Raw genomic sequence first — 72,089 nt, forward strand, 5'->3', positions numbered from 1 at the left:
GTTCAACGTGTCATAGTTTTCCTTTGCGTTTTTGTATGCCCGGACTTGACTTTTATGAGCAACACGGCGGGTGTTCCTACGCTAACCATACCGGTGAACCTGTTTCATGCTCCCAGTTTTTAGTGGAGTCTTTGTATAATTTGTATGTATCATTTTAGTTACATTATGTTCCTTGTTGTGTTTGTTTTCCATAACTGGTCTTTGTCCTGGATTACATTCTTTTGATTTCTAATAGAATATTGGTTCCGTTGATTCCTCATTCATAATATACAAATGGGTAATTATAAGGTTCATTTCACGGGTTCCCTGAGTTAACATTTATTAATTACAGCAACTATTAGCAAAAGGGCAACTCAACAATGTATGTGATTTACCAAAGAAAAAAGGTACCTGCAACGCACTTATGATACGGTACTACTTTAATGTTAAGAGAGGTCGATGTGTCCGGTTCATTTACACCGGCTGTGGTGGAAATGAGAACAACTTTCTATCAAAGAACGATTGTGGAAAGGCTTGTAAGAAAAGGGTATTTATGTATATCTGACCACTACAGATTTTATGTAGTTTAAGCGAAGATGAGACTTTATTGGTGTATATTTAAGCTGTAGAGAAGAGAGGAATCGATACTTTTATTCATTTTAATCCTATTGTGTATTTTTGACTAGGTAAGGAAATTAGTTATCGCACAGTTCTACAAAAATGTACAACTGAAATATTAATTGATCTGTTGAAAATAAAAAAGTAAATACAATAATCGAAGCGCTACGAAATGGGAGATATTAAAGATGGTTAAGCACTGGAATTTCAAGAACATATCAATAGATAAACTAGAAGAAAAAAATAACAACAACAAAGTTAAAATACTAATAAAGATTAAACTCTCATCTTCCTAAATCAGACACAGATTTGCCTTTTTACTAAACGATTAAAGCATATTTCCGGAATATCTTGATTTGCTATCTCAAGTAATAAAAAACGAAAGAAATATACTAAAGTACGCAAAAATTAGTATTGACGCTTGTTGATTTTTTCGATTTTTTGAATAGTGTGTACATTACCCAAGAAAGAGGGACAATGTTACAAATCTATAAATAGATGGTACTATGATGCGGATAACATGGTTTGCAAAAAAATTAAATACAATGGATGTGACGGAAATAAAAACAGATTTGTTAATAAGAAAAAATGCATTGAAAAGTGTGATGGAGTGAGTAAGTATTTGTTAAAAATAACAAACAGTTGTTAATAGAAATGACTATCTCTATCCCGTAAAATAGGTTAATGAACACCTCATTAAATGAAATGTATAACATTATCTTCTTGGTATGTTTAGTGAACTGCAAGTGCATGCATCGTGTACCGGGAGTGTAACGTGCTTCAATGGATACGTGTGTCGTGCATGTCGTATGCCCATAATCAATTCAACAGAATACCTTTGTGATTTCGCTCCACAATGCAAGAATCAGTATGTTTTCAATATCGAAAAAAAAATTATCAGAAAAATAAGAATAAAAAGTAAATAATTAGTTTTAGACATTCTGACATGAAATGATGTACTACAAATTGGTAGGCCCCGTGCAGGTCCGGGTGTTAAAAGAATAGGCCTGCAGCAGCGCTAAGTTTGTCGTAAAAGGCGTTCAAATAGTGCTCAGAACCCTAGCGGGGGGGGGGGCTAGGGCGCTCTGCCCACAGAACAACTGGGATGTGTGCCGCAGATGGTGGAATGGGATACCCCTGGCGTATTACATGTGGGATTGTCAGACTATAATACGGAAAACTTGACTGCAAACCATAGTGGTGCACGGTGTTGGGAAAGATGCCACGTTCCTCGCACGTTAAAGAACCCTACTGTGGCATTCTCCCGGAGTAGGAACCATAGGGCTCCGCCACAGGAGGCTAAATTGCCTGACCCTACCCACCTCTCCCTATTTCCAGTGGCAATCGAAATTTGTCTACCCCATTGTCCTTGTGTCCCATCCCTTTTTCATTTCATCATCATTTCATGTGCATTTTATCATCAATTTCATGTTCATCGTCTGAATATAGCTGAAATATTGCTGCTCGGACGTTGAACCTGGTCCATGCTCCCATTTTTTTTAATGAAGACCTGGTTGCTCATTTTTCTCCGTTTCATCTGTGACATTTTGGTTTTTTATGTTCTTTGTTGTGTGTGTGCTTGTTTTCTCTTTATCCTGCTTATGTATTATTATTTTCCCGAAGCTTGGTCACCAGTTGGGTTCCCTTGATTTCTAATGAAAACAACTTTATGAAGATTTGATATTTTGCTGCTCGCAGACAAATGAAAATGTGTTAGCAATGTACCATATATAACCAACAAGAGGCTCCAAGGAGCCTGAACCGCTCACCTGGTTAAAGTTTGTCTTTCAAGAGCAATACATTTAACAATGAGTTGTCCGACAAGTTTGATTCAAGAAGACTTTAGTAGGACTATCATAAAGATCATTTCAGCGATAGAAAGTTTCTTTCTATTTATTATAGTTTTCAAGATATTGGCTGAAAACTGTAAAAAAAAAAGTTCTTTCAAGTACAATAACTCTTACAAAGAGTCACCTGACAACCCTGAAGACTTTTGAAGGATTTATAATAACTATGGAAATAATGTTGCTAAATCTAACGCTATAGAAGATTTATGCGAAAAACTACTGTCTGACTACTATGTTCTATTTTTAGTAACGGCGGCCATGTTTTTCGGACAGATAAAAAATCCCCACATCAGTTCTATGCAGGATACCCCAATAAACATTCATACCAAGTTTGGTCCCATTGGTCAAGTGGTGTCAGAGGAGAAGATTTTTGAAAGAAATAACATAAAAAATAGCAAAACAACGTCGAAAAGGGGCAATAATTCCAACTTGGCTTAACAGATTAAAATGAAAATTTGACCAAAGATAGATCCCATCATGTTGAACATTTTTACTCAGTCAGAAGTTGGCTTAACCTATCGCTTTTGGAGATATATGCAAAAAACTACTGTCTGATCCCCTATGTTCTATTTTTGTAACGGCGGCCATGTTTTTTCAACAGATCAAAAACCCCACATCTGTTCCATGCAGAATACCTAAAAAACATTCATAACAAGTTCAAATTGGTCAAGTAGTGTCAGAGGAGAAGAGTTTTAAAAAAATGTTAACGACGTCGGACGACGACGACGGACGCCAAGCGATGGCAATAGCTCACATGGCTTTCGGCGAGGAGAGCTAAAAATGTCATTTTTCAGATTAAAATGGAGTCTTTTCTAAATAAAAACTATAAAAAAACCTATTCTTAAACCAAAGTAAAATGTATTCTATATGATAATTATATAACAAAATGGTCATTTTCCACATCGAAAATACACCCGTTTCTTGTTCAGAGAAATTTAGGCAATATTACATTAGATCACCTGCTATGTAAGCAATTGTCATCACTTTGCGTCCGTCTTCCGTGGTCGTCTGTAGTCGTTTCTTAGGATATCCTGCTCAAAACTGACTGTTTCAATATCTACAAACATGGCGACTGTTAATAAAAATAGATCATATGGTTCAAAATATATAAAAAGGTTGAATTAAGGAAAATCTGATATTTCAATATTGTTCAAAATCAGAAGACGAACCTATGTGGAAATTTTCAAAATAAATCACTTCTAATGTTTCCATTACTTGGAAAATAAGTCTTTCAAAATCATTATGCTAATGGTAAGATGATTGTAAAAATTCTTAATCAAATCTACTTGAATAAATAATACTAAAATTTTTACCTTTTTTGCTAACTGACAGCATGCAGCAAATAACCAACACATGTAAACAATATTAATACACTTTTGTTGTATATTACAAATATGATTTTAAAGTTCATATTCTCAGCTTTATTTTGACTACTTTTAATCAGAATACACATAAATAATGCACTTACAATGCAAAGGTCTAATATTTTTGGTACTACATAGAGCGGTGGCCATTTTACTAGGAAGTGGTTAGTGAGACCTTATGTAGGAGTTATGGTCCTTGAAACATATTGTTTTGTCGTTTTTACGTGTACAAATTTGAAAATCATCTTCTCTAAAACCAAAATTTAATGGCAATTGGTATTATTGTTCTTTAGGGTGTTCTGCACAAACTAATTATTTATCTTTTTTAATAAAATTTCAATATTTTCACCATCAGAAACAGACCTATCCTGGAATTTTCAAAATGATTTGTCGCATGATATAGGAGTTATATCCCTAGAAACCGATTTTGTTTGTCGTATTCCACAAATAGAACTTTGAAAATCTTCTTGTAACCAGGCGACAAAATTAAATGAAATGTAGCATTAATTTCCTCCGGATATCTTGCACAAATTGATAACTCAAACAATTTTTATCGATTGAAAACATGACTGTTGTTACTAAAAAAAAGAACATGGGGTCAAGATGTTTTTTTTTGTTTTTTTGTTATTTTTTCCTCAACTATAGAATAATGATGAAGATGAAAGCTATTAAAAAAACATGATATTCCGAGTTAATTGACAGTAATGAAACTTTTTTAGACGATCATTGTTTTGCCATTTTTACCAGTTGTTCGGATTCCAATGATTTTTTGTTTCTGTAGGAATCATGGAATTATAAGTTGAATGGTGATAAGGAAATTTGTTCTGGACGGTCATTTTCAAAATGGCTCTCATTATCCTGCTAAATTTTATACTTGCTTTGATTTCAACGATATTTGGTTTATATTGTATGGTTTCCTGAGTTGAATGGTGATCATGAAAATGTTGTATAGCCTTGATTTTACTTTACTTTATGTTCTTTCGAATCAAATGTATAATGGGCTAATGTTTCACCTTGACCAATTGGATGACAGTACATATGGGAACCCCTGGCTAATTTTTTTCCAGAGATTCTCAAAACACTTTGAAGGTATTTCCAACATAATATGGTTCTTTAGGTACTCAGTTGAACTTACAGCATTCATCAAAATATGTTTTTTCTACATTTTTTTTTGTCAAACATGGTACCAAAGTATGGTACCTTTACATGCATGGTTTGCCGGGTGTGCGATTCAGGCTCTTCGAGGGCCTCTTTTTTATTTTGTCAATTTTAACCTGGATATTCGAAATATTCTACTAAAGATTCTGAAATTATGATTTTTCTTTACTCCCAAATGTGTATGTGTGATATACCATCTATTATAACAAGAGGCTCACAGGAGCCTGAATCGCTCACCTTGTTCAATTTTTGCCTTTCAAGGGCAATAATTCTAACTCAATAGTTTTTCAACAGTTTTGACTCAAAGACGACAGAAGTTGGACGGACTTAACACAAGTATCATTTCATCAATCGAAAGTTTCTTTTTATGTATTTTATAGTGTTCAAGATATTAGCTGAAATACTGCTAAAAACATAATTTTTCGCTTTTCAAGGGCAACAACTCTTACAAGGAGTTTTTAATCAGATGCAGAATTATCATAAGAATAATTTCAGCAATTGAAATTTTCTATTTATCATAGCTTTCAAGATATTGAATGAAAATTGTAAAAACGTAATATTTTGCCTTTCAAGGCAACAAATTTAACAAGCAGTCATCAGAGATCCTTGATCCAATGTAGACTTTTATAGGTCTTATCATTAGGATCATGTCGGCAATTGAAAGAACTGGAATGAATCTAATAGTTTCGGAGGCATATGCGAATAAATTCTGTCCGACCCCTTTGTTCTATTTTTAAAAACTGCAGCTATGTTTTTTTGTCGAAGGATCAAAGGTCCCCACATCAGAACTACGCAGTATACTCTTAAAAATGGTCATACTAAGCTCTTATTGGTCAGATAGTTTCAGAGGGGAATATTCCTAACGTTAAATATAGGGCTAAAAGTCGAAATAGAGCCATGTTTTTAGAGAATCCCCACATCATTTACTATGCAGAATTCTTGAAGGAACATTCATACAAAATTTGGTGCCAATTGGTCAATTAATGTCAGAGGAATCGATTTTTGAAAGAAAAAAAAACATTGAAAGGAGCCATAAAAAGTTGAAGAAGGACAATAACTCCAATATGGCTAAACGGATTAAAACGAAAAATTTACCACATATAAATCGTATCATGCTTAACACATTTATTTAGTCCGAATTTGATTAAACCTAACGGTTTTACAGCTATATGCGAAAAAACCTTTGTGTGACCCTTATAATATTCCATTTTAAGTAACAGCTGCCATGTTTTTGACGGATCAAACTAACAGTTGACACTTTTCAGATCAAATGCATTTTTTTTCGTTCCGAGAAATAACATTATATTACATTGTGTCGTTGGATTCGTGTGCATGATTTAGCGCGTGGGATTGGGAACGTTACACGTTCCAAGTGGTTAAAATCACTATATGTTGATTACACTAAATGTCAGCTTTAATAATTAGAATTCAAACTTACACTTGAGAATATCACTACACATTCTTCATTAGATATGCAATGTGGCCTTATTTTTGACAATTTTAGTACATAAAGGCCTACTTTATTTTATATTTCTTTGACATTGTTAATTAAAAACAAAAACGTACTTTCATTGAACGATTTTGACAGTAAAAATATAACAAGTTCTAGTTTTTTTATTTGTTGGAATATTCTTACTTCAACGACCCAAAAAACATTTGAGAATATGAATGCTTTTAATACTCTTAACATTTCTTTCATTGTTGCTCAAATATGAATATAAGCTCCTTTCAATATAATGGTAAATGATAGTACACATTTGTCAGTTACATTTAAGAAAAGTTGTCCAAGTTGAAAAACACGTTATTTATAACGTTAAATGTATACTCATAATAATAAATTATTGTTGGATGTGTCAAGGGAAAATAAAAAAAAATGTCAATAAATTGCCTAACAAAAATGTGATTTCCATCTAAACCGTTTGTTGTCAACCTAAGGATGTCCTTATCATCAACGGAAGCAACTCGAATTCTTGATAACATCGAAATTTTTAGAAAATCGGTCATATGTATAAGTATCATGATTTTGCTTCTTCTATTTGTTTCAATGTTGATGTTTTTTCTTTCTTGCTGCGTTTGATTTTTCCTTTGAAAGGACCGCTTGATTATATATATTGTGTCTTAAACAAAACAACCGGTAGTGCCATGCCTTTTTTTCACATTTCCCAATTGACGCAGGACTTTCTCAAATTAACTCGGAAGTGAGATATGTCATCGTTCGTAGATTTATGATTCAGAAGTTTAACTGTCGCATTTGTTTTTTATTTATATAAATCTAGAGAAATACCCATGTGGACCACTCCCTCCTTGTGCGAATCCTTTTGGACATTGTTTTAAAACGCCAGTTAAAACAACAACCGTGATAAATGGTGTCAAATGTAGTACTAGCTGTGGAGGACCTGTATGCAAACCGGTGAGTGTTTTAAACAAATAAAACTGTTCACAGCCGAAATATCGAAATATCGATAGGTCATACAAGGTTTTTGGTTCATTTTTTTTTAAATTTGTAATACAAACCGACTAAAATCTTAAAATTTAGATTAATCAGTACTAATACAATATGTTATACAATAAAATGTTATTTTTCATATCTAAATTAAAATACTTTTCAAGGGCAACTGTCCATCTGGTAAACCACCAAGTACTTGCAACGACACATGTTTACTAGGACAAAGTTGTGAAGGGACAAATATATGTTGTTCTGGCTGTTGCAGAGATCCCATCATTGGTACGTTATTAACTTAATCGACATTAATACATGTATAGCTACTTCATTTTTGACTTTTGTTGTTAAAAATTTAAAATCTGGGATTACACAATATTGTCTGATATGTGGTAAATAAGATCTTTATTAAAGACAGTAAAAAGTAACTCACATAATTCAATGTTTATATCGATAATATTGTTTTAGATCCAAAGCCTGGCAAGTGTCCATCCATAGGTTTTGTAGCTTGTAGAAGAAATATCCAAGAGTGTTCAACTGACAGCAAATGTGATGGGAAACTGAAATGCTGCCCCAGTGGTCGTTTCAAATGTTGTATCAATCCTGATTATTCCAATTAAAATTTAAATTAATCTATATAAAAATAAGTACACCTTATATTGCGTCTGTTAATTTCTAGACATACATTTTTTGTAGTATGTGGTTTACATAAGGACAATGATACTTGATATGGTCAGGTTTTCAATATAATAACTAAATGTTAAACATTCCAACAGCTGTGGCATAAACTTAAGCAATGACACCATACACCATACATATAGCATAATTTTATATAAAAAATATCGTTATCATAATATGTATACACGGAAAAGTGTTTGTTCATAATAAGGACGGCAAATAAATAGATTTATAAACGTGCCAGTACGTAATATGAATCGAATCACAAAGTAACCATGAGTAATTGGATAGGATTAAATGCATTTAGTACGACATGGCTAATAATCATACAGAAAACAGAATAATCCGACATTGACAACAAATATCAAATAGTGACAAACCTCCAAGAAAAAAAAACAGTCTCGTATTTTAGCAATTGTTTGAAAACATTGTCACACAAAAAGCACTGTAAGTACGAAAATAACAAATTACAACAGAATAAAAAACGTACTTACAGTGTTCTTATTACCTTGAAGGATAGCTTTGTCTATTATATGGGCCAACATGTCTAGGAAATTCATTAATTGAACGTAAATGTTAACAGCATTGTTTAAGTAGTCTCAGGAGTTTACGATATGAAAAGTTATTAAATTTGACACCTTTGCATCTATTTTTCATAGGTTGATTTGTTACTTTCAATTTATTTAATTTATTCATTTTATTTTATTTTATATTTGTATTTATTTTTTTTTTGTTTTTGGCTTTTTAACTTCAAGTGACATATAACAAGTTGGTCCGTTATTACATATATGATTTTTAAAGTAGATTATGCAATACACTGACATACATCCTAGAGCACTTTAAATCCGTTGCATTGTTGAAATTTATATTCAAATCATACTAAAAACTGGTTAAGAAGACAGGAAGGAATGATATCACGTAACGGACCATTATTGGTATTTATTCTGATTGCTCTGGGGAATTGGGTAAGTAGTTAAGTAGCTTTCCCACTAAGAATCATGCAAAATTTGCTTCAAGGCTGAAAAGCCTACATATTTTATTTTAGTTTAGTTTTATGTGATTGTTTGAATTGCCATAGTAAACAGAAATTAACATCCGTGCTCTTAGGATATAATATCTATAAGGGAGATAAATAACATTCATATACAATGGAATCTATCAAATTTTCAATGTTGATTATCTTCTTAAAGCAGACATATTGGAATGAATAATTACGCATTTCAAGATAAAGACACATAAAACAACTTAATTACAAAAATAAAAAATGTAGTGTGTTTTGGGGTGTGTCACATTTTATAGATTATGCATGACTTTTACAAAGACAAATACTTAATAAATAAAGGCACAATCATGCCTTAAAATAAGTTTGTGGAATTTCGACGTAAAGTAAGAAGTTTATATTATATACACCCATATGATTGTTGAATAAAACAACATCTTTGAAAAAATATCTGTATACACTTTTATTTTTGGTTGCACGCATCACTCTATGGAAATTAAACATAGAAATATACTTGTATATCTCTAGGTTTCTCTTTCACTGTTTGGCTGAATGTCTTTTAAACAGTGATTTGATAGACCTATTTTTTCTAGTTGCTTATTACAGCTAAAAACCCGAATATTTGTGATTTACCTATGAAAAGGGGGCCATGCAAGGAAAATATAAATCGATACTACTTTGATGTTAAAAGAAGGGCATGTTATCGATTTGTCTTCGGAGGATGTTTTGGGAACGACAATAATTTCAGCACAAGAGGTCAATGTGATAAGGCATGCGAAAAACGAGGTATGAAAGGGTGGTAGAAATTAAAGAATTAACAGCTGATGAACGAAACAGTTCTTTTAATGTGCCAATATGCGTAATTGATTACAATGTCTTTATGTGAAATAATAATGAACCTTTATGACCTTACTAAATAATGGATGTATGTTAATCGGCTAACAATGTGGTTTTTGTAAACAAAGAAAGTAAAGCAAACGAAAGAGACAGTACTTAAACAAACAAAATGCAAAAATGAAAAAAAAAAGTTTATTGAAAGTTGATCAAACAAAAACAAGATGAATCGATTTTTTTCAGATATGTTGGTCAATTCTTCTTTCCTTTTACAATAGACATGGTTTCCTCTTTCCCATTGTTTGGTTGTATGTATTTCTTGTGTAGATAAGATATTGTCTCGTAAAGAGTATGTTCACTTCTCTGCTTCATTTATAGTTTATTTTTACGAACATGACATTTTCTGATTTAATTTAGTTTGTACCTTACCAAAAAATGAAGGAAAATGTCACAGCGTTTTTCGAAGATGGTATTATGATGCAGACACAATGACATGTAGACAATTTAGATATACCGGATGTAATGGGAATGAAAACAGATTCAAAACAAAGAGTAGATGCATTGATTTTTGCGACGGCGTAAGTAAGTATTCATAGTTTCATATAAATTGCAATTTAAATGATGAAATCAAAACACGTCAAAGAGACTTTAAGATTTTAATGTGAATATTTATGCTAAAGCATCTCTTTTACAGTATGTGCGAAAAGGTCAAACAAGTATATATCAAATTCTAAAACAGCTTTAATATGAGATAAATGGATGGAAAACATACAAAAATATGAATTTAGTAGCTGTTAGCATTTATTCACACGAAACTTATTGCTTTTTATTTTCTATAATTTACTGATTAAAGAAAAAAACCGATGTGGACCATTATCTCAATGTACAAGGCCGCCACCTGGTACATGTGTACGGTTTACGTATAACATCATAAATGGTGTTAAGTGTAACACAGGGTGCTTATATTCGCCGTGCAAAACTGTAAGTATATTTCCATGACATCAAAATATATAATTAAGCTCATTAAGATTGAACAATTGCTTCTTGGTCAATGAGTGGTTATTCGCCCTTTTTAGCAACAGCATAATGAATCTACTTTCTATACCGTGCATTTATCGGCCGATGTGGTGTGCACTATTCAAGTACGACAAGCAATTTCCATCTGTTTTTTTTCACCTCTTTCATCTGACACGGCAGCAGGTGTTCTAAAGCTCTTGCATTAAACGCAAGTTTGTTTGTATTGTTTGTTTTTCTTTGTGCACCTTTTTTTAATTCTGTGTTGTGCTACTTGTTTCTTGTCTATTATTCTTTTGTTTTCCGTGCATTATTTAGTCAAGCAGTTTTCTTGCAGTTGTAAATTAAATGCTGCTTTGTCCTTATTCATCAATTATTTTCATTAAGAATCAATAATTTTATAATTACCATCCGTCAATACTTTGGTTAAGTTAGAGGGCAGGCAATACAAATATATGCACAAGCCTTGTAGCTATTCAATAGTAAAATTCATTATTTTTTTTTTGGTTAAGGGTGCCTGCACATCAAAACAGTCACCAGGGTCCTGCAAAGATACTTGTCTAGTAAGCAACGAATGCAGTGGTGACAAAATATGTTGTAATGGATGTTGTGTAACTCCGGATAAAGGTAAGGCAAGTCATATAGAAGAAGACAAAATAGGTGTGAGAAATCAACATACCATACGTTCTTTATTATTAAGTGTACTTATTTGTTTTAGTAAGATGTACACTATAAATGTACATTCAAACAATACTCTTGGTTTCCGAATTACGTCAAATACACTCCATTTCCAATTTTTAAGTTCTGCAGTTATACTGTCATATGTACTGACACATTTTTCTAGTTGGAAGAACTATTTGCACATTAATTTCAAATGATAGGAGCTCAATTATTAAAAAAAAACTGTAAGGAACAAAACAAAAGTTTAAAATAAATCCATATCCTGTTACCAAACAAATCAGGTTAAAACATCTCAAAACATCGAACTATGCACTTTGCCCTATATTTCAGCTAATAAACCTGGTACGTGTCCACCAATTGGATTTGCTGAGTGCTTAGGAAGTTTATCTGAGTGTACCTTTGATAGTCAATGCGCAGGAAAACGTAAATGTTGTTCAATTGGTTTCTGTAATTGTTGCGTTAATCCTCACGAAAATTAAAAACATAGTTTAAAACAATTGTTTTTTTTTTAATCATTTAATATGATTTTAATTAATATGTTTTTAATATTCTCTTAAAGTAGAAATTGTTTGTTATATTTGTTCTCGACTTTACTACATTTTCTGTATATGGCAATGGAGTACACGGAAACTTGGTGTGACCTATAGTCATTAGTTTTGTATGATTCGTCAACCTGTCTAGATATAAATGATCGTGCTGTAAGAAAAAGATGGTTACGTAACTTTAGATGATCTAGGTTTGTCTAGTCAATCATTAAATATGAAAGTATCATGTGATATAAACTGCATTTGAAGTTATCAAGTGAAAATGTGTCGATCACGAAACCAGTGTATTTTTTATTGTATCATTATTTCAAGTTTTAATAACTTACTTTACATGTGATTTTTAAAAAAATCATTAAATTCTAATCAATCATTCAGCAACTCGGTGGGTGTGTAAATAAAAGCTGTGGACGCTTACACTATCAGTGCATTTGGTCCATGCTGCCAGTGTTTAGTGGAGCGCAGGTAACATTTACGTTTGCAAATTTCTTTGTTAGTTTTGTCTTTTACCATGTCTTGTATTTATCTAAGAAATATGCTTTTTCGATTGACGCTCAATTCTAGTTTTTCTTGATAACACTTACTTTAACTTATATCATGTCTAGTTCCATGCAAAAATATCAAATAAGTTTAATAAAATGCAATAGTTGTTTCAACACTAGTCATCATACTTAGATTTACCTATAATAAATATTCCAGTTTGTATAGAACACTACAAAGTTTAACTCAACGGTTCAACGGATAAAAATAATTGATACGTTTTGCTATACTTAAACTGTGTTGTGAACTTTTTTTAACAATTTGTTTGAAAACATATATGTCAATATATATGGGTAAATGTTTTATCTGGATAGTAACTGGTTGTATACCCCACACCGCCGTTCAGAAACAACATCACGGTACTTGAAATAAGCTGCCGCTAAAACCTTATTCTATCACTTAAGTATCCTACCACAAAGAGCTTAAAATGATTAACATAAAATACACACTAAGTAGTTTGTCTCATATCTTGACCTCGAAAATCGACACACACAAAAAACAGGTTTAAACTAAACTGTAATATTATCAAAGGAAACCAAGATTCTAGCGGAAATCAAAAGAACGTATTCCAGGACAAAGACCAGACATGGAAAACAAACACAACAAGGAACATAAAATAACTAAAATGATAATACAAATATACAAAGAATCCACTAAAAACTGGGAGCATGGACCAGATGCGCCAGAAAGGGTAAGCGTCCACTGCTTTCTAGAAATACCAGCCGACTTTCTGATAAAAAGTCAAGTATGCGGTAGACGAAAGAGGGAAGGAAAACAATGACACAATTTTTGTAAAACTTCAAATTGAAAATTGAAATTGGGTGGATATATTGTTTTAATGTAGTGAATCAGTGATATGCAGACAAATGTCATATATGTTAAGGTAAACAGGTGTGATTTAATTGAAGAACGGTATCCGTATTATGTCTCCTCAGCATCAGCTGGCTGATTTCCAAATTACCTTATTTTATACGAACTTGTGAGAAAATGAATTGAAAAGTGTTATTTTTACTCTTTTTCCCCATCCTCCATACAGGCTTTATTCCGGTGCTAGTGCCTATGTGCCTGATATTTTATAAACATAGTATTTAGCTGTTAGGTGTTGTGTTGTGTGGACTGCTTTAAAATTGCTCTATTTCAACAAAATGAGATCAAATTTGCACTATTGACCTAACCGTTTAGTACTGCCTTAGTAGCCTTGTTCTGTGTGATTTGAATTCCGTACTTGAACTATTTATGTTTCAATGAATTTCCTCTTAAAATATGTCCTTCCATTAAAGAAATTATTTCGTGGTAAAAGTAAATTTCGTTCTATTAGTAGACATTTTATCACATATTATTGTTTATGTTCAGACAAAGTAGAGACTTAACAAGTACTTCTATAAAGAAATTATATGCAATAATAGTTGTGCTTCCGTATGTTTATCCTTGAGTATTATACGGTGCAATGTGTTACATAAATTAAAGTACGCAGTACATACGAGTAAACAACTTTTCACACATATACGTACATCAGCTGTGAAAACGTTTAATTTATGATGTTATATTTTGGAGCGATATTGATAATATCTGTATCTGTGCAGGGATTGACAGCAAGTTTGTCGTTGTATTTTCTTATTATCATTCGAACAAATCTTCGTGGTTTTATCTTCGGGAGTAATAAAAAAAATGGAAATGGTAAAAATAGGTCATATATAGAATTTAAGTTTCAGAACTCCGGCATAAGGTATCTTAAAAACAAAATATAAGTAATCTGTTGTCCACATCTGTCTAACCCTTAAGATTTTGTCAGGTATATTACAAATCGTTCCAAGAAACATTATTTATAATTCTTAAACATAGCAAAGCTAGGCGTTTGCAAAATAATAATATTCTTATTTATATTTGTAAGACTTAGATGCTTGTCCGGTTCAACAAAGGTTTCTGATTTCACAAAATGGTCCGGGCATATTCTGACGTCAATTCATATTTTGGAAATTGTGAAACATCTTTGATCCTACTATTACACTCTCATAAACGTGTCCAATATGGTAGCACAAATATGACCGATTTAAAAAAATATCAAACGAAACCGTTTATGCTCGTCATATGAATTTTCTGGAGCTTAGAGATACGATATTTTCTTTACACTGTGTCACGTTCACGATTCATGTTTATGTTATTGCCTGTCCCTGTTAAAGATAATGGCTTAAAGGAAAAGTATTATCATTTAGTGGATTCTAGTTGGTCTTTTTGTCCATAACGAACTTTTAAATCTTAAATTGTAGTCTGTCAAAAACTAAAATAGTGTCCACACTTGCCCTAATTGAAAGGAGTTCAACGAACTGCGATCGTACTATGCTGCACTTGTTGAATATGTATGGACAGAAATCAACAACAAATAAAATAAACCAATATGCCAAATTATTAAAAACCATAAATAAAATGAACGGTTGCTTACCACGGGGTGATCTTTAATTTTTTTTTTAAAAATTATCACGGAGACGTCAGTTTTAAACTAATCTTAAGTTATTTGTTGGTGCATGTTTGGCACAATGGAACTGTAAATGATCAGAATTCAGAGTTTATATTTTGAGTTTTTTTTTCTCACAAACTAAAACACTTAATGCATTTACATGCTTGTGGTTGTAGTGAATGATTCGATATTATGCGCTTGATTTTTATATGTTTATTTCATGGTTGGTTCACGCCCTTAGAACGCATTACAGGACTGGTTACTGGCTATCATTTTATTGAAAAAAAAAACATTTGCTGTAAACAAATTAACCGTAACTGACTTCGTCTTAAAATGATAAACAAATAAAAACTAAAAATACAAAATACAAAATAATAATAACAATAAACACACATAAAAAAACACAATCACACAATACTGGTTCTCCTTGATATAATAGCTCTTTAACCCGAGCTCATAACGATGATGAAGCGTTCATGTCATTACGGCATCGTTGAACTTTGTTCCATCGTTATTAACTCTAGTAAGCTTTAAGCGCCGTTCGGAATTCACTTTAGTAAGAGAGAAAACAAACGTCTACTTGGTACTATATACTCCATCGCCCGTAAGAACACCTGTTCACTTGTAGCTTTATTATCACGACAATGAAGTTGACGTAATGTGACGTATTATTGAACCCATTAATGAAATCGGGCATGTTTGTGGAACAGGACACGTTTGTGAGTTCTATGCATATGCATATATTATTTCAAATTTCAGTATGCTGTACACTTTGTTTAAAGGATTAATAACTTCTCATCATCAGCAATAGAACCAAATACTTAGAAAGTTCATGATTTAAGAAAAAAGTTTATAAGAAATATTATTTAATACTCAAAACCAAAAATATCGAAATAGGAAGATGATTTAATAAATTATATTAAGACCTGTATTGGACAAATTGAGAATATGTTTATTCTAGTCATATTTCAGAGTCCATTTATCTTGTCGGAAGAGAATGTTTGTGATCTCCAAAAAGAAAGGGGAACATGCAACGCACGTTTAGTCCGATACTATTTTAGCATGAACAGAAACCGTTGTTTCAGGTTTATGTACACCGGTTGTGACGGAAACGAAAACAACTTTAAATCAAAACATGACTGCAACAAAGCATTTGGAAAAAAGAGGTAAATCGTTCATCCCTCCAACAAAAAAGCATAATATTCATTCAAAGACAACCCGACTATGGAAGCTATTTTTCGACTCAAAGAACTTGCAAAAGCCATACAGCGATTGCCTTATGAGGCAATGAAGTTATTTGATTTTAGTACTTTAAAGTAGTATCGATCCTTATGTAGCAGTTATAGAAACAAATAGACGTCTCACTGAAATAGTAATAAAACCTTAATACACCGGAATTTATTCCGATATTTGTTTTGACACAAATAATGAAGTATGACGTTTAACGCTAATTTTTTTGTTTGCAATAAAAAATATAATTTTACCTTTTAAATTTGTGTTAAGCATCTTTTCTCTCATAAATTATAATATAATTCTGAAAAAATTTCTAATATGTATTAAAATGGTGATATTATTTTTTTTCAAAATAGTGTGCACACTGCCGAAAGAAGAAGGCCTGTGCTACAAAGCACTCAAGAGATGGTACTATAATGCAACAAAAATGAAGTGCGAGCAAATTATATTCAGAGGATGTAAAGGAAATAAAAATAGATTTAGGACAAAGAATAGATGTCTAAAAAATTTTGAAGGAATAAGTAAGTTCTGACATTAGATATGCTTTTCCCGTTCAAGGTTAAAATATCAAAGAACCAAGATAAATAAGAATGTTTAAATTTGTCTATGATGTTTACCCTTACGAATACCCTAATAGAATATTTATTAGCATCATACTCACACATTTCTCTTTCACATATATACATTCATTTGTAGATCGATTTTTTTTACACTTTCATTTGAATTTATATGCATGCTTGCCATATGTTTTTTTATGTTAAGAATATTCCAAGAAAATACCGCAAGTACATGCATATGTTTGTTGTGTTCTAATATGGTTGACCACTTTTTACTACAGAAATCAATCCTTGTGGACCACCTCCTCCCTGTATACCACCACCAGATGAGTACTGTCTTCATTTTTCCTACAAAATCAAAAACGGGATGAAGTGTAAAAGTGATGTTACAGTTCACCATGTAAACCTGTAAGCGTACCCACGTGATTTCTGATCACGTGTTTACTGCAGAATGTCCAATAGCTTAAAAGAAAGTACTATATCATTGTGAGAAAATGAACAGAAGACTAAATTATTTCTGTAAAGTAGTTTCTATACTTGTAGGCAGCTTGTGAGTAAAATGTAGTGCAGCAAATGTAGAGACAAAATCAAAATTCTTCTTTATTTATGAACAATTGTTAAACGTTTGTGACTTATGGTTTATCTCAACAAGCTGTCGCCCCAGAATAACTGGATAAGTTTAAAACTACCTATTATGCATAATCAAATTACAAAATCTAATTAAATATCAAAACCATATCATCTGTGTGGGTGGTCACAAAATGTTCTACAATACATATACATCTGTTTATTATTGTACATATAAAAGGGTACTTGTCCAGTGGCACCGCCACCAAAACCATGTGATGAAAATTGTAGACTACCTTTTGACGGCAGATGTAGTGTCGAGAAGCTTTGTAGTGGTAAATGCTGTAGATATCCAATAAAAGTTCAGCAGAATTATCAATTATTATTATAATGCATTAGTTTTGGCACTAACTAGATTTTTCAAGAATACTTTCCCATTGTTTAACATCTAAAGTGTCGCATATAACTAGTGTAAATATCTAAAATATTACATTTTTTTCAAATTACTTATGTGGTGAATAACATACTTACAACAGTTTACATAAGTGAATATAAGAAGATATATGATGTGCATATCATGAGCATGAGATACTTATGTAGAAAATGTGAATGAGTTACATAGCTAGATCTGCAAAATGTATCTCCAATAACTTTGAAAACTTTGGACTTCTTTACCTACTGTGTCAAAAAGGGTTCTCCAGTCCTACCACAACACTTTGTTAAGTGTAGTGGTCGCATTTTTCAACAAACGGTCGGCATTCCAATGGGAACAAAGTGTGCTCCTCTACTTCTGATCTATACCTTCACTCTTCTCAGGCTAACTTTATAGCTGATCTGATTCGAAAGAAAGATCATCTTTAAGTCAGATCTTTTAATCCCAGTTTCCGCAATATAAATGAGGAATTGTCGTTAAACAGTCCTAGTTTTAGGGATTTGATACATCGCATCTACCCAAAGAACTTTAGATAAAGGATACTACAGACACTGTGAAGTCAGCCTCATACCTTGACCTACGATGGTAAAGGTACCCTATTGACCAAACTGAACGACAAACGTGGTGACTTTTCAGTATTGTCAACTTTCCTTTCTGTGTCAATATCCCTTCAGCACCTGCGTATGACGTTTTCATATCACAACTTATACGTTGAACCTTCCGGTTCACCTGGTCCATGCTCCAAGTTTTTAGTGGAGTCCGAGTTGCTTATTTACTTTTGTTACATTGTATTGTTTTAGTTAATTCATGTTCGTTGTTGTGTTTGTCTGTTTTCATATCTGAATCTATGTCTATGGATTACATTTATTTTTATTTCTGCTATAATCTTGGTTCTCTTGATTACACTTGCAGTATTCTTCAAAAAACGTATTACCATTCATGAATGAAATAAAAGTCAAAAATAAATCAAAGCGTGGAAAGATTACTGGTTGTTGCCAATGTTTATGTTAGGGAAATCTTTAAAAAAATACTTTTTTGTTTTTCTTAACAATGATCTACAATGGCGGTTGAGTTACCGGCCAAATAATGAACGTACGATTGGGTTGAATGTTATATCTCAACCAAAAAAACAAAAGAACTTGAACATGAATCTAATCTCAATGATACGAATCTAAAACACAACCTCATACTTTTGTCTTTTGACTAAAGGTTAACACAACTTATAACTAACTTATGACAAAACAAAACAACAGTGTATGAAACACGTGTTCACTTGCTTGTTTCGAAAATCTAACTTCATACTCTTTGAGGTGAGACTTAATCAAAATACAACTGCAAAACAACCTCTCAATTCAGCCCCTTCATTTTCCACTTAGCAAGTCTTTTGAAAACTTAAAGGCAGTCGTATTCGATTTTTTGGAAAGGTAAAGGTTGATTTATCTTCTGGACGATATGATAAGACGTTTGTCAAATCTGTGGCGAGTTGAATGCTACTCGTTGTCATTGTTGAGCACATACCTAGACGTTTCATATTTATTAAAATCTCGTTTATTGTCCTCATGATGTTTAAGGTATGTTTTTACCAGGAAGTTTCTATGCACTCTTTAAGTGATTTCCCCCTGTACAGTTATTTTATGGGGTGTATATATATATGAAGAAGGCTTGAAAAGAAAAAGCATTTAATATCATTTCTCAACAGGTAAATTAAACAAAAAGATATGACTCAATGTCTTACTAATCTGCATTTCAGAGTCGAAGCGTGGGAAGTGTCCAACTATTGCCCTAAAAAATGTAATGGTAATATATCCGAATGTTCACAGGATAGTCAATGTACCGGACGAAGGAAATGTTGTGCTGTCGGTATTTATAAATGCTGCGTAGACCCTGAGGGCGGCCTTTGAATATATATGTCACTCACTTTTGTAAATGTAAAATAGTTTTTATCTGTTGAATTTTAAACATCTCTGGACAAAGGGGTGGAGTATCAAATTTGTAAACATTTTTTTTCTAGTCTATCAAATTTTCATGTTGTAAATGATATAGCAATAGTGAAAAATCATCGATATATTACAAATCAAATATAGGTAATAAAAAATCAACTTAATACATTCAAACGCTGAACAGATGATCTTGAACTTGATAGCCCATATATTGACAAACACGAAAAAAATGACTGAAATAAAATTAATAGCTATCCAACTTCAACGCCCGTACATATTGGTATTGTGATCAAAACTGTGTAATGAAGAAAATGTGTTTGCACATAACTATGTAGCTCCTGCGACACAGTATGTCAAAGAAGCTTCCCTACTGTATCTATGAAGTATAAACAACCGGCATGTTGTCAATCCGATAAGACGTGAAATCTAACTGAAAATAGCCCCGTGCAGGTCCGGGTGTTCAAAGAATAGGCCTGCAGCAGCGCTAAGCTTGTCGTAAAGGCGACTAAATAGTGCTCAGAAACCTAGCCGGGGGCTAGGCGCTCTGCCCACAGAGCAACTGGGATGTGTGGCCCAGGTGGTGGAATGGGGTACCCCTGACGTGTTACATGCTGGGGTTGTCAGGCTATAATACGGAAAACCTGACCGCAAACCATAGTGGTGCACCGTGTTGGGAAAGATGCTACGTTCCTCGCACGTTAAAGAACTCTGCTGTGGTATTCGATAGGAGTAGGAACCTTTGCGCTCCGCCACAGGAGGCTAAATTGCTCGACCTTACCCATCCCCCCTTTTTCCAGTGGCAATCAAAATTTGTCGACCCTATTATCCTTGTGTCCCATCCTTTTTTTCATTTCATGTTCATCTAATCATCCATTTTATGTTCACCGTCTGAATATAGCTGAAATATTGCTGCTCGGACGTTAAACCCCAACAAACAAACTAACTGAAAATATATTGTCTCAACTGTAGGATAAAAACTTTATATCAGACAATCAAATTGTAATGCAACTGTTAAAGGTCTGCATTGATATTATCAACAAGGCTGGACATATACCTAACTAACATGTAGAAACTCTACAGAAAGTCCATGTACATATTACAAGGTCGACATTAACAGATCTTCTGTTAATTGTAAACTCCATAAACTGAAGATTTTATTGGAAGTTGACACTTGGATAGTCAAAATAATTACTTTCCTCATGCAACTTTGTTTAAAACGTCATGTATCATCTATATATAAGTTAATGTATTTCGCAGAAGATGTATTAGTTGTCGCTTTCATTTCTAGTTCATTTTGGTAGATGTTTAAAACTAAGAATGGATAAAAAAATCCAAGGAAGTCAAATATATTTTTGACACCTTACACGCTTGGATTTAAATGTATGTGCGAACGACATTAAATTGTCAAACTGAATGGATGTTGCCATTTCTTCGTTGAATCTGGAAAAAATAATATTTCTTATCATTGGGTTTTATTGATTAAACATGCCGTAATTTTGTGAAACTTTGTTTAATTTTTTGAAGCATTTCTAAAAAGGGAAAATCAATTAGGCGTTACATGACTTTCAAGATATTTGGCATGTACTTGTAGAAATCGCTTTTCGACACTCAGTTCTGTATAGTAAATAAGCGGTCTGTTCAATATGGTTAGCGTTATTCCATAAATTATATAGTGACCAGAATTCAAATAATTAGCTTTTAGTATCATCATGATATAATGCCTGGTGTCCTGGACTGGGTGGCTATAAAATTCACCACGCCGATGTTGCTGCTGGTAGACCAAGAGTCTCCGAGAGTATTGACTCGCTATCTAGTCACACTGGACCTATAATCGAGATTAATTTGCAAAAAACCCAAAACACTGAAGCTTTTTTTCATGCTCCTGGTTTTTAGTGGAGTCCGAGATGCTCATTTACTTTTGTGACTTTGTATGTATGATTTTGGTTGCTTTATGTTCTTTGTTGTGCGTGTCTGTTTTCCATGTCTGGTCTTTGTCCCTGGAATGCATTCTTTTGATTGCCGCTATAACCTTGGTTCCCTTGATTACTCTTTCCAACAATTTTGCATTATAGATGTATCTTTGAACCATTTTTCATCGTCATGACAGTTGTGTGAATATTGTGATTATGTTTATGAATACTTAGGCTGATATTTTGTACTGAATCTGACCGAGACATTTATTTTGAAACTTTACAAATTATTTTTAGAATTAATAATATTACTTCACGTCCTGCATGTATGGAAAGCCAAATTGACAGAAACTTTGAAACATTTACACTACAGATATTGTCAAAATTGGGTTCATAATATTGAAGATGTTCTGTTAGTTTTGAATATTATGGTCTTTGCATATTTATGTTTGTAAAATTGTTTTGTTTCTTTTTTGTTTTGTTTATTGTAGACTTACACCCTCGGGGGGGGGGGGGAGGTCTTTGTCCCTGGAATGCATTCTTTTGATTGCCGCTATAACCTTGGTTCCCTTGATTACACTTTCTTGTATTGCGTTGCAGTCTTTGCTCTCGCGATCTTTGCTGGGTCCCTGTTTTTTTTTTTTAATTTTGAGAGGTTTTTGCATTCATTTGATATTTTGATTTTCTTATTTATTGGTTATAATGCTTCTAAAGAGGAGTGATTTTATTAAACACTGTTCAAAGTATTGGTATTTTTAGCTAACAAAGAACATTTCGATAATATTCATATCCTCCGTAACGTGGCTGACAGGACTATATCAAAATGGAAAACTGACACGCGAGTAACCTATAGTGTTGGGATTCTGCTTATGATTGAAAATGATGCAATAGTAGAAAAGGTTAAAGAAATTAGGGGTGATAATTTATTCTTAGAATATGGAGAAATTTTTATAAACGGGTTTGTGATGTAGGATATTACCAAGATTTTCAAAGAAGAGTGACAGAACAAGGTACAAGACAAGTTTTCTAAATGTTCTTTTTTTGTTATTATAGCATACGATAATTCAGTTCCTGACTGGTCTAGAATTGTTTTTTTTTTTCGTTGCTTGGTTAACGATTGTTTGATGGTATATTTTTTTCCTGCAATTCTGACTATAGCTAAAAGACGGAAACTCGTTTTGTTTACAAATGATCATTGACCACCTATTCGTTTGTATAACCAACCCATAATTTCTCCAATGCAGTCAAAATAACATTCTAAGAGATATACAAGATAAAAAGAGCTACAATCTAAATCAACATAATTTAAAGATAAACACACACACATCAATCATAAACATGTGGTTGATCACGTGTTTTATGGTGTATCCTCTCTTCAGGAGAAAAGGAGAAAAATGGACAATTAACAATTGTAATGCTGAACTCATGACACTTGTCATAAATTTAAGTATTTACGGTGAAATTATCATTGTTAATGGGATACGTATTTTTGTGCTTTTCGTAGGATCAGTTAACCACGATATTTCGTTCCCAACGTAAAGAAAATTAACAAATCAATTGTTTCACAGAATGGTCAAATCCACAGATTCAATATAAGATCTGGTAATTTTCCCCTAAACCACAAAAAAATGGTAACCACGAATAAAAGTGCTTAGTTTCATGTAAGGGTATAAATATAAAGTTCCAGGCAGAAACAATGCGGACTGTCAGAATTAGCTTTCTTAAAAGAAGGTTCGACTGGTACATTTCTTTTGTGTAATTTGCAGCATCGTTATAGGATGACAAAACATCATCCAATTATATAAGATCAAGAACAGAAGTCTTCAAAGTCGCTAATAGACAAATATTCTATGACATTGATTTTGGCTTGCTTTCAACATCCAAAATGGCACGAATGCGATAAGTTCTAGAATCGGGTGACTTCCGCCAGAATCTTAGTTTTCTTGATATGATCACCCTTTCGTTACCAAGATAAGCCGAATTTTTTTTTTCAAAAAAAGAAAACTAGTTACCAGGAAGTGCGGGTAATGTTTTCGTTTCGCTCGCTTTGATATTGACCAAGGAACCAGATTTAGAACCAGATTAAACCACTTGCAAAGGCTTTCATTTTTGTATATATATATATATTTATATATATATACATATCGGGGCCCTGAAAATGTTTTTGACCTATATAGTCAATTGTAAGGGATCCCTTTGTCTGAATAGGAACTTGGAAATATTTAATGCTCACCAATCATTTGATCGTTTAATGTAAACTTCACGTTTCTCATACAAGCAAAGAAACACACATACAAAAGATGCACATTTTTATCTCGTACGAAGCTTGAACTATAAAGCTATGGCGGTAAACACGGCACCGACCAGCGGCTTAATGTGGAGTAGTAATACATAATTATGCAAATCATATGCGAATGCAAAGTACTGAAATTACGAGTGCAAGATATCGCTAACAATATAAGTGACTTGAAAAAATAATTTTACACCTATGTTGTTACATATGTAAGACGCATCATTGCTACTTCTAGACTTAAGAATAATCTAAAGTAATAAAGATAAGATTCGACAATAAGTACGCACTAAGTTCCAATAAAATATCGATATTTAAACGTTAACACTACAAAGCAAGTTAAATTTAAACGTATATCTTTTTGCTGTTAATGAAAAATGACCTTCCAAGTTTTTAAATGCTTATTTGATCAAATAAGTGTTTCATTCATCATGAGATTATCAATCAATTTTTTAAAGGAATAAAGAAATCTCCAAACTAGTTTCCAAAAATTTAAATTGAAAGTTTGTGAATATGTGATGTTCTTCTATAGAATCTTAATACACAATTATTTCTGTCAAAAATCATAAGACGCTTTATCTGTTGATAAAAATAAATTCAAAATTTCGTTTATGTAAGTTAAATAAGGCTAATACATATATATTGATTATTGTTAAGAATAAAATGTCTCTTTAAATATTAAAAGTGTTTGTATCAATTCTCACAACAAAATTGAATAAAAAAGAACTAGGATTGAGGTCGTCGGTGAAGCTGAGGTTTCCCGATATTACAAGGTATTACATATATATATATTGAAGTACTGCAATTACATATTGTATCAACTTTAATATTATCATCTTTATTAAGGATGCTGCCATCGGAGTTGTTATTTCGGTAACTTATTTTTTTTATTATCATAATATATTCCTTTACCGTACCCCTATGATTAAAACGAATACCGATAAAATCATAATTTTCATTGTTTAAGTTCATTTTTTTAGTTTTAGGGTCGACACCCTGAAGACTTTTTTGTTCAATATGTCATAATTTTCTTTTCCTCTTTCGTCTGCACTGGACGTAACTTTATATTTAACTTCATCTCGACGAGTGTTTCTAGAAAAACAGAGAACGCTTACCAGATGCACCTTGTCCATGCTCCCAGGTTTTAGTGAAGTCCGAGTTGCTCATTACTTTTGTTGCTTTGTACATATTATTTTGGTTATTTTATGTTCTTTGTTGTGTGTGTCTGTTTTCCTTATATGGTCTTTGTCCCTGGATTACATTCTTTTGATTTTCGCCAGAATCTTGGTTCCCTTTATTACTCTAAGAAATTCAATTCATGTTTCTCGTTCTAATTATCATTTCCTTTCTTTTCTTTGTTAAAAGTCACAACCAAAACATTTCGAGATATATACTTCAGGACATATGAAACAAAAAGAAAATAAGGTATGATTTTCTGATTGAATTTCCTTTACTCAACACGATAAGGAGAAATATGTTAGATTGTAAGGGTAACAGCAGGATTACCAAGTACTAATCCGATTCGTAATCAAGTCAAGTCCAAAATAATAGATATTACACAACCGGGCAGCTGGTACCGCAATAGTTCTGACTTGGTACAGGTATTTCAACTCATTCTAAGCCAATATGTAACAAATTTAAATACAAAGTCTAAGCAATTCCGAAAAAAGACAGTCCTTTAAATTTATGTAAGTTAATGAAGCAAAACGTCCTTACACTTTTACTGTAACAAATGGTTAGGCAAGTAATTTTGAACTGCAAATTAGATAAACAATGAACAAAGTCAGGTACAGTTGCATTTATGTATTATTTTGTATCCGTTTACTATGGCTATAGCCGTACTACATAAAAATATGTAAAACGTTCGTCTATGCATTAATAGGGGTACGACAGATTCTCAATGGCCCTTGCTGGCAACACTTCATCTCACCAGGACAGTCTTGATCATATAAACAAAAACGGTCATTAGAAGAGATTGTTTCATTTACAGAGCACTCTCCGGGCTTTGCCTGTTTATCTGAAAAATGAAAGAATGTTTAAAATGAAAATGTTGAAGCATTATCAAAAATTCTTTTGACCGCGATTCATAATGATTGTTAATTTTATTGACCTGTTCCAGTACATGTCGTTTTTTTTATATATATATAAAAAAGACTATATAAGAAAGTCATAACTAAATAAATGACAATAAACATGATTTGTGTATGTGTTTTCTTTTTTAAAGACACATGCAAATTTTGATGATTGTGAGCTGACATATTTAGAATAATGTTGATAACCATTCAACGTTAACTTAAATTTGTAGTCTAGCAAGCCATTTACTACTATGGAATCCGCATTAATGCCTATGGTATGTGGGAATTATGGTTTCTAAATTTAAATGGGCATCTTTCAAAAACGTCGTTTTTTATAAAGATGGAAATGTGTATAAATGTTACATTTTCGAAAGTTAAGTAAATCAGTCCATTAGAACCTATCAACCTTTGATGTAATGTATATAGTAGTTTTTAGAAGAACTAGAAGTCCCGTGAGAGTTGAAAAAAAGTAATTTTGTATTCAATCAGTTAAATGTGTTTATGCCTTAGTAGTACGACATTACTTATTTTCAATTTTGTAAAATAGTCCCAACAAAAATTAGAAATCATGTGAAAAAACAAAAGTATTTTTGTGCTGTTTTATTCCAATGATGAATGCATGTTTTAAAGGAAAGTATTTTTCTTGATTAAAAGCAGCAGAAGAAATGGCTAAGTTATTTTAGTAGACGTCAGATTTTTTATAATCTTGATTTTAGTAGCATTTTTAATCATTCCATTTTTGTGTTTTGAGTCAGAATTTAATTTCTTTTCTTTTTATCACTACTTTCAGTTTATATTGCTACCGTAAACAAACGTTTTAACATCTTACGAGGAAAATCCGACATCCTTTATTTGCAAACCGAATATATCTATGACAAACGCAGCTTAAATTGTTTAAATTCTGAAATAAGAATAAGAAAAGAAAAGAAACAATAAATTAGATAGCCATCAAAGGTGCAAGAAAGTGCAGATTGGATTCGAGATTTGGTTGTTAAGTATTTGTTAAGTCAAATCACAAATACTATGAATCAAGGGAACCACGATTCGTTCTAAAATCAAAATAATGTATTCCAAGGACAAAGACTAATGAATGAAAATTGACACTCATAACAAAGAACGTAAATTAACCGAAATAACACAACGAAACAGAAGTAAATGAGCAATAGCCTTAATTCCTGTAAAAACCGGGAGCATGGACCAGATGTACGGGTAAGATGAGCGCTGCAGCTATTCTAAAAATATCCGGTTTGGATAATTCAGATTATTTGGGGAGTCCTTTGTGATACTATCTAAACGATTTAAACACTGGTAAGTCTGAACAAATAGGTAAATCCGGTTAATTTTATATAGTACATTTAATGTCAAATATGAATTGCTGCGTGGGATAATAACATATTATTAAGATAGCAAGGGTTTTTTTTTAAATTTTTGCTTGTAACTCATATAGTTTCTACATCAATTTCGTCGTCAGGCTTAAAGAACAAATGTAAAGAGGCGATATCAGTTTGAATAAAAATTAAATTAGTATTGTTATCTTAACGCTTCGACACTATACAGCAAATTTAAATCATCTATATAAGTGTTCGCTGATTAATATACAACGAGGCATTCAATATGTTTATTGGTTTGTTATGTTCAAGACAAAATATAAATGAAAAAAATTACTTCTTGCCAAAGAAAAGAAATTTCGTGAACAATCATGTTTTGAGAAATTTTGTAAACCTATGTTTAAGTAGAAGAAGCAATATTTGTTTCTTTTTGAGGTAAAAGTAAAAAAAATACTCAATTTAATGTGATAAAAAATTGTACTAACCTTTGGGTAAGCATCTAGTATATCTACAACCTACACGACATTTTAAGCCGTGTATGGTCTTATACATGGGTCTTGAACAAGTTCTTGAAGAGCGAGATTTACAGACCAGGTGTGATCGACATGGTACATCTAAAAAATAAAAGTAAATAAGTCTTAAAACTCTGACTCATGGATGTTATTGTTGGCTTAATAATTAAGATGGCTTCGTCCACAAGACGTTCCGTCGATCTATGATGGTTTAAAAAAGTTCTTGTATTTAAATCAATTCTTGAGCAGTAATATATTTACAGTAGTGTCAGGACTTCCAATTATGACATTTATGAGGAGTGAAAAGAAAAATATATATTATACATGATGAATTACAGCTGCTAAACGGTCGCCGATCTAAAACGTAGGCTGGCTTCTTTAGCTTGGCATGGCGTTGAATTTTGGCCTGGCCAGAACATAAAATTAGCATAGACTTGAAACTTTTATAGCCTGTCTTGTTTATAGCCTGAATGTTGTACGGCCTTATTTGTTTTGTGCTAAAAATGACAAAATTCTTATACTATTTCATTAATAAAATTTTAGTCACTGTACAGTAAGTGAGAAAAAAAATTATGTTATGAGTTATAAAAATACGTGTGCATAATGGTTGATATATAATGACCAATATGATTTTTCTGACAAATAACTTAAGATGAAGTGTGACATGCCGGTTTTCTCATGTTTTAGCACTGGTTTGTGCACTCTAAGGAAAACATGTTTCAACTTGATGACTTTTACTGTTAAAATATAATTGTCAATATGTGTTGGTTTCAAGATGGATTGCACTGTGGTCAGCTTATTTAGTTCAAAATAGATGCAAAATATAAACTTACAGTCCTACCACAACACTTGTTACTCCCTTAGTGGTATTAATTCATTGTGGATCCTGAAAAATTCGAAAGATCATTTGTAGACAATCAGTACAAAACTATTATCAGAATATAATAGCATTAAAAAATTTTTTTTCAACACTGTATACTTATATTCCACATAGTAGTTAAAATCCCGATTCAAAAACATTATATATCGTTGTTTTTCCAAAATGATGGTTCACTTAGATAAATAGAAATAATTCAAAATCATCTTCCAAATATACAGACGATGTTTACAAAATGCCAATGAGAACAAATTGTTCTCCTCTACTTGCTGACCTATTCCTTTTCTCTTATGAGGCTGACTTAATAGCTCATCTGAACCTAAAAAAGAAGGAATATCGTTTAGCTAGATTCTTTAAGCTCAGTTTCCGTTATATAGATGACGTATTATCTTTAAATAATCCTAATTTTGTGGATTTGATACATCGCAAAGGATACTACAGACACTGTGAAGTTAGTCTCATGTCTTGACCTACACTTAGAAATCGATGGTAAAGGAAAACTATTGACCAAACTTTACGACAAAAGTGATGACTTTTTATTCCGTATTGTCAACTTTCCTTTCATCTGTGGCAATATCCCTTCAGCACCTTCGTTTGGAGTGTTCATATCACAACTCATGCGTTATGCCAGAGCTTGCCGAGACTACACAGACTTCTTGTATCGCGCTAGAATTCTAACAAATAGGCTTCTGTAGTAGGGTTTTGTTGCTACAAGATTGAAGTCATCACTACAAAATGGTCGTGGTCGTCATCATGAACTCATGGATCGTTACGGTGTATCCATTTGCGTCATGAAAACTGATATGTTCAATGTGTCATTGTTTTCCTTTTTTTCCTCTTTCGTCTACACCGGACTTGACATTTTATGAGCAACTCGGCGGGTGTTTCTAGAAAAGCAGAGGACCTAACCCTACCGCTGCACCTGGTCCATGCTCCCAGTTTTTAGTGGAGTCCGAGTTGCTCATTTGCTTTTGTAACTTTGTATGTATGATTTTAGTTACTTAATGTTCTTTGTTGTGTATGTCTGTTTTCCATGTCTGGTCTTTGTCCCTGGATTGCATTCTTTTGATTACCGCTATAACCTTGGTTCCCTTGATTACTCTTGCCCACCACACCTTTTACGTTATCGTTATAAAATAAAAAAAAAATACTTCAAGTTTTAAAAAAATTCCCCTAAAGTTAATCAAATTGACCAAACAAATTATATTTACACCAAGTACAATAGGACATGATACATGTAATTTATTTTCAGATTTCATTATGGAAGATTGGCACAAGTAAACCTGATACAGTAGATCATTTCATCTTAACTTTTATTCTTGGTGTTTGTAATTATTGAGTTGTATAAGAAAATAATCTAAAAGACTCGAATGGATTTACAAAATAAACCAACTATTTGTTGAGAGGTTGTCAACCGTTTGTTTTATACACACTGTTATTTAAAAATATTCAATATGTTGTCAGATAAATAGAAATGTTTATACTTCAAACAGACAAAAAACATGTAATTCACAGTTTGCACTTACCATTGCGTGGGCATGGATATATTTTACAACCTACAGGACATTTGACGCCGTTTGTGGTTTTATACACATGTTTTGAACAAATTGTTGAAGAACGGTGTTTACATACTAGGTCAGGCACACAAGGCTTCTCTGAAGTAAAAATTCCAGTAAAAGTAACTAACCAAATTAACAATTCATTTCATGTATAAATGTATATGTATTTTATTTTCATGTAGCGTGTAGTCACTTTGTAACTATTACATCATAAGATAAAAGATATGTAGGGGTAAATATATTTCGTGGAAATGTCCGCTTTCAAGTTAAAAAAAAATCCTGTTTACAATAGTACGACAAGTCTAACTAATATTAATAAGATAATGCTATCACTACGTTCCTTTAGTACTTTCCTGTTAAACCATACATTTTGATATTTCTGTAGAACAGAATACATGATAGATGATGCATAACGTAAAATGATGCTTCACATACAAGAAACTGGCAAAGTTTAGACAAAGAAAAATGATGGAGAAGAAATGAATAACAGTTTTAAACGAATATTTCTAACTGCATCAAGATGAAATCGTGTGTTTTTTCTTTGTTTCGTTAAGTAGAAAAATAAATATCATTACGGTTTTGCATTCTTTAAGGAGAAAACATACATTTTGTTAGTAATTCACAGTTTGTACTTGCCATTTATCGGACATGGATAATTTCTACAACCAATAGGACATGTGGCGCCGCCTTTTGTGGTCTTATACACAGGTTTCGAACAAATTCTGTGAAATTGATGTTTACAGACTACGTTTGTGAGACAAGGTTTCTCTGAAATATAAAAGAAATCCAATTATCTAGTGAAAGCGTAATTAAGGAAACCCAGATTCGAACGAAAATCAAAAGAATGTTATTCTGGGACAAAGAACAGACGTGGAAAACATACACCCAAAACAAGGACACAAAATAACCAAAATAATACGTACAAAGTAACAAAACTCAGAATCCACTAAAAACTGGAAGCATAAACCAGGTGCACCGGTAGGGTGGGTGTCCTCTGCATTTCTAGAAATCTCAACCGAGTTGCTCATAAAAAAGTAAAGCCCAAAGCAGACGAAAGTTGAAAAGAGAACTATGACACTTTGTAAAAATCATTTTTATGGTGCAATTGGATATACCGTAACGATTAACGAGTTTATGATGTAGTGATAACTTCAGTCTTGTAGTAGCATATCCCTATTCTAGAAGCCTTAATGTTAGTAGTCTGGAGAGATAACGAATGTTTTGTGATATGAAAACTTCATACGCAGGTGCTAAAGGGATGCTGTCACAAAAGAAAGGAAAGTTGACAATACAGAATGAAAAGTCATCGCGTTTGTCGTAAAGTTTTGTCAATAGCTTTTCTTTACCATTGATCGTTCAATGTAGGTCAAAATAAGAGGCTGACCTCACTGTGTCTGTAGTATCCTTTTCCACACGTTCTTTTGGGGTAGATACGATGTATCAAATGCCCGAAACTAGGACTGTTTTGCGGAAATACTTCATCTATATAGCTAGCGGAAACTGAGACTAAATGATCTAGCTAAACTTCCTTCTTTTATACAAGATCAGCTACAAAGTCAGCCTCATAAGAGTGAAGGAATAGATCAGGAAGTAGAGGAGCACAATTTTTTTCCATATGAACAACGAGCGTTTACTGGAAAACCTATCCACTTCACTGGACAAATATATTAAATCAGCATTTTGTAAACATCATCATCGTATGGTTGGATGTTGATTTGGAATCGATTTTTACAACGAATGAGGAATCCCCACCAAGAATTACATATTTGTATCTAGGTGTATCGTTTGTTTTGGACTAGTAACGGGATTTTAAATAAGTGTGGGAATAGGGGTATAAAGTATTGAAAAAAAATCGTAGGTTTTAATGCTATTGTATTCTGATAATATTCTTGAATTGAGTGATTCCGGAAGATCTTTCGAATTTTACAGGATCCAATTGAATTGATACCACTACGGGAGTAACAAGTGTCGTAATGAGACCCTCTTTGCCAGTTGTTAAAAGTTTCGAGAGAGATTTAGTGGTACAATTTGCTGATCCAGCTATGTAGCTTTATTTATATGGATTTTTGTGGAGTTTAGGAATCCAGTACATAGAAGATAGATCACAGTCATTGGTAGAAAGACCAAACGAGGAACTATCTAAACCGAACTTTTTGTTTTTTTTAAGTACTTATCTGTCTAAGAATCAGGCAAAATGTGTATAAGGGAAAAACACAGCAATTTTATTGTATTAACTTAATATTTATACCCGATAACCTCCAGAAATAGCCATCATAGTGTTTGTAACCCGAACCTTTTTGTACTTTTAAATTTTGGTTTATGCAGGTGTTCGGTTGAGGTAACTAGATAGATCATGATGTTTCCTTATTGCAATTTTCAGGTCTTATCTGAGTTTTATTATTTCATTGTACAAATGATATTTCTGTAGAACACAATAGATGATTTTAACATCACATCGATGTTTCGTTAAACAAAAGAAAACATAGATACATTAAAAGAACACAAATTGCAATCCAAAAAGAGTTTTTATTTGCTCTTGTTTATACAAGAGAGAAAAAAAGTCGTGTATAAAGTAATGATAGACACATTCTCTACCAAGGACGGTGATTGTGATTTACAGTCTATGTACTGGGTTCCTTAACTCCACAAGAATCCATATAAACAACATTTCATAGCTGGATCTGCAAAATGTTACACCAAATCTCTATCAAAACTTTGAATTTCTATACTCCATATCAACCACAACAACTGTTACTCCCGTAGTGGTATTAATTCAATGTGGATCTTGAAAAATTCGAAAGACCTTTTGGAGACAATCAGTTCAAGACTATTATCTGAATATAATAGCATTAAAACCTACGATTTTTCAACACTGTATACGTCTATTCCCCATACTCAGTTAAAATCCCGACTTAAAAACATTATACATCATTGTTTTTCCAATAACGATGGTACACCTAGATACAAATATATAGTTCTTGGTAGAGATTCCTCATACTCTGTAAGAAATAATTCCAAATCTTCTTCCAAATACAAATATACAAATATACTGAGGAAGATGTTTACAAAATGCTGGAATTTTTAATCGACAACATATTTGTCCAGTGTGGTGGACGTGTTTTTTTCAACAAACGGTTGGCATTCCATTGGGAACAAATTGTGCTCCTTTACTTGCTGACCTATTCCTTCACTCTTATGAGGCTGACTTTATAGCTGATCAGATCTGAAAGCAAGAATATCGTTTAGCTAGATCCTACAATCTCAGTTTCCGCTATATAGATGACGTATTATCTTTAAACAATCCTAATTTCGGAGATTTGATACATCGCATCTACCGAAGAAAACTTGAGAGAAAAGATACTATAGACACTGTGAAGTCAGCCTCATATCTTGACCTAAACTTAGAAATCGATAGTAAAGGAAAACTATTGACCTAACTTTACGACAAACGTGATGACTTTTCATTCACTATTGTCAATTTTCCTTTCATCTGTGGCAACATCCCTTCGGCTCCTGCGTAAAGAGTGTTCATATCACAACTCATACGTTATGCCAGAGCTTGCCGAAACTACGCACACGTTTTGTATCGCGCTAGAACTCTAACAAATAGGCTTCTGAAACAGGGTTTTGTTGCTACACGATTGAAGTCATCACTATAGAAGTTTTATGGTCGTCATCATGAACTCGTGGATTGTTATGGTGTATCCATCTGCACTATGAAAACTGATTTATTCAACGGATCAAAGTTTTCCTTTCCTCGTTTGTCTACCCCGGACTTGACTTTTGATGAGCGGGCGTTTCTAGAAAAGCAGAGGAGGCTTACCATACCGGTGCACTTGGTCCATGCTCCCAGTTTTTAGTGGAGTCCGAGTTGCTCATTTGCTTTTGTTACTTTGTATGTATGAGTTAAGTTACTTTATGTTCTTTGTTGTGTATGTCTGTTTTCCATGTCTGGTCTTTGTCCCTGGATTACATTCTTTTGATTACCGCTATAATCATGGTTCCCTTCAGGAAACAAATGACAATACTACTTGTGAGGTGATTTTATCTTTTTATTTTTATTATTATTATTTTTCGTTGGATTGACATTGCACTTACTTACTCTTTTAAAAATAAAATCATGATGAGATTCATAAATAGGGGAGAAAGACCAGACAACAAAAACATATAAATCACCACTCATAACACAAAATTACTACAATAATATACTGTATAAAAAAGAATAAAAAGGCCCCTTAATGTAACGAATACGAAAGAAAGAAACTTCTCCATTGTTAACGGCTGAGTGTATAGAGAGAAGATGGCAATACAATGACGATTATGAAGTTCATGATATGTTTTGGGTAAACTGAGTTTTCATTTTATTGAATTACACTGAAAATGCACATTTCAAACCAAATAACTCTGTCAAGAACCTCATTTCTCAAACATTCTATTGAACAAATCCAGTAATGCAGGCATCGTATAATGGTCTTTCCAAGTAGAGAAAGCACCTTTGAGTGAAATTATATTATGAGATCAGTTGGGTTTTGACATGCACCTTTCTGATTTTTATCTAATTTGCCCGACTCTTCCAAGATTAAATTAAGTCTTTTGGCAATAGAGCTTTGTCTTATTTGTATGAGACGTTCAGACTTACACGAGATTTGCATGCGTGTATTTTTTTTAATATTCTGACATAATGTATGAACCCTATTACATTAACACAGGTTTTGACTTGCATGTTTTCTCCTTCGAAGCAGAACATAAAATAATATATTATTACAAATTATTACTGAGGCGAGAATTCATTGAAAACAATTATAATCATGTTTTACTCCTTCGTTATTTTGAGTGTTTTTACCATTGGTAAAATTACTGATTAACTTGAATGCTGAATGATGTAAATAAAATTGTGTTGAATTTAGAATGTTGCTTCTTACTACTAGCGAATAAAAAGCAAAGCAAATGAAAAGAGAAGAATGAATTTAGGTGTAAGTTAATTATTTTTCAATATTTTACAAGAAGTAAAAAATATGTCTTGAATACCGTTTTTTTTTCCTGAAAATTAGGGATTTGCTTTCCGAGAAACGTTTTCGTTATTACAAGTTATTCACAAACCACACCTACCATTGCGTGAGCATCGATAATTTCTACAACCAACGGGACATTTAATGCCGTTCGTGGTTTTATACACAGGTTTTGAACAAAATCCTATATGAGGATGTTTACAGACTGGGTTATGTTGACACGATGGACTGTCTGAAAGGGGAAAATAAGAAACGATAGCATATTAATTTGTTTTTTATTATTTCTTTTAAATGTTGAACTGGTAGTTTCACACATGTATCACGTCAGCAAAGCAATAGAATAATTTTCATAAAAAGAAATATGTTTGAATAAAAAATAAAAACGTTCACCCAACTCAACCCCTCACACAGCCAAGGGAAAAGAAATAATCATAAACAGATTGATAATGATGTAAATTACTGCAGGTTTAACATGATCGGAGGAAATTAAAGATCTTGAACTGTTGATCATTTCTTTTCCCTAATATCGGATTAAAGTGTGATTTATTTATTTTGAAAAGTGTCAGTCAAAATGGCGGTCATAGCGAACTTTTGAAATAGTTTAAATTTCGCAAGGCAGGTTTTACCCCAACAGCATAAACACAGTAATAGTATGAACATTTTTGTGACTTACAAGCGAAATCATCACTTTGTCAATATTTCACATACACGTATTTATTATTAATCACTCAGTAGTTATAGAACACGTGTACTAAATGCGCTTTAAATAATTAAAATATTCATTTAATATGATAATTTATTATCATAAACGGGAGGAGAAGAAAGATCGTGAACAGTCTATGAACTCTTTTTAGAATACATTTTAGTAATTAACAAATACTTTAAAGTTGTAGGCGAGCGGCTAAAATACAAATCAGACGTTACCCCTATTTCACATGAGGTTTCCATATCTCAATGGAAAAGTCAGAGCATGTACTTTATTAAATCCATATTGCAAAAGTTTGAAAGTGGTCGTCTCTTTTTAAGGAAAACTCGACTGGGGTCAAAGGTCAACACCCTAAAACACACATCTTAAAACATTTTTCAATCAATTATATTCATTAACTGATGCAGACATTTAAAAGTTTTGATGAGCTACTTTTTAAGCTACTAATTAAGACATCAATATCTGATTTGTTCATAAATTTCAGTCATGGTGCGAACCAAAAACAAAAAAAGAAAAACCGACGTTATGCAAACAAGATTATGTTTGAAAAGACTGAATCAGCTTATTATGTGTACTTTAGTTAATTCCCACCCAAGTTCACTTCTCCATACCCACCAAAAAATCGGTTGGATTTTTTAGAGTTTCAAAAATAAAGATTTAAATAAATGGTAACAAATAAATAGCACACAAAATGTCAAAAATAAAATAACTCAAACATGGGTCAACATAATTTTACAAAAAAAATCACTATTGATAGATTTCATTTTGCTCAGAATTTGTGTAAGCCTGACTTTTTTGGGATGTTTGCAAAACTAATACTGCTTTCATCCCTACGGCCAATTTGTAGTAATAACGGTTACACACCATAACATAAAACTTTTGCATTGATTCATTGTAAATGCAGATTAAATTTCCTCAGTTTAACATTACAATACCATAAGCTATAATTACTTACGAACGCCTCTACATCGTTTCATACATCTAAGTTTACTTGAAAACATGTTGCCCGTTCTGCATCCAACAAAAGAAAACTGCAAACATTCCATTTTATTTATATTGTAATACCACAAAGAATGTGGTACACTTCGACGTCGACAGCTTCCACCATACGTCGGCATAGGCAGTGAACAAACTTTAAAAAGCAACAAATATAAAATATCTTCAAACAAATATTCCTTTATACTTAACATATTATATTATATTATACATATAACCAGAATCGATTATATTTAAATTTGAGAACATGTGTTTTTTATTCTATATTTTTATTAGGTACATATTGAAAATATATCTGCCCTCACCTCGTATGGAATGGCGGATAGCCAGACGTTCGGATAAATTCCAATTTCTTTAGAGTGATAAAGTAAAATAATAGAAAAAATGTGATAGCAAAAACGGTATACATGGACGAAACGAAGATGTTGCATCCGGAGTTATCAAGTTCATCGTTGAGGCCCGTGGCAATTTTTTTAATTTTCAGCTCAAATCTACTGTCCTCAAAAAAGATTTCTCGTTGTTATTTTTATTTCTTAATATTATACCATTAAGGAATAATATTTTAGCCTAAATCAATAAATTCCATGTGTGCAGATGTTAAAGAGGGTTATCAGTCCTATCATGACACATGTTACTCTTGAACATGTATCAATTGAATGTGGATACTAAAAAAACACGAAATATCTTTTTGTAACCCTCAATACTAAATTATTATCAGAATATTATAACATCAACTATTTTCTATACTTAGTTGAAATCCCGACCAAACGCATACGAAGTACATGGAGCAGATTCTTCATACTTTGTAAAAAGCGATTCTCAGTCATCCGCTAAATAGAAGATGTTTAAGAAATTTTTCATACTGTTCAATGTGGTGGACGTGTTTTTCAAGAGACAGTCGGCATTGTAATGGAAACTATGTGAATTATTTGTCCTTTACTGCTTGCTGACATATTCTTTTACTCACATGAGGCTGGCTTTACGGCGGATCTTATCTTGAAGAAGGAACATCGTTTCGCGAGATCCTTTGAAACCAGTTTCTGCTTTATAGATGACGTGTTGTTTTAAACAATTCTTGTTTCTGGGATTGTTTAAACCGCATCTTCCCTAAAGAACTTGACGTTAAGAACACAGCAGACACTCATATTTGACTTACTCTTAGAAATCGATGGAATTGAAATCTAATGACTAAACGCAATGACTTCTCATTCCGTATTGTCAACTTACTTTCATCTGTGGCAATTTTCCCACAGCACCTGCGTATGGAACTTTCATATCACAACCCATATGCTATGGCAGAACTGGCCGAAACTATGAGGACTTCTTTGTATCGTGCTAGATTTCTTACAGTTAGGCTTCTAGAATAAGGATACGTTGCCACAAGATTGAAGTCATAACAACAAAAGTGTTTTGGTCGTCATGAACTTGTTGATCGTTACGGTATATTCATATCCACCGTATGACCTATTTGTTTACCGTGTCGTAGTTTTCCTTTCCTCTTCCTTCTACCTCGGACATTACATTTTATGATCAGGTGTTTTGTTTCTAGAAAACAAATAGGCGCTTATCCTTTCTGTACACTTGGTCCATTATCCCAGTTTTAAGTGGTGCTCTTCGGGTTGCGCATTTACTTTTGTTTCTTTGTACGTATTAATTTGGTTACTTCATGTTCTTTGTTGTGGGTGACTATTTTCCTTTTGTTAGTCTTGCTAATGGATTATATTCTTTTGGTTCGATTATTAGTTCTTTCGATTGCTATTTACATATACCTTACTTTTTATACCAATTACCGAAAACAAGAAATATATTATGTTATAATTTTTGACGATGACCTAATCGCTGCGGTTTATACCAGGCTCGCCCCGATGAACCCGCCTGACATGAGCGGCGATAAGGCAACTATCCAAACAAAATACCACATGTAGAAACTGCCTAGATTATAGGTACGTAAGCTTGCGTCATAGCCTTTACAGGTCCCATTTTAAATGTCTTATAGCAATCATGGCATTAAATATTAGAAGGAAATGTTCATTTTATTAGATTGTCAGCATTGTTGGTTAATCTATTGCCAATCATTCATGTGCAATGAAGTGTATATTTTAAGTAAATTTATACTTTAAGACTTTATATTTCCTTAAAATATCAAACCCATTCAAGTTTATTTTTGAGGTTCAAATGAATCCTTCACGTTAATTAACTTTTCGATTTATTTACTCTACATTTTTGGTTCACTATCTCCATTTGCTGATGATACTTGGAAATAATCCTCCATGCTTACAAAAACAATAGTGCTGGATTTTTAGATGTATTATCACAAATACATGGAAGAGATTTCCTTTATTATGCATATTTTCCTCGAGTAAAGAAGTCTCGAACCAAGACGCTTGGTAGGTTGTAATTTAAGCGGAGCTGAGTATTTTTTTTAATAAATAACAAATTTGGTATACCAATAAATGGTAAAATGAAATTTTATCTACAAGCGTTCCTGCAAAGGTTAAATCTACCAAACATCAGCATGATTCACCACATTTTAGTCTATGCAAATACCATAAAATTCAAATGGATTCGCCAGGAATAAAATACACAAGAACAGGCAAACGACTGTAAGAATATTATAATAGATCAATTGAATGATGGTCGTCATGCCAAAATCTACCACAGAATGGAGTTCATTAAAATAGAAAAACAGAAATAAATTGTTTCGTTTCTCGGTTTTTAAAGGAGACCGCGTTATTATTTAGTTATGAGTTATCGAAATTGTGATGTATATATATTTGTAAAGAAAGGTTTCAAATTGGCTTAGAAAATCAAATCACAAATCTTACCTTGACTTAAGCAAGCTTTATCACATTTCTCTTTTGTTATGAAATTATTGTCGTTTCCACCACAACCAGTGTACCTAAAGCCAAGGCATCTCCCAATAACGGTTGAGTAATAGTATCTTATAAAATTTCCTTTGCAATTCCCTTCTTGTCTGGGCAGAAAACAAACCTCTGTACACTGAAACAAAAATAGACTCAAGATTAGCCTCAAAAGAATGTAATCCAGAGACAAAGACCAGACATGGAAAACAGACATGCACAACAAAGAACATAAAGTAACTAAAATCATACATACAAAGTAACAACTCGGACTACACTAAAACTGGGAGCATGGACCAGGTGCATCGGTAGCGTAAGCGTCTTCTGCTTTTCTAGAAACACCCGCCGAGTTGCTCATAAAAAGTCTAATCCGGGGTAGACGAAAGAGGAAAGTAAAACTATGACACGTTGAACAAATCAGTTTTCATGGCGCAGATGGATACACCGTAGCGATCCACAAGTTCATGATGACGACCATAGAACTCTTGCAGTGATGACTTCAATCTTGTAGCAATATAACCCTGTTCCTGAAGCCTATTTGTTAGAATTATAGCGCGATACAAAAGTGTGTTTCGGTAAGTTTCGATAAAATCATATTGAAACACTTGAGAACAGCTAATCATGCAACAATGATGTATTCGGGTATATCATTGACTTGATTGGTAGTTCATTCCAGGTCATCCACTATAAGTGTACAGCCATTCATTGTTTTTTTTTTATTAAATGGTAAAACTTTCGCATCATTTTCATTAAAAATATATTAACCTACTTACCAAAACATTAAAGTTTGTTAGCAGCACAAGTAATGTTGTCCCGAATTTTATTACTGTGATCATATTCCGTTATGTATTTTCCCTTTGATGCTTTATTTTACTTTATTTATTTATTTATTTGCGTCAAGATCTATCTGCAGCGAATCTCCTGATATCAACTTTTAAGGTTTAAGACAACCTTAATCTTAACCACTCGTTTAGTTATATATCTAACTTTCGGCAATCAACCAATGAAAAAGATGTGTCCATAAACAAAATGAAATGAAACACACAAAAAGGAGTTTACACAGGATTTGGCAACTATCACTGTCATATTTATTGATTTTGCTACATTTTTGCAACATATGTAATCTGCATATTCTCAAAGGAGTAAGTAAGCATTATTAATTTTCTATGATTGGTCTTGTCATGCAATGAAAAAAACTGATGGAAGAAAATCAGTATGCACCTATTAATTCATTCACACCTAAATTGCTTGCTACATCACCATTGCAATGACTCACAATGAAACACCTGAAACATCACAAAGGGGTGTAACAGTTGTTCATTTCTTCCCAGTCTGAACAATATATATGTGTACTGATCAAATTGAATAAAATACCGAAATATAGATTACAATTGTATAATACCAACCTATTTTTACTGATACATGGAAACTAATTTCAATTAACTCGAAATTTAGTTCAAACTTTATTCTCCTTCCACTATAAATTCTTTTTGTCAACATTTAAACCTTTCAACAAGTTCTATAAAACTACTACTCAACTATGTTCTTCAAAGAAGATTTGAACTGAAATATAAAGCTGTTGTCAAATGTTTTAGCTCAGGAAAAGACACAAGACCCTCAAATAAATTTGAGAATGTTAAATGGGCAAATAATAGAGCGAAATAATATCATGGATATGTTTTATCAATCGAACAGTGCAAACAATACCTATTACACTATTCTTGTAAACTGTCAATTTGATTGTGTCCAGCAATACCACCAAATAGCCAATTATCCTAAAAGAACGTTCCATATATTCAGCTGAAAGTTAAATGGTAAAGACGTTCTGACTTGTCATTCAGACTCTCTTTTTTCGAAAAGAATTAACCTGATTGAATAATAACATTCCTAGGTGAGTTTTGCCAGAAAACCAACAGTTGTAGTATTTTGTTTTATTTCAAAGTAAAATCATTTCAGAAACCGCTGATCTCAATCTCGGATATACCAACGATGTCAGACTTAATATGAGATGCCAAACATCGCGGATTTGTCACTTGATGTACGGAAGACACTATTTAAAAAAATGGTGTGTTTTGGAGTCATTTGCTGAATTCGCTTAATTTGTTAGAGATGGTGAAGGGTAATCGAATTCGATCTCACTACATCTTATGTCATTAGAATCCGCTAACTTTTATCAATTAAAATGAAAATTTAAAGGAAATGTTAGCCATAACTTAAAGCATTATTTGTTAAAACTGTAAAACCTTTTTCTCTTTTTCATCATATTTTACCACAGTTGTTGGTCTTTGATATTGTTTAAGACAGTGGCAGATGGTGTTCATTCAGTTTCACTGAAATTATGTACTTCTTGGTCATATATTAAATAAGATATTAAAGGCGTGCATTTGTATAAATCACATTTGTCTTTGATACACTTAAAGGGCATAACATTTCTTGACTGACTACATATAATCATACATATAATAGGATTACTAAAATTTGAAACAGGTATATTTGTTTTTAAAAGACAAATGTACAACTTCTGCGTTATCAAATAACAAAGGAAGTCTGAATGATTTGCAAACTGTTACCATCCTTTTTTGTTGCAAATCAAGATTTCTATAACACTTTTTAACAAAGTATATTCACCTTTAGCTACAAACAGCTTTATGTGACTAAAATGATATTTCAAGCAGGAATCATTTCATTTGCACTTTTTTAAAGCATTTCATATGGAATTTAACTTTATCACTTTTTTAATCAACCATGCAAAATAGTAATGCATGCTTTTCCATGTACTGAATGAAAGATACCCTAATATGTCTATAAAACGGCTACTTTAGTAGCTGTGAACAGACTAACTCTCATAGAAAGGTCTGAAAAATTCCCCACGATGTTAGAACTCTCAGATTTGCAATGCAAATTTTCGGTCATACCGCTGTGACATCTACGGCAAGGCAACACCGCCTGCACAAAGTCAAGCGCCATAGACCACTCGGCCAGCTAGGCTATATAAAAATATAGCTTTTGCTGGCCGGGTCATTTCTCCTCGTAGGATTAATCTAGGGCTGTAACTTAGTACACGATGTATGGTAGTATGGGACAGTTCATTTAGATGTTATTATGTAGGATAGAGGATCAAATTAATGATGCATGTCACAACAAATCAATCTATGCAAACGTTTCAGAATACATATATATACACTATATATACGTCTCAGAATGTGACGACTTTATTCGCTACACTGCTCCATCGGATCAAATTGATACAGGGAAAATAATGTTAACTTATAGAAGGGTCTGAAAAATCCCTAACGATGTTAGGACTCCAATTTGCGATGCAAATTTTCGGTCGTTCCCTCCGCGGGACTCGAACTCGTACCGCCGTGATATCTATGGCAACACCGCCTGCGGTAATTCCAGCGCCCTAGACCACTCGACCACCTAGGCTATATCAAAATCTAGGGCGCTGAACTTTGTGCGGGCAATGTTACCATAGATGTCACGGCGGTACGATTTCGAGTCCCACGGAGTGAACGACCATTCAGAGACGTTAGTAAATATATATATTCTTGTTGTTGTTATCAATGAGATACGGTAAAAAGTTACATTACAATTAAGATGTTTGTTCTTTAGGACATTCGGCTCTGGAAACCGTTGTATATACAAGGTTTTTTTTAAATAATGTGTTGGGCTGAACAAGGTTTTATTATTTTTGAAAGATCTTCAGCCTCTCGTGCAGAAGTAAATGTTGGATTAAAATGTTAAACATACAGTACAAAAATCCAAACTCCTTTATGGTAACCAAACTCCAAACTATTACTATTGTCAACAGAAAGCCAGGGCGCATTACAAATGCGTGAGATTGGGATGCCACCACAATAGTGCAATCCCAGTATATTGTTTACTTATTACGTGATACATTAAATGTAAGCGACATGGCAGCTCATTTGTATGATATTCCTGCACGTTAGGTAAACACAAGTGTATGTATTGGTGATTTAATATTCAAATCCATGTTTTATTATCAATGGCAAAGAAAACAAGATGGTGGCAACATGTTATCTCCCATGTATACATCAATATAAAAATAAAAAGATTGGTGTTGAATAGGCTTTCGATTTAGCGAATCAAAATGCACTCGGTGCAACTCAATAGATTAAGTAATACCCAGGTAGCACGAACCCTTTTCGATATATTTTATTTAGAGTTTATTGGTATCTTGCTAAAACATTTTGAACAGAACATTTTAAAATCGTTTTTAAATCATTTTAAAATCGTTTTGAAAACATTTTGATCTTTTTAAATGTTTTGATAACGTTTTTGAAACATTTTACCCTTTAAGTTTGAAAAAGGTTTTCCGAACTGTTTATTGAAATGTTTTTGAAATGTTTAAGTAGCATGTCATTGTAATGTTTTTGGATCTATTTTTTTAACATTATTTGGATATGTTATAAAAGTGTTTCTTATATGTTACGAAAAAATATTTTCTGATAATGTTTTTATTACATTCCTTTGAAACAGGTTGAAACATTTCCAGATATGGTTTTAATACGATTTTCTGAAGTTGTAGAAATGTAAGAAAAACATTTTAATATATTATTTTTTTAAAAACGTTTTAAAACGAATTTAGAAAATGTTTCTAAACTATTTTAAATTATATATTTAAAAAACATTCTCATAAATATCAAATATAGAATAAAAAATAAATAGGCCATGAAGTTAAAATTCTGATAAACTAGCACTATAAGACAATAGAGGCTATTTACAATTTCATCATTATTTAAAAATATTAAAAAATGACCGAACAAGGATACATGTATTATACACACGCATTATACATGTGCATGTAATACTAGTCTTCTTAATTTGTCATGGATATTTGATTTACAATTAATTTTTCCCATTTTACTGCTCTTTGTCTTTTAATTAACCAACATCGATGATATATAGATGATGGCATCTCCACAGAAATAATAAGATAATAGAGTAAATGGTGTGCCACATGTTGCTTTTTAAATAGGTTGAAGCAAATCTTTATCGGTGTGCGTATTATCTTACACACGTGTGCAAGGAACCCACACTATTTTGAAGACGATTTAAAGAACTGGATCTGTCCAACAAGTTGTACGTACAATTCTTTGTAATTAGATAGTTAAAAACTATACGCCAAAGTACTTTGGTAAGTAAATAAATACTAGTCTGTGTAACCTTGTTTTATTTACATAGCTGGTCAATTAGTCATTTTACAACTTCCCAGTCACTAGACAACATCAAGCCTGTGATTTCTGATTTTGTTTTTACTTTGTTTTTGTAATGCCCCGGAAATTTGTACTGCTACGGAAAATTTACGTGTTTCTTCGTTTCCGGTTTTGTGTAATTGCATGTCCGGAATAAAGTTAACATGTCAAAATTTATATCAAACAATTAGGTGTTGATCCCGCACGGGGTAAGTTTTTAACTTTTTATTATTTTCTTCTGATAGATAAGTGTCTCAGTGAATTAATTGATATGTCTATATTGCCGAACTTTGTATAAATAGGTGTATTTTGAGCATCACAAAGAACGTCCTACATCCTGGTGCCATCGGTTCTCGATTGCATATCAATGTTGTTTACCTGTTTATTGAACAACTTATTAAATAGCTACAATTTTAAAGTCATTATAAGAACTGATCTTTGTTTTTTTTTTCTCAGAAGATTGGTGAGATTGCATGTTTATATTGTGAGAAAAACACATTTTAGTTAGGTGACCTATTAATGACTTTATTGGTACTACGTCATTAGTTCTCGATACGGATATAACTTTCTGTATGGAGGGCATAATTGGAAAGTGAAAATAAAGAAAAGAAATAATTCAATATATTTTTATCGATATTTCATATATTGGTCCATATATTACTTCCAGTGTTATAATTGATTAATTTTGATATGGCTAAAAACTTTAATTCTCATCTTATATTTTTTTATTTGCTGTGATATGGTGTTCTAAGCATTAAAGCAACGATATACAAGGTTATTCGTATTATCATTCGCGCAAAATTAATAGGCTTTTCAGATTATTGTTCTTCTATATCTCTTAAAACATTGATAACGTCATGATGTTTTAACGTTTTCTGGTAAGAAATATTAAGATACGACCAGTACTTCTCACCATTCATGTTTTTACTGACATAGCCATGCCTATATCCTAACTGCGCATGACCGCTGAATATATGACTTACCACTTTTAATCAAATTTGTTTACATTCAAAATATGTGTTGGGAGAGGTGGGCGCTTAAAATATGAGCTTTTTGGAATTTACGAGAAAGGTAAAGTAAAGGGGTACTAAAGTTTATTGGTGTTATACAAACCTTTATACGCAATAGCGAAATCAAAACCCAATAGAATCAAGGAAGTGTTCTGTTGATTAAGTCTTTGTGAATAGACCACACATGCAAATTTGAGTTTTATGTCATATTACCTATGCGCATCGCTATCGCGAACTCATGACTATCGAGAACAGATGAATGCACGATATAAATAATAGTGTAAATGATGTGCCACATGCTGCTATTGCAATATGTCAGAGCAAATATTTATCAGTGTGCGTATTATCATACAAAAGAACGTCCTAGATATTAACCCGGTCGCTGGTTTTGTCTATGTTTACATTCAAACTTTACGTTAATTCCTGACCAACCAAATTTTCAAGGCATGTGTCAAAGAGGACAACTATCTTCTGAATGAATACAGACGTTTGTTGTGAACAATCATGTGTAATTCATATTGTCTGCAAAACGTTTTACATCCATTGTTTATTATCAGAGGTAGACGTAGAAAATAATAGCAGTGATAAGACCTATACTGCTACCACTCCCTCCAAAGAAGAGATTATGGAAAACCATAAATCTGTGCTATCCTCTTTTTGTCTCTCTACCAAGGACGATGATTGTGATTTACCGTCTATGTCCTGGATTCCTAAACTCCACAAGAATCCATACAAACAACCCATGATTTTTCAACACTATATACTTCCATTCCCCATACTCAGTTAAAATCCCGACTTAAAAACATTATACAAAAAAGATGGTACACCTAGATACAAATATATAGTTCTTAGAAGGGATTTCTCAAACTTTGTAAGAAATAATTCCTAATCATATTCCAAATATACAGAGGAAGATGTTTACAAAATGCTGGAATTTTTAATTGACAACATATTTGTCCAGTGTGGTGGACGTGTTTTTCAACAAATGGTCGGCATTCCAATGGGAACAAATTGTGCTCCTTTACTTGCTGACCTATTTCTTCACTCTTATGAGGCTGAATGTATAGCTGATCTGATCAGAAAGAAAGAATATCGTTTGGCTAGATCCTTCAATCTCAGTTTCCGCTATATAGATGACGTATTATCTTAATTTCGGGAATTTGATACATCGCATCTACCCAAATGAACTTGAGATAAAGGATACTACATATACTGTGAAGTCAGCCTCATATCTTGACCAACACTTAGAAATCGATGGTAAAGGAAAACTATTGACCAACTTCATCGACAAACGTGATGACTTTTCATTCAGAATTGTCAACTTTCCATTCATCTGTGGCAACATCCCTTCGGCACCTGCGTATGGAGTGTTCATACCACAACTCATTCGTTATACCAGAGCTTGCCGAAACTACGCAGACTTTTTGTATCGCGTTAGAACTCTAACAAATAGGCTTCTGGAACAGGGTTATGTTGCTACAAGATTGAAGTCATCACTACAGAAGTTTAATGGTCGTCATCATGAACTCGAGGATCGTTATGGTGTATCCATCTGCACCATGAAAACTGATTTATTCAACGGGTCATAGTTTTCCTTTCCTCGTTTGTCTACCCCGGACTTGACTTTTTATGAGCAACTCGGCTGGTTTTTCTAGAAAAGCAGAGCACGCTTACCCTACCGATGCACCTGGTCCATGCTCCCAGTTTTTAGTGGAGTCCGAACTGCTCATTTGCTTTTGTTACTTTGTATGTATGATTTTAGTTGCTTTATGTTCTTTGTTTTGTATGTCTGTTTTCCATGTCTGGTCTTTGTCCCTGGATTACATTCTTTTGATTACCGCTATAACCTTGGTTCCCTTGATTACTCTTTCCAACAATTTTGCATTATAGATGTATCTTTGAACCATTTTTCATCGTCATGACAGTTGTGTGAATATTGTGATTATGTTTATTAATACTTAGGCTGATATTTTGTACTGAATCTGACTGAGACATTTATTTTGAAACTTTACAAGTTATTTTTAGAATTAATAATATTACTTCACGTCCTGCATGTATGGAAAGCCAAATTGACAGAAACTTTGAAACATTTACACTACAGATATTGTCAAAATTGGGTTCATAATATTGAAGATGTTCTGTTAGGTTTGAATATTATGGTCTTTGCATATTTATGTTTGTAAAATTGTTTTGTTTCTTTTTTGTTTTGTTTATTGTAGACTTACACCCTCGGGGGGGGGGGGCGTTGGATCGAGTTAATTACGTCCACAGTTTTGATTATATAATGCTAATTTTTATTTTGTTTATAAGAAATACACATGATCTCTCTCTTTTGCTGAAAATAAAGATTACAAAGAAAGCTCATACTTAATGATTTAATGTTTTAATCGAGCAGACAATGGTATTTCCATGATTGACACATACACCTGTTGCAAAAAAATCAAGTAATATGTAATTGATAGTATGTATATTTTTTTCCTTTAGTTTTAATTATAACTACTGTATGTATGTGTATCGTGACTATACCATTAATCACGTAGATCTTTTTTTCATGAAACCAAAGAACGGAAATGGATACTGCTTGAGATGCCTGAAGCTGGATAAGTGAACTGACAAAACCTTTGAAAAGTTTTAGTTTAGTTTGTTGCTACATCTACAAAATATAGAGAACTCTGCAATTTTCTTATGTCATGCTTAACCTGTTGTATGTGTATGCAATTTTTGCATTAAAATATTCATAATTTAGATTGTTTTGAAAAAAATGTTATTGAGAAACATTATAGTGAATGGTTATTGAAAACGTTATTATAATTTTTCTGCAACCATACATTTTTACGTTTTAAATATATTTCTAAAAAATGTTTTCAGTCCTTTTTAGGGAGCATCATAATAACATTATAGTGAATAGTTATTTAAAACGTTATTATAATTTTTCTGCAACCATACATTTTTACGTTTTAAAAATATTTCTAAAAATGTTTTCAGCCTTTTTAAGTAAACGTTTCTAAAACATTTTTATCACGTGTTTGTGTTAGCTGGGTACATTATAAAGTACATGTAAACTCCAATTAATATGACTTCATTTTAAGTATAGAAAAAAAGTATATATTTAGTTACATGTTTTATCAATAGATACAGCCCAATCTATTTCGTAAAAGGTATATAATTTTTCGAAAACTGCTTGCATCATGTACTACCAATCTTTGATTTTACCAATATGAATACTTTTAACAAGATTCAATTGAGCATTAAACTAACTCTTGATCGATTTAATTTTTTATGGTCCTACCTCATTTCAAAATTATAAAATATGTACAAAACTGTAATAATTTTTACTGCAGAATTAGGTATTTAAACATGAGTTAATGCAGAAATTCGGATATATCTCCACAAATGCAAAAAGTAATGAAATAAATATTACGACCTGATTAAAACACACAAACATTTCGCATACCAATATGAATTAATGATTTGATGGCAGACATTAAATAAGGCCATTTTCCTATTTTCAAACCCATATTGTCATTATGCATAAGTTTCTTAGATAAGAGATTAAGATCATAATGTATGCAGCTGTAACCATATGATGCAGTTTTAAGAACAAAACTTACGAGACAAAAAATGTGTCTTGTTCTAGTTTGCTTTCCCATCAAAATTAGGAATTTACCGTATATACGAAATGTGATGCAATTCCATCAAAATTAGGAAAATTAAGAAAAAAATATTCAAGGTGCTAAGTTATAAAACAAAACTTGAAACAAACTAAATGCATATGATTTTATCATTTTTGTTCTCTCCGGCAATGACAGGAAAAACTTCACTCATATTGATGAATTGTACATGGTTTTGAGTACACTGTAGCAGATTACAAATCTATGGTCTAATATAAAAAAAATATATCAGTACTTTGTCTTATCTTAGGCCTGTTATCAGGATGCATTAACGGAAACGGTCAAAAGAGGAGAAAATTGTTTTAGGAAACATACGATTTTAAACAGAATATCAAATGTGCTAACAAATGTTTGTGCTTGTAGACCCTTCTGCATGCATGTAAAAACAAGAAATGAGCAGTTGCAGGTGTAATTCAAACGTTCTAGTGACTTTTAAATTTGGATAACTTCCCTTGCTCCAGGTCTACTGCCTTAATTGTCATTAAGCATATACATGAGTAATGATTGTGCGTGTATTGGAACAACTATATTTGTATGTTCTATTTTGATTTTTTATGGTCTTGACATTTGACCTACATAACTAATTACCATAGCGTGTCATTTCTGATACCCTGCATTCCACCTATGTGATCTGCTTTGTTCCAATCAGGAAAAATGACTTTACGTTAAAGGGGAAATCAATGTAGTGAACATTCGAATGGTAATCAAAAGAATATTATTTGAGGATGACGAATAGACAGAGAAAATAGGCAGACACATTAGATAAACTGAAATAACAAAGGAAACATATAAACAAAATTAAATGAACAACCAAAACTCAACTAAAATATGGGAGCACGGACCAGGTGCAACGGTATGGTAAGCGTCTTCTGCCTTTCAAAGAGCAACCGGGTTGCCAATAGAATGTCACGTCCTGGGTAGACGAATGAAGAAAGGAAAACTATGACACGGCTAATAAATTTGTCTACCCCACGTAAAAAGGGTTTGCATAGACATATTTTGTCTGACTCAACCCAAAAATAGTTGACATAGACATGTTATGACTTATTCAACCAAAATGTATTGACATTTGTCTTACCGAATAACATTTTCGTTTGGGTCGCAAAGACTGACCTAATTAATACTGTTTGCGGTTATTGTAGACAAAATGAATTTCTCAGAAACAGATAGAGCGTTTTTTTATTTTTTTTTATTATTATTTTTTAGACACTGTATTGGTCAAAAGGCGATTGTGTATGACGACTATACAACTTTCATAGTAATGACTTTAATCTTGTAGCAATATACACTTGTTCCAGAAGCCTAAATGTAAGTACGATACAAAAGATCCGTGTAGTTTCGGCAAGCTCTGGCATAATATATGTATATTGATAGTCAAGTCCGGCTTTGGTAAATTAAAGACATCAAACTAACCTTTCAGTCACACCTGTGTAGAGCGTCAATGTTCTATTGTTATGCATAACAGATGATATGTTGTTTTTTTTAAATTGTGTCTATCAAAAATATTAATTGTCATTTTTTCATACTTGGTTACTAACCCGGGCATATGGTTTATATCCAGATATAATTCCTATAATGACTAGGTACTATATATATGTAACATCCGGAATACTCAAACAAAAATATTAGAAAAAATGTCTGTGTCTCGAACTTTGTTCTCGGCGTCTTAACACTAATATAAGTAAAATGCACATAAATACTTTAAGTCCAAGTCTGGGAAACGCGAAGAAAAGTTTGCATAAAGATTAATACACCATTTTACCGTCAAATCGCGATATTAAGCACCCGCAAAATTTACCCGCTATAAGGTATGATAATCTATGCTATTTATGAATGTGATCGCTAAATATGAAATTGTTTCATTGGTATTGAAACTTTTTGTTGGCAAAAATAACAACAGAAGTGGCCAAAAAGTACAAAATGAACAGAATATCATGAGCAAATTCTGGTAAACACTTTATTTCATTGACCTTTAAATGCAAGAATTTGCAGAAATAATTATGTTTCCTCTGTTGTTATGGATTCAAGCCTTCATATTCACACGTTAATGGAACTTAAGTATATTGTTTATATTATGGTCTATAAAAATATACATTCATCTTTGTCAATCTTTGAAGACTTATTTAATTTCGTAGAATTTATGACAAATTAAAAGAAAATTTTCTATGAAGAAAAAAAATCATTTTTTTATTATGAGATATAAAAAAGATTCCATTTGACGGCAAATGTAAATTTATAACAGTTTATCTTACTTGCTTTAGTTTTAGTTTATGTTCGAGGATAAAATGTTCAAAAGATAAAAAAACTTATAGTCCACGAAAAGCTGAATGTCTTGATATAAATTATGAATATGATAATGTAAAAAATCTACATAAAAATGTCAAAATCTTTAGAGCAATTCTGCTCACTACTCTGGCAGCCATCCCTTTTTCTTTTGCAAAACACACATTGCATCGCTTTAGTAGAATGTTGTAAAGTTTTCGTTCATAATTCATGTTGAATGGTATTAAGCATATTTATGTAGGCTCGGCGACGTATATCAACAGTATGTGACAAAAAAGTTTTGTCCATAGCTTAAAACTGTCATTTCAAACAAGTTCTACGGTTATCACTATGACATACTTGATAAAATGACCAAAGGTTTCCTTTAGACACAGAAATTTCTCCTCTCTATCATCGTACTTAGCCTTCAATATGCAGCAAGGCTGTTGTCATAAGAAAAACAAACACACTTCAGGAGCACATGAGTTTACCCTGGATTTTAATGGACTTTAATCGAGCATTTCACTAACCTGTGTTTGATTTGGTTTCTGTTTTGGAGGCGCGATGTTGATTGGTTGATGACTGACGTGTTCTAACGTGCTATGGCAAATATTCCATGCATTTAGGGATGAATTGATCAATTGAAAAGACCCTGCCTTGTACTAGCCCAACACTCTGAAGAGGGTATTCCATGCATTTAGAACAATTGACAAAACGAAAAGACCCTGCCTTGTACTAGTCGAACAAGCAAAGCTTGGTATATATTGGGCTATCGCATATGTTAACAACCAGTAGGTAGTCATATCCCCCAATCGGAAACATTTCTCTGACTACAAACCAACCAGTAGGCACTCTGTCTCCTTCAATACCGCGGGCTTGGCGAAAAAGGAGTAAATATTTTTGGTATATCATTATCTATACCAAATCTGCTACACCAAACAATTAACATTGTTCAAGAGACAATTAGATTATTTAGCCTTCAGTGAAGCACCAAACAAAAAACAATTAAGTTGTGTGATTTTATTTTGTATTCACGTCGAAAAGTCTTTTTTCTCAATTGTTTTTTTTTTTCAATAGTTTTTTTTATCGTCCAGTACTGCCTTAGTTCGGTAAAATATAGACAAGGACTATGGCACATTCAACAATTACTACAAAAACACTCTTTTCAATGTTTTTTATTATTATTTTGGGTGAACCATTCATATAATTGAAACATAAATGAATTTGAATAGGTTGTTCATATTCAAATTAGAAATTTACTATTCATCCTTTTTCCCTATGTTAATCGAAGAAAAAAATATTGCTTTGATTTGAAAAACAACGACAATGTTTTATATCAATCCAATAATACAGGTAATGTTCCATTGCATATGTAACCAATTGGTTTTCATGACAGGTTGAAAGTAAGCATTTCAGGGAATTCCAAACATACGAAAAAATACCTATTTACGCCAAATCATCGTGCAAAATGATTGGTTAATAAGTAATTATGTACACTTTAAACATATTACAAGTTAACTTTCCTCATGCTTCATTTAACATGAACAATGAAATTGTATTTTACGTAACAAATTTTCCACCTCGCTTACGGCTATATATATATTGTTTGTTTGTAAATAAGCGATGAAAATGATGACTTCTGTCCGAACGACTTCATTACTTGTGCTGTTTTTAATTAGTTATTGGGTAAGTATATCGTTTTATAGCTTGTCACTTATATTTAAAATATTAATACAGAAGTACCATTAATTGACGTTACAAAAGTCTCTTACATTATAAACAAAAATGTGTATTATTTGTTGAATGAAACACATCGGTTTGTCTCCCTTTCATCACAAAAGTTTGATATATAAATTACGTTCGTATGTTATGTGATGGAACTTTCTATATACATGTATATATGAGTCATTTTTATATAGATAGACTGAATAACAAAAGTTTCTTTTTTACGCATTATAACCAAAAGCGAAAATTTTAAGGAAAACTTTTTTATTCAATTTAATAGACTGAGAAAAAAGTATTGGCTAATTCATAAACTTTGGACGTAAAACACAAGAAACACACTTTTTGGCATTGTGAAAAATCAGAAGATAAACTAATTTAAAATAAAAAGAACATGTAAGATAACCAAACAAATAGCAAAAAGGAAATCAAGGTTAGACGTTTTTTTTCAAACTTGGAATGGAGTATGTGCATCTTTAGGATATGATATGAGTTTTATCGCTAATTGTTAATTATACAAATAAAGATTACCACCTCAATTCGGGTAGCAATATGCAGTGCTGCAGTTTTCCGACGACTTGTTATTAAAACAAATTTGCATACCTTATGATTTTTTTTAAAGTACATTTTTAATTCTAAACCCAAAATCAATAAGTTTCCTGGGTGATGCTGTTTTTTGGCGGATTTTTAATACTTTTACATTTTGTAATTTATATAACCTTGGTTCCCTTGATTACTCTTATATCATAATAGTAAGCATTGATATACTACTTTTCAGGAAACAGGGAATAGTTTGGACACTAATGTATGCGATCTACCAAAGGAAAAGGGAACTTGCAGTTCGTACTCAGTCCGATACTATTTTAACATCAAAACCGGTCAATGTGTTCAGTTTCAGTACAGCGGTTGTAACGGAAATGACAATAACTTCAGAACAATGGAAGAATGTACAAAAGCCTGTGAGAAAAGAGGTTTGTGAAAACACTCTTAATAGTTCTATAGAAAATGATTACTAGTCTCTCAAATACATAATTTATGTATGGTATTAAATTTTAAATAATTAAGCAGCAACAACAATATTTAATTTAATCGTACCTCTGGGTGAGGAAACGCCCAAAGAATGTTCCTAGTACAAGTAAATCACATTAAGGTAGGTTATCAACTGTTCCTAAACATTTCCCGCTTGCAAATTGTTATTTTTAATTTTCCCAAGTCTTGTGACGACAAAACTCGAACTCTCAGATATTTGTTTCAGTCTGCACCTTACCGAAACTCAAAGGATCATGTTACAATAACCGTGAAGTACAAACGTGGTTTTATGATGCAAAAGAAATGCTATGCAAACCATTTCTTTACAGTGGCTGTAATGGAAACAAAAACAGATTTAAAACCAAGAAAAGCTGTATAGAGCTCTGCACAGGCGTCAGTAGGTATTTTTTCACTAGTGTTTCATCTGTATAAAATTGCATGTAATTACAACATGAACAAGGAATAATGTACAATAAAACGGTATTTGAAGTCATCATATCACAGAAACCAAACTCAAACTTTCACCTCCCTTCTCATCGCTGAAAGAGAAACCGAATTTATGATGGGGTGTAATTCTGCAATTACTCTCCTTTATTTATTGAACATGCATACCCATTTTTAAGTGCGTCTCCTTGCTATTGATCTAGGGCTGTAACGTAGTACACTATGCATGGTAGTACGGGACAGTTCATTTAGATGTTATAATGTATTGTCCCGTACTACCATACATCCTGTACTAAGTTACAGCCCTAGAATAATCCTACAAGGAGGAATGACCCGGTTAGCGAAAGCTATATTTTTATATAACCTAGCTGGCCGAGTGGTCTAGGGCGGTGTTGCCATAGATGTCACAGTGGTACGAGTTCGAGTCCCGCGGAGGGAACTACCAAACATTTGCATCGCAAATTTGACAGTTCTAACATCGTTAGGAATTTTTCAGACCTTTCTATACGTTTACATATCTTCCCTGTATCAATTTGATCCAATGGAGCAGTGTAGTGAATAGAGTCGTCACATTCTGAGACGTTTGTATATATATATATATATGATTGATATTTTGTAATTCGTATTCATAGAACCAGACCCGTGTGGAGCCATTCCTCCCTGTGCACCACCACCACCATTCACGTGTCCAGGATTCACGTACGAAATTATAAATGGTGTTAAATGTATAACAGGATGTACATATCCTTTATGCAAGAAGGTACGTATTTTATGACTTTTGAAATGAACATGTTTTCGTTATCTACTATACACAACAGCATAAAACATATGTATATTAACATACATCGAAACGTTTCTTGTTGCATATAAATATACCATAAACACTTAATAGTCAAGTGGAAGATAAACAAATATATCGCTCTATGGATTTGCTCTATGCAGAAAGTTGTAGGTTTATTTATACATATAAATGATTCTGTCTTGTAACCACGAATATTGTAGTTATCATGTTGTTTTTCTTTTAGAATGATCTTCTCTCTTCTGTGCAAAAGTAAATTTTGGTATTGGCTCTTAATGGTCACACAGAGCTGGTAGGAAAGTACGAAGTTCTTCATAATAAACACAAAAACATGATCTTTTCTTTATTTATTGCCTTGGCGGTCAAATGAAACGCGAGGTGCATCTCAAATGCATGAGTTTAGATTCCATTGCCAGTCGAGACTTTCCTAGATGTTTTTTTCTGATTTTCAAAATGTGTTCTGCATACCAATGCCACATATATGTCAATAACACATACATTGTTAATTCATTTGTCTAGGATTATTTTTGGTGATGTTGCAGTTTGCTTTTGTGAAATTTTTTCACTTTATTAAAGTGAATACAAATCAATGTTTCTGATAGTAATATATTCTAATTTATATGTTATCAGTATTTGGTAATTAAGGTGATAACGTGTGTACATCATTACACAATTAATGGATTGGTGTTGAGCAGATTTGTAATTAATTAACGTATATTTAACTTATATAAAGTAAAGTACATGCAAACATAAATTTTCATTAAAATGTTATGAACTGTAAATAAAAAGTAAAAATGTATGTAACATCTTAAAGAATAGAAGGGGAAGGATACCTCGACCAGATAGTATGTTATAAAAACTTTACCAACGTGTATCATTTAATTTACTCTATAAGATATGTTTTATTAAGACATATTTAAATGGCATTCTTCGTTTTAATAGCACCTTCACAAACAACCTTCTTCGTGAAAGGTAAACCATTTCCTGGGATGGAGTGTTATCAAATACTACTATTTGTTTCTTATTTTAGTAATAAGAATGGTTTGAAAAACATTCTACCCACTGTCAAAATTAAACAAAGTCTGAGAATCATTTTGAAATTTCAGTGTTTTTGTCCTAATAACTCGAGTTAAAGTAACAAGTTATGTATGGAACAAAATTCTCTGAAGACTACTAATAAAATGTTACCATTATTGATATAATAAATTCTTAGCCTATTATGTCGTACTAATTGACTCTATCACATTGTCAAAGCTGACCAGAAATAATCGACCAAAATGTTGCTGTCATATAAGTGACCTGAATGATTCATTGAAGACTTACATTTACCCAAACACACTATACTTGCGATCGGAAAACGTTTTCAAGTTTTCTTTTGGTAGTTTTATTATCATTATTATTATTGTTATTTTTAGTAGTAATAGTAGTAGTAGTAGTATGTATATCATTGCTCTTATTTTTGATATAGTGGATTTTAGCATATAATTAATTAAAATTATTACTGGCTTGTTGGTTTAACAATACACACCAGCGACCGGAACTCTACAACATCCTTTACAGCAAAGTTTACCGATACCACACTAATCAGCAAATAAACATTTCGTGCATTTGTTTGGTGGTGCAGAAGGACAGTTTCCCTTTTATAAATGTGGAATGGACTAATTACAATATATGCCTTTAATCATAACTGTTTATCGCTTTAAATACAATAAATGAGGTAGTATGAATTAGAAATAATTAGACTGTTTTCTTAAAATAGAAGACATGAGACAGAAAAAATTAAATATAGTTTATGTATGCTTGTTACCAATAAGACCTGAATAAGATAATTGGCGGCTGAAATACCGCTATATTTCGACAAAACACTTTGAAACATCCAAATGTTTGTCTATTTTCCCTGTCTAGTCTATATATTCGGAATATCTCCTTTTGATTATCGCTCGAATCTTGGTTCCTTTTGTCACTCTTTGATAAGTGCAATAAAAATGAAAATACATGCAATACAAAATTAAACAAACTTTGAAGAACTTGATTTAAAAGTAAATAGCTGTGTGAAGTTAGCTTTATTAGTACCTACTTCTTTTCTTGCAAGCTCTGTCGCATTCTTCTGTGTTGAACATTCCCGTCACAACCACTGTAGATGAATCGATTACAGCGACCTTTCTTAGCAATGAAATAGTAGCGTACCATACGTGCACTGCATGTTCCCTGTCTTTTGGCAAGTCGCATACATTCTTGATAGTTGTAATTTCATTCACTACAAGCTTAAAATAAACATGATATTTAAACTTATCTTATATCTAAAATGATATTCAACGAATTGGGTAGATACAGTATTTGCATCATTAGGCCTTAATCAGTGAATATGCCTTATTGAAAAAGTGGCTATTCTGTACCTGTAATGGACAATCGGAAGTTTCATATTGCGGTAACAACGTCAAGATATACCGATTTTCCCTCATTTAATCCTTTTAATGGCCTGTTCATGGTCTATATTTTCTCCATAAACTAGCTCGACTCACAAAACGAGTTCTGTAAAAAAGGATACCTGTCGGTGATAAAATTATATACATCTCTAAAAAATATTCACAATATTTTTGCCTGTTTTATGAACACATCAAAACACCCCTATTTTGACTGTTTCTGATATTTGTTACCAGTTGGTGTATAAGTGACAAACTGAGTTTTAATTGACTTAACGAGAGGAATAAAACATACGGCAAAACAAAAAATCTATAACAAATTATCATTTTTTCTTTCTGTAACTTGGATTCAAATACATGTACACACTTCAACCTTAAGCAATACGTTAAGATCATAAATGTAAATTGTAACAATATTATATGCATTAGATATATCAGCAGGAAATCAGTAAGCTGTGTAATGCGTTTTCAATTACTTTCGCGTCATTCACATTGCAAGGTTTAACGTACTTTCAAACCAGTCAGATTTAACGGTTTAACGTCTGTTGCCGTAATCGATAGAAATAGAGCAAAGGTAAATTCCCTAAAACTTTATATCAATTAAATAAGACTATTAAAACAGGAAACCAGGTAAAATATAAATGTCGAAATCCTATAATACACGTCTGTTTTTTACGTCAGAGACAGTATAAGACCACATAACACGTTTTAATTTGTCACTCGATCGTCGCCCTTTTGAGACGAAAATGATATGGAATGTGTATGAAATTCGCACTTTGCATGACTTAGTGTTCTTGATGTTGTTTATTTGGGAGTGAGAATGAGGAATGGGTTTCTCATTGATTAAGAGATTACTTTATTGATGTAGAAGTATGTCATGTGTTTACCATAAAAGCAGAATTTAGAATTTTCTCTTTTACCTTGGCGTTATCTAGTTTTTATTTTTCTCTTTTACCTTGGCGTTATCTGGTTTTTATGAGGATGAGTACCAACACCCACAAAATGATGCTAATGAACAGCAGAAGTCAATAAAGTACTCCTGAACAATGTTACAATTTTTAACATTTGTTTAATTGGTTAAGAATTTCCTTATAATATTTTGTTAACTATTTCTTAGAGCGGGCAAATCAATGAAATCACGATATTACAAACTTGAAAAGAATATGTTTAAATTTTACAATAAAAATCATATCAATTCGTGCTTAAAAGATAAAGAGGAAATCTGATCAATCTAACTTGTCTAATAATGATCTTTTGATTTGTGAACTTTTACTGTGTACTTCATGTATAAAAGTTTTGTCTAATAAGCTCTTGCTTTATTGCTAAAAGGGTAGTCAAGGTAACCAAGATTATAGTGGAAATCAAAAGAATGTAGTAAAGGGACAAAGACCAGAAAGGGGAAACGGACACACACAACAGAGAATATAATTAAAATAAAACTAGGATTGTTTAACGATAATACGTAATCTATAAAGCGGAAACTGAGATAAAAGGATCTCGCTGAATGATGTTTCTTCCTTTGTATCATATCAGCTATAAAGTCGGCCTCTTTATCTGTATTGTTAATATGCGACTATCGAGGTGTGGTATATGTCTTAAGTAGCAGTCCCCCTAAGAATCATGCAATTTTCACTGAAAGAGATTTATTGGATATTTTACCCAAATTGATTTTAAATCAGTTGGATATATTGGAATAACAATAAATAAAATGAAAAAAAGGACAAATATTTTCACCGTTACCATAGCAACAACCACTACTTAGTAATCACAAAAATGTCACAATTGAATGTAATTATATATATCTAATGGTGGAAATTTGTCAAAAATACATAATTATATCAATGAAGTGGGTCTTAATAAAAACAATTTACAATAAAGAACAAAGCAATCTGATTGGTTTAGATATGGTTACCATAGCAACCAAAATTCCTATTTTTTGACATTTTGAAATATACGAAAAAAGGCTATGTCCAGACCCGTTTTCCCAAGACTAAAAAGTAGATATTATCCAAATATATGCATGGATGTGTAGCAAGACCTCTCCACTGAAATATATCAAAAATAAAAATATGAAACCTATCTTTGTTTTTGTTTTTGTTTTTGTTTTTTGCTCATCTGGACCGAAATCACCACTCATAAAGACTTTTCTTTTGTTACTTTGTATGTATGATTTTAGTTACTTTATGTTCTTTGTTGTGTATGTCTGTTTTCCATGTCTGGTGTTTGTCCCTGGATTACATTCATTTGATTACGGCAATTACCTTGGTTCCCTTGATTACTCTTTCTTCTTCTTAACGCTTTCCATCCTAACATTGTCCAGACTATAACTTTTTTTCTCTTTTGACCCAGACCTCTAATATTTGATATGTTGGTATATCCTCTCAGGACAGAGTGTTGGAAACCAAAGTTATTGACCTTTGACCTTGACCTTTAACCTCATGGTCAAATCATGGGGGCAAAATACGATATATAATTGTGTCTGTGCCATTAATTTAGATATCTGATCGTTGGCAATGTAAGTATATCACACCAAGGCAGAGAGAAATGTTATAGATAGGTGACCTTTGATTTTGACCTCTGACCCCAAGTTCGAATAACATATAAATTTTGGGAAAATACCATACAAAACTTGTCTTGGCCATAACGTTTTTTGTCCTTGTACCCAGATATCTGATATTTAGTATGTAAGTAAATCACATTAAGGTAGAGTATAATGTTCTAAATAGGATTACCTTTGACCTTGAACTTTGACTTCAAGGCCAAATGATATACAACATTTCGGCCAAATACCATACAAAATTTTGTCTGGGCCATTATTTTTTTGTCTTTTTACTTAGACATCTGATATTTTGTATGGGGTTATATTTTCTCAAGGCCAGACGTTACGTACTAGAGTGGTTGACATTTTAACTTGACCTTTGACCTCATGGTCACATAACATACCAAATTTTGATGCTTTTCATACAAAATTTGTCTAGACCATAACTTTTTTTGTCCTTTGACCTAGACTTCTAATATTTGGAATGTCCTCTCAGGGTGGAGTGTTGCGTACCAGAGTAAGTGACATGTGACCTTAACCTTAACATCAACAACAAGGTGAAACAACATACAAATTTCGGCAAAATACCACCCAACGTTTGTCTGGACCATAACTTTTTTGTCTTTTTACTTAGATATCTGACATTTGGTATGTGGGTATTTCAAGTCTTGTACCAAGGTGTGTGACTTTTGAACTTGGCCTTTGACCTTATGGTCAAATGACATACAAAATTTTGGCTTAAGTTAATGACTCATTTCATGCAATATTTCACCTAATAGTATGTCATAAATGTCAAGAATCACTTCCCTTTTATCACTTGATTGCGCTTAACCCCAAGTAGCAGGGTTAATAATCATATACACATCTTTTTTTAAAAGGGAAAACTTTGATGAGCTTCAGTAGTTGCGAAGGGTATAATATTTTTTACCTTTACGTTTGTCCGTCAGTTCACCATCTTCAGTTTTCCGTTTTTTAAATTTTTTTTCTGTTTGTTTGTTTTTATTTTGAAACACTTTTATTGACATGAATTTTTGGTTTACAAGTTCACTATGATAAGTTACAGGTCAAGTTTACGTTTCGTTTTACTTTGGATTAATTAACACTTAATGAAATTAAAGTCTGGAGTATGAAACTACCATTTTGGGTATTCTGGGAATTTAGTGAGAAGACAAAGGTTTGTTTTCTTATCGTATATTTTTAAATCACCTGGGACGAAGGTCAGTGTGAGCTATTGCCATCACTTTGTATCTGTTGTCATCTTTGGTCCTTGTAAACTTTTTCAAAAGTCTTTTTTAAATTTTATTTTGTTGCAATCTCTTCTAATGTCTTAAAATTCTAGAAGATGATAATTTTATAAACATATGAAAACAGCTTTTGTTTTGTCAGTTTCTGTTTTATACACAAATTAACACACCGTCATTATTTTGCATTGCTTTTGATATGTTTCAAACCCAGATTCAAATACATGTACACATTTCTACCTCAAGCAAAATATTAAAAATCAATGATAAAATTGTAATGATATTGTCTACATTAGATGTATCAGCAGGAAAACAGTAAACTGTATAATTCGTATTTCTTTCGCACCATTCAGGTTGAAGGTTTAACGTGTTTCTGCACCTGTGTACTTTCGCATCTTTCAGGTTGCACGGTTTACTTTACAATAGAGTGAGTTGAGCGAAAAAAAATATTTGTTTGGTAGTTTTTTTCTGCACTGGCATCGATCAATTCTACTATTAACGGTGTCTTCTAATCAAGCATTGGAACATAGCAAACCAATATACGTTTTTAAAACAAGACCGATCAACTTAGTATATTATTATTATTAGAAAAATAACAAGACTTCTTTCTTGTTTTATTTATCAATATCGGACGTTTGAAAATTACATAATGTATCGCATATTCATTTATAAGATAGAAACTAAATTCAGATTTTTAACGTTTTAAAAATTTCAAGTTTTGATGATTGTGAAAATTCTTCATACAAACATAGTGTTATGCCATACTATTTAGAAGACGTCCATTTCAAAGTTCTTTACCCTAGTTTTCAAACTGTGGGTAGTTGTATTTTTAACAATTACCACACGAGTGGTACATGTAGCACGTTTTAAGGATGTCTGTCTTACAGCTGTATAAATGAGAAAAAAAAACAAAAGCATGAATATTTGGCTTTGTAGTTTATTACTAATGCACAGATATAATGGATATGTCTTATTAGAGAGCTTATCATCATTCTTCCAAGATTCCATTCTGAAAGAAACAAATGTGAAAGCATAAGCATAATTAGACAACAAAACTGCACTAAAGTGCTTATCATTAGAAATAATTCAACGATATTCTTGAATATCAATTCTGTATACACGATCACATATTAAAAAGAAATAAGAAATTGTCAAATGAAAAAATAACAAAAAACGAGTGAATCTATCCTACAGTATTACAAAATTTTAAGCTTTTACAAAAAATCAGTATGCAACACTTATACTTATATATATACCTGTATGTTATCGCATATATAATAAGTACATCCCGTGATACATTTTACACCCATTATGACTTCGTAAGTGAACTTTATACATGTACCAGGTGGTGGCGCTGGGCATGATGGCAAAGGTCCACATGGGTCATCACCATGATGTACAAACTTTTCATTGTTCACTTTTACCTGTAAAGTTAAATTCATGCTTACTAAAATACGAGACATATATATATAGAAGAGTAATCAAGGGAACCAAGGTTATAGCGGTAATCAAAAGAATGTAACCCAGGGAAAAAGACCAGACATGGAAAACAGACATACACAACAAAGAACATAAAGTAACTAAAATCATACATACAAAGTAACAAAAGTAAATGACTCCACTAAAAACTGGGAGCATTGACCAGGTGCACCGGTAGGGTAAGCGTCCTCTGCTTTTCTAGAAACACCCGCCGAGTTGATCATAAAATGTCAAGTCCGGGGTAGACAAACGAGGGAAGGAAAACTATGACCCATTGAATAAATCAGTTTTCATGGTGCTGATGGATACACCATAACGATCCACGAGTTCATAATAACGACCATAAAACTTCTGTAGTGATGACTTCAATCTTGTAGCAACATAACCGTCTTCCATATGCCTATTTCTTACAGTTCTAGCGCGATACAAAAAGTCTGCGTAGTTTTGGCAAGCTCTGGCATAACGTCTGAGTTGTGATATGAACACTCCATACGCAGGAGCTGAAGGGATGTTGCCACAGATGAAAGGAAAGTTGACAATTCATCACGTTTGTCGTAAATTTTGGTCAATAGTTTTCCTTTACCGTCGTTTGTCTACCTCGGACTTGACTTTTTATGAGCAACTCGGTGGGTGTTTCTAGCAGAGGAAGCTTACCCTACCTTTACACTTTCTAAGTGTCGGTCAAGATATGAGGCTGATTTCACAGTGTCTGTAGTATCCTTTATCTCAATTTCTTTTGGGTAGATGCGATGTATCAAATCCCCGAAATTAAGATTGTTTAAAGATAATACGTCATCTATATAGCGGAAACTGAGATTGAAGGATCTAACCAAACGAAATTCGATATAGAAGGGTCGGAAACATTCCTAACGATGTTAGAACTGTCAAAAGTGCGATGCAAATTTGTGGTCATTCCCTCCGCGGGACTCGCACTCGTACCGCTGTGACATCTATGGCTACCCCGCCTGCACTAAGTCCAGCGCCAAGATATATATATATATGTGTTAAAGAAGTCAAACAAAGGAATAGAACGTTTACCATCGATGTACAAAAAGTTATTTCTCTTTTCTAAAAAAAGTAACGAACTTCGTTCACTAGTGTTTGTTCGTATTGTGCAGGATACCAAGTAATACTGTAACGTTTTGTTTTTATACTTACAGGACAACTTATAAAGAAAATCACTAATATCACGAAACGAAAAACCATTTTTGTTGATGTATTAACACTTATTTAAAATCAGAATACACCCTTCACAACACTTTAAAATATTTTGTCCTCGTTTGATGAAAAGACATCTGCAACATGTGCAATGCGCCATTAATACTTTGAATAGCTATCTGACATTAATAAGGGCCTACAGTGATAATCAATAGCGTTAGTAACGTTTCCACTAATAAGATAACAATTCTAAGAATAATTTTAGGTAAATGATAACGGTTTAGACCGATTCTTAGTCCAACTTAACTGAAGTCAATCTCCCGTGGTAGTTTTAAAAAGGCCAGTCTTTTATCAAAAGACCTTTCTTCAAATGACAACGCAAAAATCAATAGCGATCGATAAAACGGAAAATGAAACAAAAGTAGAGTATATTTTGCAGTTACACTACACATGTGTTAACCATCATTTGTAACCCCATTGATAATTAAAGACAAAAAAATGACATATAAGGAAATTGTCCTATTGATTGAACTTTTGGTAACCTGCAAGTGCAGTACTGAATCAATTTGGACCCACAACCGAGAGAAATCTAGAAGTGTGATATGACTTATGATATGACCGTCTGTCTGAATTTCCCAAAACGGCACAAGATTATACAAGATTATTTCACCCATGCAATTACAAATGGCATTTTCTTATACAACGACCTATGCAAGTTACACAAAGTCAGATTTCATGCAATGTGTATTATCGATAAAAAGTTAAATAACCTGTTAAGCGTTAACTAAAGAGAAGATTTATAGACTAAATAGGTGTTAAGCAAACTTCATTATTCTAGAAATTATATTAATTTGTAAAAATTGTTGTATGAGCTGTAATGGACTGGACTTATGGTAGATCTTACCAGATGTATTTTCCTTTTTTTCTCAAAGACTACTAGTGCCTAAGACGAACAAACTATAAAATTTGAAAATAAAAGACATAGGCCTGTTGGGAATCGTCAATGTTTCGCTTACTATGAAAAAAACTCACACATAAATTCTTTTGATAAAGAACACTTATCTGACATTATTTTATACCACAAAAATAAAATGGGGGGGGGGTCACCGAACGTTTTGTCCTGTAAAATTGAAAAAAACAATTTCATTATATTTCTATAAAACATTTCCCAGGCAATTATCTTCCCCTTGAAAGAGGACCCTTAAAATTAATGCTTGTCATATAAAAGTGAATGCTAAAATCTTTTTGAATAATTTAGAGACAACCTTTGCTTCATTTCAAACGCTATTTACTCATTAGAAATACACATATCTGTATAATTTTGCAAGAAGTCAGAACAAAATTCTCCGTGCAATAGGATCTACCTTGATATCACAGTTCAGTCTTCAATAATCAATAATGATCAAAACATTTTAATTATTTTTAAAAACAAAGAAGAACTAAGATTTTATCATCTGTAGTTTGCTTCGTGGTTTCATATATTCATATATATATATCCTAGCTGGCCGAGTGGTCTATGGCGTTGGACTTCGTGCATATATATAAGGGTCTGAAAAATTCCCAATGATGTTAGAACTGTCAAATTTGCGCGCAAATTTTGGTCGTTCCCTCCGCGGGACTCGAATTCGTACCGCTGTGACATCTATGGCAACACCGCCTGCACTAAGTTCAGCGCCCTAGACCACTATAGTTAAAAATATAGCTTTCGCTGGCTGGGTCATTCCTCCTCGTAGGATTAATCTAGGGCTGTAACTTTTAATTTTATGATGTATTATTTTGGTTTTGGTTTTGTTTTTTCAGTTTCTGTGGTTCTTATTAAAGATTAGATATCGCTTGAAGAATAATGTCTCTATCTCCTGTTTGCGTTCTTTACATAAGGATGCTGAAGTTTAACAGACTCAGTCACTATTCATACGTTCTTTCTCTAGTTTTCACATCTAAAAGTCGAATAAAATAAAAATCGTTGTGAAGTCGTCCTTAATGTTCTTAAAATTGTGAAACACTATCGATTAAATAATATTTTTCTATAAAATTTCATAATTTCTATACTTTAAAGAGCATATTTGAACTTTTAAAATGATGAATAGAGAATAGCAGACTAACAAAAAAGAAAAACAGAAAATGAAAATGGTATATAATAAGCTTTAAATCATGTGGCTCTTTTAAATTAACATGCATATTATATCATACCATACATACTGGTATTACATTTAAGAGACACAATTCACGGAAAATAAAATCCTGTGGAGAACATCTACGTACTTCATTAGTAAATAGTAAATGTTACTTTACCATCCTTGAGCGAATGTGTTATAGGTTGTACAGATAGATAAAGTCTAGTTAACTAATTAATACTTGTGTGTGTTTCTCTAAGTTGCTGTGTGTGGTTGTTTTTTTTTTTTGCGATGGTGTACTTCATTTTGTGGTTTACTATATAAAAACTCCAAACCTCACTCTATGGTTGAACTTCGTTTTTAACCAAATTTGAAATTGGGCTTTATATAGTGATTATGCGCTCAGTCCGTTCGTTCGTCAACCAACTTAAAATCTGTTTTAAGTCATTTAAAAAAACTATTGTTGTCCATATTGCTTAAGTATTTTTTACTGGATTATCGTCGTTAATTCAAGTCTGTCATGAGTATTTCAAAATCAGATAACATTATAAAATGTCGTTTAAAAAGAACAAAATATTTAAAAATTATGTCAAAATTGTTATTTAATTTCGTTAAATCCAACCTAAATTCATTTTCAAAGTTACCTTCCAGAAGCTCTGTAGAACTGAAGGGAAAAAAGGATAATTTTGTAAACAAAAATACATTTTGGGGGGTTTCCATATCAAAAGCCCCCATTTCTTATTTGCCTTATAAACATAAAAAAAACTTATGTTCTCGTCACAAAGAACACACAATTTTTTTAAACCTTGGTTGATTTGCCTCTACATTACTAAAAATGTTGTTTTTTTTTTCAAAACGCAAAAAAGGTATTAAAGCGTTTACTTTTACGTATTACAATTGAAGTAACTAGTTTATAATATCCAACGCAAAGTTGCGGAGCTTTGATGTTCTTGATACGATAATGTATCCATCTGTCCGCCCGTCTGACCTTGCGTCTGTCATACTGCCTTGTAGCCTTGGTTACGCATCCGCTCTTCAACTTCAATGAATGATTAGTAGAATGATATCTTGGATGCTTTTTACACACATCGGTCAATGGCCAATATTTTATTTAGGTACATTAGGATTAAATTTTTCTGAAGTATGTAAATGTTTGCGTGTCCTCCTATTGTGAGCGTGCTCACTGAATTTCTTTTTTAAGTTGGCCCCTTTTAGTTAGACAAATATAAAACTACGAATATATTTGTCGGAAGCTAAATCAAAGCAAGATTGAAAGCAATGAAAGGTCGAGGGCCATCGGCAACATCTGTGGACAGATTTGAGCACATCATACAAAACAACAGGGCTCCATCGGGGGCGTGGATGTATTTTGAGAATAAGGAATGCAAATACATGTATGGGTAACAACAAAATTATCGAACACTAACGTAAAGACTAAAGTCCATTCTTTTCACTCTTCACTCGATCGGATATTAATTAGCAGAACTTTTAATGCTTTAAGAAATTAGAAGCAAATTATTGTGCCCATTCTTAAAATTTCTTTATTCTTTATCCGATGTTGCTTTTAGGGCTTTATGATTATTTTGAAGGGCTAATATAACTGTAAAACGTTGTATGCGGCATGCCAAAACACTTTCAGGAATTTCAAGACATTCTTGTTACCTGATTCAACCTAAAAAAGACCAGATCCAGAGCTGTATTGATGTTTTACACGCGTGTATGAAACTATAGAGTGGAAATAATCCTTCCCATCTATTATTTCAGCATTGATGTCAACTGTTGGCTTCATATTGGCGGGAATTATCTTTTGTGATACCTAATTTTGAAGAAATGTCATCGAATACATCAAATTCAATAAGTAACATTCTATATACATAATCTATGTTCATAAAAGTGGTGAATATTTTAATAGTTGATGCTGTTAGTTTCTGCTTATTGACAATTTGGCATGTAATACAAGGATGCCAATTTATGGGCTATCGTACACATTTCACAGATTTTCTGCTTTTTATGACAATATTTTATCTTTCTATTCAGAAGAGAATGATCATAATTGATTGTATAATTACAAGCTTTTCGACATGTATTTGACCTCGTGAGATTTTCAAGAAACGTGACCATGAGAAACTTTAGCGACCAATAAAATCTTATGCTTTAAGGACTTTTATTTCATTCCATACCGAAATTAGATATGCATTAGGTAGGTGCATTAAAAACCTTAACGGGAGGCTTTTTTTTTCAAATTGGCGCCCGCCTATGTTGACAAACTCCATCATAAAAGTTTTCATCAAATTCAACTTCTGTGTTGCACTATGTCAAAATAATGTAACTAATATATCGTCTCATCTATATAAACAATCAACTGTGACATCTTGCTTATAATCTCTTCCTTCTCATTCAACTATTTAAATTATCTTGTATGTATTCGTTTTAATTTGTTTTAAATCTTGGGTTTTATTTACACAATATTTGTAGAAGTCATGACCTATATTATTTTGCTGCAAGTATTATCATCAATTAAAGTTCTGCTTTTATGGTAACGACATTTGATTAATTGCGTTTTATTTACTACTACTGATAAAAGTTGCAATTGTTATTTATATAAAAAAAATCTATTTTCAACAATTTTATTTTACCATGTAATCCAAATAAACAAATCGTGTAGTAAAACGGTTTAGTGTTCTTTCTAATGTTATAGAGTTTCATTACGATATGGTCTTTACTACTTTCTACCTTTATCCTTATTTCAGTAGTTGATTAAGTTTCAGAGCAAACTATAACTTTCATAAACATGTGTTGTCCATCAATCGATATTTTTAAAAACACGCAAATGGAATAACTACAAAATAGGTACAGTCTATATATATTTCTTCACCCTTTATATTAGTAATCTCGTAATCAAAATGATGAGTTATATTGAAAGTATCATCGATAAATGTAGTAAATATTTATAAAAAGATATATCATTTTTAAAATTACTTTATCATGTTCCAAAATCACAATTTGAAACCTTCACTAAATAAATATTGGACAATAACTGCAAGACTTGAGGTAACATTGGAAACATTCATCATTAACAATTTCTTGTATCAGATTTCATTGATACTAATTTACTTCAACATACTATACAAACTGTACTTTTATTGCATAGTAATGTTAAAGGAATTTTACCGAGCATATTTGAATTATTCCGCTCTGTGTTTAAGAGTCATTACAACACCATCACTAACTTTCGCACTGTTCATTCAGCGGTGTAAATACATATATATATATATATATATATATATATATATATATATATATATATATATATAGGTCTGAAAGATTCCCAACGATGTTAGAAGTGGCAGGACTCGAACTCGTACCGCTGCGACATCTATGATAACACCACCTGCACAAAGTCCTGCGCCCTAGACCACTCGGCTAGCTAGGTTATAGAAAACTGCTCACCGGGTCATTCCTCCACGTAGGATTAATCTAGGGCTGTAACTTAGTACACGATATATAGTAGTACGGGACAGTTTATCTAAGTGTTATTAAGTAGGATAGAGGATCAAATTAATGATGCATGTCACAACAAATCAATATTATACAAACGTCTCAGAAAGTGACGACTCTATTCGCTACACTGCTCCATCGGATCACATTGATACAGGGAAGATAATATAAACTTATAGAAGCGTCTGAAATCGTCGGAAATTTTTCAGACCCTTCTATAACTTTACATTATCTTGTTTATCCTGTACTAAGTTACAACCCTAGGTTAATCCTACGAGGAGAAATGACCAGGCCAGCGAAAGCTATATTTTCATAGCTGACCGGCCGAGTGGTTTAGGGCGCTGAACTTTGTGCAGGCGGTGTTACCAAAGATGTCACAGCGGTACGAGTTCAAATCCCAGGGAGGCAACGAACAAAAATTTGCATCGCAGTTCTAACATCGTTGGGATTTTTGAAGACCCGTCTATAAGTTTATATTATCTTCCCTGTATCAGTTTGATCCGATGGAGCAGTGTAGCGAATAGAGTCGTCATATTCTGAGACGTATATATATATATATATATATTTAAATTGGCTGACACCCAGAGTATTCGTACTTTTGTTACGAATCAGTTGCTAAACACTTTTAGTGTTATTGTAATTAAGATGTAAGGGCTGCAGAAATTATCGCCTTTTTGCGTTTTTCGTTTTGCAATTTTGCTATATAAATGGCACTATCTGAATGGTACTTTTACATTCTATAATTTTCAATCTTGGAAATCCATATACTTGCTGTTCGTATCAAAGAATCATACATATAAATCCTTCAGAACACTGACACCTGACACATAATAAAAAATGAGAGCACATTGATTGATTGCTGACATTGGGTGGCAATCTTTATCTCATCTACCAAAGGAGCCATAACATCCTAGCTGCTCATGCATTTGAAGTTTTGAGCCCTGGTCTCTTAACACATACGCTTTTAGAAAGTGTGCCAATTTTACCGATTTTCATGATAAGGCTCAGTAAATTTTACAGAATCTGCTCGGACAGAGGTAAGGTGATCGTCATATTAATGGTTCTTAGTCGCCATGCTGACCTGATTGAACTATTTTGGAGTGCAAAAAACATCCATCACTCATACTTGTTGTTTCTATGTTACTCAATTTTTCTTCCAACAAGCAGCACGGTTGGTGCTCTGAAAGAAGTGGTAAACAAAAGTGCACCCTTCCGGAGCACATGAACTAGTTCTTTTTTTGTGCTGCTCGTTCATTTGTATAATTTCAAATTTTGTATTGTCCGATTTGTTCCTCTTATGCTGATTTTCCAGTGTTATTTTGTCAAAGAAGTGCCTCTCGTTTGTATCTTCGATATTGCCTCTAAGTGTCGATAAAGGAGGTTTTAGAATTTAAAACGCAGACGTTGACAAGTAGACAAAAAAAACTAAGTAAAATGTTACTATTAGTTTCCATGAGTATTTGTAATAGTCAATACTT

The 72,089-nt window shown here is 32.6% G+C and overlaps 6 protein-coding genes and 1 long non-coding RNA gene across 10 annotated transcripts in view; 5 read left to right on the plus strand and 2 right to left on the minus strand.

The window, feature by feature from the left end:
- The first annotated feature begins 1,070 nt into the window (after nt 1-1,070).
- Nucleotides 1,071-8,194, plus strand: LOC148627350 (uncharacterized). The gene is made up of 4 exons (XM_088571588.1): nt 1,071-1,211; nt 7,243-7,376; nt 7,577-7,691; nt 7,875-8,194. The coding sequence occupies exons 1-4, from the start codon at nt 1,118-1,120 to the stop codon at nt 8,024-8,026; spliced, it is 495 nt and encodes a 164-aa protein (XP_088427714.1). The 5' UTR covers nt 1,071-1,117; the 3' UTR covers nt 8,027-8,194.
- A 68-nt stretch (nt 8,195-8,262) lies between these two features.
- On the plus strand, nt 8,263-12,110 carry LOC148627351 (carboxypeptidase inhibitor SmCI-like). The gene is made up of 6 exons (XM_088571578.1): nt 8,263-9,049; nt 9,678-9,870; nt 10,336-10,500; nt 10,772-10,899; nt 11,445-11,559; nt 11,944-12,110. Exons 1-6 carry the CDS (start codon nt 8,993-8,995, stop codon nt 12,090-12,092), a joined length of 807 nt encoding a protein of 268 aa, XP_088427704.1. The 5' UTR covers nt 8,263-8,992; the 3' UTR covers nt 12,093-12,110.
- Nucleotides 12,111-12,865: 755 nt separating this feature from the next.
- Nucleotides 12,866-17,871, plus strand: LOC148627352 (protease inhibitor-like). Its single transcript, XM_088571601.1, has 3 exons — nt 12,866-16,316; nt 16,740-16,904; nt 17,222-17,871. The coding sequence occupies exons 1-3, from the start codon at nt 16,286-16,288 to the stop codon at nt 17,350-17,352; spliced, it is 327 nt and encodes a 108-aa protein (XP_088427727.1). The 5' UTR covers nt 12,866-16,285; the 3' UTR covers nt 17,353-17,871.
- A 7,992-nt stretch (nt 17,872-25,863) lies between these two features.
- Nucleotides 25,864-41,071, minus strand: LOC148627353 (uncharacterized). The gene is made up of 8 exons (XM_088564661.1): nt 40,777-41,071; nt 39,968-40,142; nt 37,102-37,278; nt 35,541-35,672; nt 31,068-31,199; nt 30,399-30,527; nt 27,969-28,097; nt 25,864-26,097 (listed from the first exon to the last, which is right to left on the minus strand). The coding sequence occupies exons 1-8, from the start codon at nt 40,837-40,839 to the stop codon at nt 25,949-25,951; spliced, it is 1,086 nt and encodes a 361-aa protein (XP_088420787.1). The 5' UTR covers nt 40,840-41,071; the 3' UTR covers nt 25,864-25,948.
- A 4,231-nt stretch (nt 41,072-45,302) lies between these two features.
- Nucleotides 45,303-56,494, plus strand: LOC148627354 (BPTI/Kunitz domain-containing protein-like). 3 transcript variants are annotated; one of them, XM_088571622.1, is made up of 7 exons: nt 45,303-45,431; nt 51,110-51,211; nt 53,787-53,851; nt 54,666-54,858; nt 55,143-55,313; nt 55,993-56,120; nt 56,386-56,494. In XM_088571622.1, exons 3-7 carry the CDS (start codon nt 53,789-53,791, stop codon nt 56,413-56,415), a joined length of 585 nt encoding a protein of 194 aa, XP_088427748.1. In that variant the 5' UTR covers nt 45,303-45,431; nt 51,110-51,211; nt 53,787-53,788; the 3' UTR covers nt 56,416-56,494. The 3 variants fall into 3 exon arrangements, with proteins under 3 accessions (XP_088427748.1, XP_088427758.1, XP_088427739.1); XM_088571632.1 differs by lacking the exon at nt 53,787-53,851 and having other exon boundaries at nt 45,305-45,431; XM_088571613.1 differs by lacking the exons at nt 45,303-45,431; nt 51,110-51,211 and having other exon boundaries at nt 53,662-53,851.
- A 6,791-nt stretch (nt 56,495-63,285) lies between these two features.
- Nucleotides 63,286-65,169, minus strand: LOC148627355 (uncharacterized). Its single transcript, XR_015919306.1, has 3 exons — nt 65,000-65,169; nt 63,619-63,786; nt 63,286-63,371 (listed from the first exon to the last, which is right to left on the minus strand). It is a non-coding gene; the product is annotated as an uncharacterized LOC148627355 (long non-coding RNA).
- A 4,722-nt stretch (nt 65,170-69,891) lies between these two features.
- Nucleotides 69,892-72,089, plus strand: part of LOC148627356 (uncharacterized) — an 8,829-nt gene continuing 6,631 nt past the window's right edge. For both annotated transcript variants that reach the window (XM_088571668.1, XM_088571677.1), the window contains exon 1: nt 69,892-69,963. The gene's annotated coding sequence lies outside the window, so the exon portion shown is untranslated. The remainder of the gene's footprint in view (nt 69,964-72,089) is intronic.

The sequence above is a fragment of the Perna viridis genome, chromosome 1, assembly GCF_037379345.1.
Source record: "Perna viridis isolate PV_CMFRI_1.1 ecotype Kerala chromosome 1, ASM3737934v1, whole genome shotgun sequence".
Taxonomy (NCBI): Eukaryota; Metazoa; Mollusca; class Bivalvia; order Mytilida; family Mytilidae; genus Perna; species Perna viridis.

Excerpts from the sequence above, each read along its gene's own strand:
- LOC148627350 (XM_088571588.1), top strand. The coding sequence starts at position 1,118 with ATGGTTTGCAAAAAAATTAAATACAATGGATGTGACGGAAATAAAAAC. Across the intron at positions 1,212-7,242 it reads TGAAAAGTGTGATGGAGTGA|AGAAATACCCATGTGGACCA; the intron begins GTAAGTATTTGT and ends ATATAAATCTAG. Across the intron at positions 7,377-7,576 it reads GAGGACCTGTATGCAAACCG|GGCAACTGTCCATCTGGTAA; the intron begins GTGAGTGTTTTA and ends ATACTTTTCAAG.
- LOC148627351 (XM_088571578.1), top strand. The coding sequence starts at position 8,993 with ATGATATCACGTAACGGACCATTATTGGTATTTATTCTGATTGCTCTG. Across the intron at positions 9,871-10,335 it reads TAAGGCATGCGAAAAACGAG|TTTGTACCTTACCAAAAAAT; the intron begins GTATGAAAGGGT and ends GATTTAATTTAG. Across the intron at positions 10,501-10,771 it reads TGATTTTTGCGACGGCGTAA|AAAAAAACCGATGTGGACCA; the intron begins GTAAGTATTCAT and ends TACTGATTAAAG.
- LOC148627352 (XM_088571601.1), top strand. The coding sequence starts at position 16,286 with ATGACTGCAACAAAGCATTTGGAAAAAAGAG. Across the intron at positions 16,317-16,739 it reads AAAGCATTTGGAAAAAAGAG|TGTGCACACTGCCGAAAGAA; the intron begins GTAAATCGTTCA and ends TTTTCAAAATAG. Across the intron at positions 16,905-17,221 it reads AAAAAATTTTGAAGGAATAA|AAATCAATCCTTGTGGACCA; the intron begins GTAAGTTCTGAC and ends TTTTTACTACAG.
- LOC148627353 (XM_088564661.1), bottom strand. The coding sequence starts at position 40,839 with ATGATCACAGTAATAAAATTCGGGACAACATTACTTGTGCTGCTAACA. Across the intron at positions 37,279-39,967 it reads TAAAGCTTGCTTAAGTCAAG|TTTGTTCACTGCCTATGCCG; the intron begins GTAAGATTTGTG and ends TGCTTTTTAAAG. Across the intron at positions 28,098-30,398 it reads ATATCCATGCCCACGCAATG|ATGTACCATGTCGATCACAC; the intron begins GTAAGTGCAAAC and ends TTTATTTTTTAG.
- LOC148627354 (XM_088571622.1), top strand. The coding sequence starts at position 53,789 with ATGAAAATGATGACTTCTGTCCGAACGACTTCATTACTTGTGCTGTTT. Across the intron at positions 54,859-55,142 it reads AAAAGCCTGTGAGAAAAGAG|TCTGCACCTTACCGAAACTC; the intron begins GTTTGTGAAAAC and ends TATTTGTTTCAG. Across the intron at positions 56,121-56,385 it reads CATATCCTTTATGCAAGAAG|AATGATCTTCTCTCTTCTGT; the intron begins GTACGTATTTTA and ends TTTTTCTTTTAG.